We start from the raw sequence: 72089 nt of genomic DNA, 5'->3' as shown, positions 1-72089 counted from the left end.
CACCACTGCTATAAATGGCACATGGTAATGTGGCACGAGTATAGTACATGTATAGGTGGTGAGGTCCAAGTGCTTCAAGTTAACCCTCTGAAAACAAACAGCACACAATTAAAGTTACCAGTGCAAAAGACAGATATGCCAATCGCGGTATGTCTATGCCCATAATGCTTATTAGGTGATGACCCTGATGGTTTCCAATTTGGTGAAGGATCCCATTAGAATTAAAAGCTCCAAAATACACCTCATGTTTTCTGGAGTCACACAGGCAGCTTTAAGTAGCAGGAGATTAAGTGAGATTTAAGTACCAGCTATGATCAATATGAAAAATACTTTCCAGCTGCTAATAGCTGATACCGCTATTTAGCTCAAGCACCTTGAAAGATATACGAGCAATGTGAGCATACTAAGAATAGCTTATCATTAGTGTTGCCAATCTGCATTCACGACAGACAAAGGGATTAAAGGCTTTAGTTACACAGAGCTAAATGTACTATCATTATTCAGCTTGGGAGTACAGTAGGGAAGAGGATGGCATTTTGTGCTCTCCAATCATTCATATGCTTAACTATGGAAACAGCAAGGACAATCGTAAGCAGGATAAAAAAGCTTCCTCCCAAACAAGCATTCGCATTTCAATAGGTTTTAGGACATTAATGGGTGAAAGTATCTATCAACAGCCTCAGGGCTTCATATTAATGACCGTATCTCTCTGGAATGTAATAAAACCGAATTTGATTCAGCGCCAAGTGAAGAAAGAAAATACCGTCTGCTCAGGTTACAAAATGTTAGAACAACTCTCTGGAGGATTCATTTAGGATGATATCCTCACCACGATCTAACTGTATATTTGTCCAAAGCCTTTATTGATCTCACCGATGCAAGCGAGCATTCAAACTGCAATCTTAATGCCCCAGTGGGTTGGTGATCTGCTAATAGGTGGAACTAAGTGCAAAGCAGCATACATAAATATGCCGAATACATTACCATTCAGCTCCTGATCAGCAAGGCTGAGGAAACACGTATCAAAAGGAATAAAAAAGTGGCGTCCAAATAATCAAGCATAGAGTAGAAGACGTAGGCACTACTAAAAGAGTGGTGCTCAAGTAGGGGCCCAAGCCGTCACGAATATAGCAATAAACTTGGCTCACACCAATGTATAGATGCAGTGAAAAGAAGGGGTTTTAACCCCTTTCTGCCAGCTGACGGAATAGTACGTCAGCTGGCAGATCCCCTGCTTTGAGGTGGGCTCCGGCGGTGAGCCCACCTCAAAGCCGCGACATGTCAGCTGTTTTGTACAGCTGACATGTGCGCGCAATGAGCGCGAGCGGAATCGCGATCCGCCCGCGCTCATTAACTAGTTAAATGCCGCCGTCAAGCGCTGACAGCGGCATTTAACTAGCGCTCCCGGCCGCGCGGCCGGTCGTGCTCGCACTGCGGACCCCCGTCACATGATCAAGGGTCAGCAGTGCATCGCCATAACAACCAGAGGTCTCCTTGAGACTTCTTTGGTTGTTGATGGCCGATTGCTTTGAGCGCCACCCTGTGGTCGGCGTTCAAAGCAACCCTGCATTTCTGCTACATAGAGGTGATCTGTACTTCACCTCTATGTAGCAGAGCCGATCGAGTTATGCATGCTTCTAGCCTCCTATGGAGGCTATTGAAGCATGCCAAAATTAAAAAAAGTGATTAAAAATATAAAAAAAAAAAAAAATATCTAAAAGTTCAAATCACCCCCCTTTCGCCCCAATCAAAATAAAACAATTAAAAAAAAATCAAACATACACATATTTGGTATCGCCGCGTTCAGAATCGCCTGATCTATCAATAAAAACAAAGGATTAACCTGACCGCTAAATGACGTAGCGAGAAAAAAAATCAAAACGCCAAAATTACATTTTTTTGGTCGCCGCGACATTGCATTAAAATGCAATAACGGGCGATCAAAAGAACGGTATCTACACCAAAATGGTATCATTAAAAACGCCAGCTCGGCACACAAAAAATAAGCCCTCACCTGACCCCAGATCACGAAAATTGGAGACGCTATGGGTATCGGAAAATCGCGCATTTGTGGAATTTTTTTTCACCACTTAGATAAAAAATAACCTAGACATGTTTGGTGTCTATGAACTCGTAATGACCTGGAGAATCATAATGGCAGGTCAGTTTTAGCATTTAGTGAACCTAGCAAAAAAAGCCAAACAAAAAACAAGTGTGAGATTGCACTTTTTTTGCAATTTCATCACACTTGGAATTTTTTTCCCATTTTCTGTTACATGGCATGGTAAAATCAATGGTATCTTTCAAAAGTACATCTCGTCCCGCAAAAAATAAGCCCTCACATGGCCATATTGACGGAAAAACAAAAAAGTTATGGCTCTGGGAAGGAGGGGAGCAAAAAACGAAAATGAAAAAGCGGAAAAAGCTCCGGGGGTGAAGGGGTTAATGAGGTAAAGTACATACAGTAGACGTTTTGGTCTATATAGCAGACCTTCATCATTGTACATAGTAGATATAGAAAAACTGACTGAACAGCAATCTAGTCTGAACTGGTGCATAACCAAAAAAGTCGTATAGCAAATAGATTAATGGCTGCACTCAAAATTAATCTGTGCTAGAACAAGGAAATGTGCAATACATGAAATGGGAATAGCATAATGGCTTGTGAAATATATGAAAAAACACATGAGATTCTTAGCACAAGATTTGGCCAAAAATTGTGAGCCCATCCACCAATCGTCAAGGTAATCTCAGAACGGATGGGAACCTGAACTGACTGCCTAGTGTGAACACTTACCTTTATACTTTTTTGGTTATGCACCAGTTCAGACTAGATTGCTGTTCAGTCAGTTTTTCTATATCTACTATGTACTATTTTTTCTGACTTGAACGCCCCGCCCTTCACCATGCTGTGATTTTAATTACATCCTAACACAGTTGGTTCTGAGCTATCTATATAAGCAGGCTTTACCACATTATTAGCCATAGGTAAGTGTTCACACTAGGCAGTCAGCTCAGGTACCCATCCGTTCTGAGATTACCTTGACGTTTGGTGGATGGGCTCACATTTTTGGCCAAATCTTGTGCTAAGCATCTCATGTGTTTTTTCATATATTTCACAAGCCATTATGCTATTCCCATTTCATGTATTGCACATTTCCTTGTTCTAGCACAGATTAATTTTGAGTGCAGCCATTAATCTATTTGATATATGACTTTTTTGGTTATGCACCAGTTCAGATTAGATTGCTGTTCAGTCAGTTTTTGTATATTTATTATGTACTATTTTTTCTGACTTGAACGCCCCGCCCTTCACCATGCTGTGATTTTAATTACATCCTAACACAGTTGGTTCTGAGCTTCCTATATAAGCAGGCTTTACCACGTTATTAGCCATAGGTAAGTGTTCACACTAGGCAGTCAGCTCAGGTACCCATCCATTCTGAGATTACCTTGACGATTGGTGGATGGGCTCACAACTTTTGGCCAAATCTTGTGCTAAGAATCTCATGTGTTTTTTCATATATTTCACAAGCCAATATGCTATTCCCATTTCATGTATCGCACATTTCCTTGTTCTAGCACAGATTAATTTTGAGTGCAGCCATTAATCTATTTGTTTCATCATTGTACCTCACTCAATTTTTTTTATAAAGGGTACCCCGGGTCGTATGGAGGACAAGGATTCCCAGTGTGGACAAGCAGCGGATACTGCGTCCATCGTCTGTCCACATCTCCTTCCTCATATATCGTGGCTAGCTCCCTCCTGACAATAGGAGCCTGCTTATCATAACAGGGACTCCTTGTCCTCCATACGACCCGGGCGGTGTACCCTTTATAAAAAACTGAGTGAGGTACATTGATGTATATCCCAAAAGAATCAATAACATAAAGTGCATTGTGCATTGTGATATATAGTGTCATTACAGACTCCAGCAGTATTAAGAAAGCACCATCTGCATATGTTACAAAAATAACTAGTGATATCATGTAATGTTTCCATTAGTGTTGAGCGATACCGTCCGATACTTGAAAGTATCGGTATCGGATAATATCGGCCGATACCCGAAAAGTATCGGATATCGCCGATACCGATACCCGATACCAATACAAGTCAATGGGACACCAAGTATCGGAAGGTATCCTGATGGTTCCCAGGGTCTGAAGGAGAGGAAACTCTCCTTCAGGCCCTGGGATCCATATTAATGTGTAAAATAAAGAATTAAAATAAAAAATATTGATATAATTACCTCTCCGGAGGCCCCTGGACATCACCGCTGGTAACCAGCAGGCTTCTTTGTTTAAAATGAGCGTGTTTAGGACCTGAGAATGATGTCGCGGCTTCTGATTGGTCGCGTGCCGCTCATGTGACTGCCACGCAACCAATCAGAAGCCGCGACGTAATTCGCAGGTCCTTAATTCCTACAATGAGTTTAGGACCTGAGAATGACGTCGCGGCTTCTGATTGGTCGCGTGGCGGTCACATGAGTGGTACGCGACCAATCAGAAGCCGTGACGTCATGGAAGTCCCTAAACACGCTCATTTTAAACAAAGAAGGCTGCCGGTTACCAGCGGTGATGTCCAGGGGCCTCCGGAAAGGTGAGCATATCAATATTTTTTATTTTAATTCTTTATTTTACACATTAATATGGATCCGATACCGATTCCCGATATCGCAAAAATATCGGAACTCGGTATCGGAATTCCGATACCGCAAGTATCGGCCGATACCCGATACTTGCGGTATCGGAATGCTCAACACTAGTTTCCATGTAACTTGTTATCCAGATTTATGCTAGTGGTTTTTAATTTGATGTACTCTGTTTGTATTTGAACCTTGTGTAAGGGCTATATATTTTGGATTACTCCTCTGACATTAATATGGTAATTAGAGTTTACAGACGGGCTTATATTGATATGGCAATTAAAGTGTAGAAATAGGCTTAATTTAGTGACACTAGTCTAGTTAAATATGGGTGTACTACCCCATTATTTTCCCATCACGCCTCTCATTTTCCCAATCACATCTTTCATTTTCCCCCTCACATCTCTCATTTTCTCCCTCACACCTCTCATTTTCTCCCTCACTCCTCTCATTCCACTCTAACACTTGTCATTTCGACCTCACATCCGTCATTTTCCGATCACTCCACTATTTTCCCTCACTCCTCTCATTTTGCACTCACACCTTTTCATTTTCACCCCACACCTCTCATTTTCACCTCAGTATATACATGATTGTCATCTCCCTTATATATAGTATACACCTGTATGTCATCTCCTGTATATAGTATATACCTGTATGTCATCTCACCTGTATATAGTATATACCTGCTGTGTGTCATCTCCCCTGTATATAGTATATACCTGTATGTCATCATCTCCTATATATAGTATATACCTGTATGTCATCTCCTTCTATATATAGTATATACCTGTATGTCATCTCCTCCTGTATATAGTATATACCTGTGTGTCATCTCCCCTGTATATAGTATATATCTGTGTGTAATCTCCTCCTGTATATAGTATATACCTGTATGTCATCCTCTATATATAACATATACCTGTATGTCATCTCCTCCTGTATATAGTATATACCTGTGTGTCATCTCTCCTGTATATAGTATATATCTGTGTGTCATCTCCCCTGTATATATAGTATATACCTGTGTGTCATCTCCTCCTGTATTAGACCTCATTCACACGTTATTTGCTCAGTATTTTTACCTCAGTATTTGTAAGCTAAATTGGCAGCCTGATAAATCCCCAGCCAACAGGAAGCCCTCACCCTGGCTGTATATATTAGCTCACACATACACATAATAGACAGGTCATGTGACTGACAGCTGCCGTTTTTCCTATATGGTACATTTGTTGCTCTTGCAGTTTGTCTGCTTATTAATCAGATTTTTATTTTTGAAGGATAATACCAGACTTGTGTGTGTTTTAGGGCGAGTTTCGTTTGTCAAGTTGTGTGTGTTGAGTTGCTTGTGGCGACATGCATGTAGCAACTTTTGTGAGATGAGTTTTGTGTGGGGACATGCGTGTAGCAACGTTTTGTGTGTCGAGTTGCATGTGACAGGTTAGTGTAGCAAGTTGTGTGCAGCAAGTTTTGCGCATGCCAAGTTTTGCGTGTGGCGAGTTTTATGTGTGGTGCCTTTTGAGTATGTGCAAGTTTTGTGTGAGGCAACTTTTGCATGTGTTGCAACTTTTGTGCATGTGGCAATTTTTCCACGTGTGCAAGTTTTGCGTGCGGAGAGTTTTCCATGAGGTGAGTTTTGCACTTGTGGCGAGTTTTGCGTGAGCCTAGTTTCTGCATGTGGCGAGTTTTGGCCGTGGCGAGTTTTGAACGGCGACTTTTGTGTTTCGACTTTTATGTGGCAAGGTTGGTGTATGTGTGGTGAAATGTGTGCTGAGGGTAATATGTGTTCAAGCATGTGGTAGTGTGTGGCGCATTTTGTGTGTGTGTTCATATCCCCGTGTGTGGTGAGTATCCCATGTCGGGGCCCCACCTTAGCAACTGTATGGTATATACTCTTTGGCGCCATCGGTCTCATTCTTTAAGTCCCCCTTGTTCACATCTGGCAGCTGTCAATTTGCCTCCAACACTTTTCCTTTCACTTTTCCCCTTTATGTAGATAGGGGCAAAATTGTTTGGTGAATTGGAAAGCGCAGAGTTAAAATTTCACCTCACAACATAGCCTATGACGCTCTCGGGGTCCAGACGTGTGACTGTGCAAAATTTTGTGGCTGTAGCTGCGACGCCTCCAACACTTTTCCTTTCACTTTTCCCCATTATGTAGATAGGGGCAAAATTGTTTGGTGAATTGGAAAGCACGGGGTTAAAATTTCACCTCACAACATAGCCTATGATGCTCTTAGGGTCCAGACATGTGACTGTGCAAAATTTTGTGGCTGTAGCTGCGACGACTCCAACACTTTTCCTTTCACTTTTTTCCCCATTATGTAGATAGGGGCAAAATTGTTTGGTGAATTGGAACACGCGGGGTTAAAATTTCACCTCACAACATAGCCTATGACGCTCTCGGGGTCCAGACATGTGACTGTGCAAAATTTTGTGGCTGTATCTGCGACGGTGCAGATGCCAATACCGGACATACATACATACATACACACACACACACATTCAGCTTTATATATTAGATTGAGTAAGTGCCTTTAATTTAAGCTATTTGCTTGTAGGTTTATTTATATAACACTGTGGTTTGTATATGCAAAAAAACCACATATCTACTATACAATATATTTTCTTCATCTCTTGCCAACTTACAAGATTGGTTGGACCATACATTACAAGCATTTTTTTTATTTTTCACTTTTTGTATCTCCATTATTCCCTATTGATTTTGAACTTGCAATCAGTCCTCTCACTCCTCTTGGCATAAGTTGAATTATACGTTACTATGTAATGTCTTATATTTCTGTAAATGTCTCATCTGAATTATAATATGCTGCATAATATGTTGGCTCTGTAGAAATAAAAAAAATATTATTAGTATTACTATTTTTCTTAGTTTTTTCATTCCTGTCCAGGTCAAATTTTTCAAATCTAACTTGTCACTTCAAGATTTAACAACTCTAGGATGCTTTTACCAATCACAGTGATTCTTAGTCAATATAATTTGTATTTATTTCTGAAAATATCTAAAATTTTTCAAAAATGTAGAAAAAATCTAAATTTTGGAAATCTTAATTTACAGGCACGTAAAACAGCTAATCAAACCACACAGACTAGTTAATAAATAATATTTATACACTTTCAAACAAAACAATTTTTTAAATGGCTTTTTTTGTCAGGGTGTTAGAAGAGTTATAAATTTAGTCACCAAATACGGAAATCAAGAAGTAATCTTTATTTTATTAGCTATAAAACAACGTCAAATTCGTATTAAATGCTAAAGAGTAGACAAATACAAAGTCTATCAGAGCAAAAAATAACCTAATAGCATATGTGTACAAAATCGTAGAGTTCATTTAACCCCTTAGTGACAGAGCCAATTTGGTACTTAATGACCAGGCCAATTTTTGCAATTCTGACCACTGTCACTTTATGAGGTTATAACTCTGGAACGCTTCAACGGATCCCGCTGATTCTGAGAATGTTTTTTCGTGACATATTGTACTTCATGTTAGTGGTAACATTTCTTCGATATTACTTGCGATTATTTATGAAAAAAACGGAAATATGGCGAAAATTTTTAAAATTTTGCAATTTTCAAACTTTGTATTTTTATGCCCTTAAATCAGAGAGATATGTCACGAAAAATAGTTAATAAATAACATTTCCCACATGTCTACTTTACATCAGCACAATTTTGGAAACAACATTTTTTTTTGTTAGGGAGTTATAAGGGTTAAAAGTTGACCAGCAATTTCTCATTTTTACAACACCATTTTTTTTTAGGGACCACATCACATTTGAAGTCATTTTGATGGGTCTATATGATAGAAAATAATGAAGTGTGACACCATTCTAAAAACTACACCCCTCGAAGTTCTCAAAACCACATTCAAGAAGTTTATTAACCCTTTACGTGCTTCACAGGAACTGAAACAATGTGGAAGGAAAAAATGAACATTTAACTTTTTTTTGCAAACATCTTAATTCAGAACCATTTTTTTATTTTCACAAGTGTAAAAACAGAAATGTAACCATAAATTTTGTTATGCAATTTCTCCTGAATACGCCAATACCCCATATGTGGGTTAAACCACTTTTTGGGCGCACCGCAGAACTTAGAAGTGAAGGAGCGCCGTTTGACTTTTTCAATTGGCTGGAATTGAGATCGGATGCCATGTCACGTTTAGAGAGCCCCTGATGTGCCTAAACAGTGGAAACTCCCCACAAGTGACACCATTTTGGAAACTAGACCCCTTAAGGAACTTATCTAGATGTGTGGTGAGCACTTTGAACCCCCAAGTGCTTCACAGAAGTTTATAACGTAGAGCCGTGAAAATAAAAAATCGCTTTTGTTTACACAAAAATGATCTTTTCGCCCACAAATTCTTATTTTCACAAGGGTAACAGGAGAAATTAGACCACAAAAGTTGTTGTGCAATTTCTCCTGAATACGTCGATACCCCATATGTGAGGGTAAACCACTGTTTGGGCGCACCGCAGAGCTTGGAAGTGAAGGAGCGCCGTTTTACTTTTTCAATGTAGAATTGGCTGTAATTGAGATTGGACGCCATGTCGCGTTTGGAGAGCCTCTGATGTGCCTAAACAGTGGAAACCCCCCACAAGTGACCCCATTTTGGAAACTAGACCCCTTAAGGAACATATCTAGATGTGTGGTGAGCACTTTGAACCCCCATGTGCTTCACAGAAGTTTATAATGTAGAGCCGTGAAAAAAAAAATCGCATTTTTTCTACAAAAATGATATTTTTGCCCACAAATTTTTATTTTCACAAGGGTAACAGGAGAAATTAGACCACAAAAGTTGTTCTGCAATTTCTCCTGAGTACGCTGATACCCAATATGTGGGGGTAAACCACTGTTAGGGCGCACCGCAGAGCTTGGAAGAGAAGGAGTGCCGTTTTACTTTTTCAATGTAGAATTGGCTGGAATTGAGATTGGACGCCATGTCGCGTTTGGAGAGCCCCTGATGTGCCTAAACAGTGGAAATCCCCCACAAGTGACCCCATTTTGGAAACTAGACCCCTTAAGGAACATATCTAGATGTGTGGCGAGCACTTTGAACCCCCATGTGCTTCACAGAAGTTTATAACGTAGAGCCGTGAAAAAAAAAATTGCATTTTTTCTACAAAAATGATTTTTTGCCCACAAATTTTTATTTTCACAAGGGTAACAGGAGAAATTAGACCACAAAAGTTGTTGTGCAATTTCTCCTGAGTAAGTCGATATGCAATATGTGGGGGTAAACCACTGTTTGGGCGCACCGCAGAGCTTGGAAGAGAAAGAGTGCCGTTTTACTTTTTCAATGTAGAATTGGCTGGAATTGAGATCGGACGCCATGTCGCGTTTGGAGAGCCCCTGATGTGCCTAAACAGTAGAAATCCCCCACAAGTGACCCCATTTTGGAAACTAGACCCCCCATGGAACTTATCTAGATGTGTGGTGAGAACCTTGAATGCCCAAGTGCTTCACAGAAGTTTATAATGCAGAGTCGTGAAAATAAAAAATATTTTTTTTTCCACAAAAAAGATTTTTTAGCCCCCAAGTTTTTATTTTCACAAGGGTAACAAGAGAAATTGGACCCCAAAAGTTGTTGTCTAATTTGTCCTGAGTATGCTGGTACCCCATATGTGGGGGTAAACCACTGTTTCGGCGCACGGCAGAGCTCGGAAGGAAGAAGCGCCAGTTTGGAATGCAGACTTTGATAGAATGGTCTGCGGGTATTATGTTGCGTTTGCAGAGCCCCTGATGTACCTAACCAGTAGAAACCCTCCACAAGTGACCCCATTTTGGAAACTAGACCCCCCAAGGAACTTATCTAGATGTGTGGTGAGAACTTTGAATGCCCAAGTGCTTCACAGAAGTTTAGAATGCAGAGTCGTGAAAATAAAAAATATTTTTTTTTCCACAAAAAAGATATTGTAGCCCCCAAGTTTTTATTTTCACAAGGGTAACAGGAGAAATTGGACTGCAATAGTTGTTGTCCAATTTATCCCGAGTACGCTGATGCACCATATGTGGGGGTAAACCACTGTTTGGGCGCACGGCAGAGCTCGGAAGGGAAGGAGCGCTTTTTTGGAATGCAGACTTTGATAGAATGGTCTGTGGGTATTATGTTGCGATTGCAGAGCCCCTGATGTACCTAAACTGTAGTAACCCCCCACAAGTGACCCCATTTTGGAAACTAGACCCCCCAAGGAACGTATCTAGATGTGTGGTGAGAACTTTGAATGCCCAAGTGCTTCACAGAAGTTTAGAATGCAGAGTCGTGAAAATAAAAAATATTTTTTTTTTCACAAAAAAGATATTGTAGCCCCCAAGTTTTTATTTTCACAAGGGTAACAAGAGAAATTGGACCCCATAAGTTGTTGTGCAATTTATCCCGAGTACGCTGATGCCCCATATGTGGGGGTAACCCACTGTTTGGGCGCACGGCAGAGCTCAGAAGGGAGGGAGCACCATTTGACTTTTTGAGCGCAAAATTGGCTGTCGTGTTTGGAGACCCCCTGATGTACCTAAACAGTGGAAACCCCACAATTCTAGCTCCAACCCTAACCCCAACACACCCCTAACCCTAATCCCAACCTGATCCATAATCCTAATCACTAACCCTAACCATAATCACAACCCTTACCCCAAAACAACCCTAATGTCAACCCTAACCATAACCCTAATCAAAACCCTAAATCCAACACACCCCTAATCCTAATCTCAACCCTAACCTCAAACCTAACCCTAATCCCAATACACCCCTAATCACAACCCTAACCTTAACCCTAATCCCAAACCTAACCCTAATCCCAAGCGTAACCCTAATGCCAACCCTAACCCTAATACCAACCCTAATCCAACCCTAATCCCAGCTCTAACCCTAACTTTAGCCCCAACCCTAGCCCTAACTTTAGCCCCAACCCTAACCCAGCCCTAAGGCTACTTTCACACTTGCGTCGTTTGGCATTCTGTCGCAATCCGTCGTTTTGGACAAGAAACGGATCCTGCAAATGTGCTCGCAGGATGCGTTTTTTGCCTATAGACTTGTATTGCCAACGGATCGTGACGGATGGCCACACGTCGCGTCCATCGTGCACTGGATCAGTTGTGTTTTGTCGGACCGTCGGCACAAAAAAACGTTCAATGAAGCATTTTTTTGTACGTCGCATCCGCCATTTCTGACCGCGCATGCGTGGCCGTAACTCCGCCCCCTCCTCCCCAGGACATAGATTGGGCAGCGGATGCGTTGAAAAACTACAGCTGCTGCCCACGTTGTGCACAATTTTCACAACGTGCATCGGTATGTCGGGTCGACGCATTGCGACGGCCCCGTACCGACGTAAGTGTGAAAGAAGCCTAACCCTAAATTTAGCCCCAACCCTAACCCTAAATTTAGCCCCAACCCTAACCCTAAATTTAGCCCCAACCCTAGCCCTAACCCTAACCCTAGCCCTAACCCTAACCCTAACCCTAGCCCTAACCCTAGCCCTAACCCTAACCCTAACCCTAGCCCTAACCCTAGCCCTAACCCTAACCCTACCCCTAACCCTAACCCTACCCCTAACCCTACCCCTAACCCTACCCCTAACCCTACCCCTAACCTTAACCCTACCCCTACCCCTAACCCTACCCCTAACCCTAACCCTAGCCCTAACCCTACCCCGAACCCTACCCCTAATTTTAGCCCCAACTGCTGTTCTCCTGCCGGCCGGCAGATGGAGACAGATGGCGGGCGCACTGCGCATGCGCCCGCCAATTTCTTCTGCCGGCGGCCAGGAGGAGCAGCAAGAGGATCCAGGGACACAGGTGAGTATTGTAGGGTCCCCGAATCCCCCTATTTCTCTGTCCTCTGATGTGCGATCACATCAGAGGACAGAGAATTACACTTTTTTTTTTTTTTTTTTGCGGTCGCCGGTAAACAGTTAATTACCGGCGATCGCAAAACAGGGGTCGGTAAAACCAACCCCGATCATGCTCTTTGGGGTCTCGGCTACCCCCGGCAGCCGAGACCCCAAAGATTCTCACGGGGCCGGCCGGCGGGCGCACTGCGCATGCGCCCGCCATTTTGAAGATGGCGGCGCCCACCGAGAGACGCAAGGAGCATCGGGGGAGATAGGTGAGTATTGGGGGGCTACCTGGGACCCCTTTTCTCTGTCCTCCGATGTGCGATCACATCGGAGGACAGAGAAATTAAAAAGAGATCTCGTTTTTTTTTTTTTTTTTTGCAATCGCCTGTAAACGGTTAATTACCGGCGATCGCAAATGCGGGGTGGGTTAAAAACCCCCCGAATCATGTTCTCTGGGGTCTCGGCAACCCCCGGCAGCCGAGACCCCAGAGAAAATCGGCCTCTGGAGGGCGCTATTCACTTTTTCCACAGCGCCGTTAATTAACGACGCTGTGGTTTAAGTACCCTTAGCGGCCGCCGTTAAAAGGCGTATCGGCGGTCGCTAAGGGGTTAATATTAGGGAAGGGCAGATTAGAGAAATAAACAGAAAATTAAAAAGTAGGACTAATTCCAGTTGAAAACTAAAGTTGAAAGTATATACCGAACAATGTAATGCCCATATTATGCCCTTCAGAAAAGTCTCTACCTAAATGTTGAGGTTGGCACCCTAGAAACGCAGGTGGCTCCCTACTCAATGTACACTTCCCCTTGTATGCCCTAGTAGGCCCTGTGCACACATTGCCACATTTTGCTACATTTTATTCCTGTGGATTTGTCCCAAAATCCTAAAGAAAATCTTCATGCCAGCAAAATGAATGAGAATTCTGAAGTGCCATGCACATGTTGCTTATTTGTGACTTCCAGATTTGATGCAGATTAAAATCTGCAACATGTCAATTCTGTCAGTGTTTTTGCAGCGGTTTTCACATATTGACTTAATAAAAATCAGTAAAAACGCCATAAAAAGCAGGTCGAAAAGTGATTGCAGATTTTCTGCATATTTGCTGCTTTTTTTTGTAGGGTTTTTATTTGCGTTTTTTCCATGCCTTTTTAGACAGTAGTGAATGCTGCAAAAATAAATATTAATAATCTATTTGGTTTTATCTATATATATATAAATGTCTAAGGGGTACGTCCGTCTGTTTGTTTGTAACGGAAATCCCGGGTCGCTGATTGGTCGTGGCCGGCTGTCAGTCCAGTCAGTGCCCCCTCCATACTCCCCTCCAGTCAGCGGTGTAACGCGGTGTAACGCAGAGCATTAACGCTGCCATTAACCGTGTAAGTGTGCCCAACTTTTTACTATTGATGTTGCCTATGCAGCGTCAATAGTAAAAATATATAATGTTAAAAATAATAATAAAAAAATATATATATTCTCACCTTCTGCTGTCCGCGCCAGCCTTTCCTGGTCCTTGTGATGCTCCGGTCCCAAGAATGCATTGCGGCAATGTCCGGAGAGACCTCTACATCATCAGGTGTTATTGCCGCAAGGCATTACTGGCAACGGAGCGTCGTGACGAGCATTGGTAAAGGCTTGGCCTGGATCCGTGGGCCGCCGGAGGGTGAGTATATAACTATTTTTTATTTTAATAAATCCCCAGATCTACGTCCTTCTAAAGAACTTAATAACTGTAAGATACAATATTGTTACGCTCCAGGAAGACATCCAGGCCTCTTTTGAACCTTTTGACTGATTTCGCCATCACCACCTCCTCAGGCAAGGAATTCCAGATTCTCACTGACCTATCTGTAAAGAATCCTTTTCTATGTTGGTGGAAGGGACAGAGAAGTCTTGGTTATTGGCAGTCTGGCAGACATGGCTGAATTTATGTTCAACTGCCTTTCCCGTGACTCTGGCATTGTATGCATTTTGGCCTACACTAATAACTGGTTCATCATTCTTCTAGACCCATGCTGCAAGGAAAACTTTACATCTCTCCTTCCCATGAAGGAGTGGTCTAATAAAATGTTACAGTACCAAAAGGCCCTAATTAAAGAATTATTAAAAAAATTCTCATCTGACAACGCTGGTGGCAGAGGTCACAATTCTTTTGACACCCAATGAATGAAGACTAGAGAGACACACAGCAGATGCAGCAGAGTCAGAGGAACCCTCTTAAAGGTCTTGGACAATTTTATCAGACGTTCTCAGTGCCCAAGCCCTGATGCATGAGTGTTATGATAAGGTAATTCAGTACCACAATGGACATAGAAGTCAGAGCACATACAGTGACCTGACAATAACCCAAAAACATAGAACGAGCTCTGAGACGTGGGAACTCTGCTGACCGCAATCCCTAATCCTCTCCAACCACACTAGAGGCAGCCGTGGATTGCGCCTAACGCTCCCTATGCAACTCGGCACAGCCTGAGAAACTAGCTAGCCTGAAGATAGAAAATAAGCCTACCTTGCCTCAGAGAAATACCCCAAAGGAAAAGGCAGCCCCCACATATAATGACTGTGAGTTAAGATGAAAAGACAAACGTAGAGATGAAATAGATTTAGCAAAGTGAGGCCCGACTTTCTGAACAGAGCGAGGATAGGAAAGGTAACTTTGCGGTCAACACAAAACCCTACAAACAACCACGCAAAGGGGGCAAAAAGACCCTCCGTACCGACTAACGGCACGGAGGTACACCCTCTGCGTCCCAGAGCTTCCAGCAAGCAAGAAAAACCAAATAAGAAAGCTGGACAGAAAAAAACAGCAAACAAAATAACAAAAGCGGAACTTAGCTATGCAGAGCAGCAGGCCACAGAAACGATCCAGGAGGAAGCAAGTCCTATACTAGAACATTGACTGGAGGCCAGGATCAAAGCACTAGGTGGAGTTAAATAGAGCAGCACCTAACGACTTCCCCACATCACCTGAGGAAGGAAACTCAGAAGCCGCAGTACCACTCTCCTCCACCAAAGGAAACTCATAGAGAGAATCAGCCGAAGTACCACTTGTGACCACAGGAGGGAGCTCTGCCACAGAATTCACAACAGTACCCCCCCTTGAGGAGGGGTCACCGAACCCTCACCAGAGCCCCCAGGATGACCAGGATGAGCCATATGAAAGGCACGAACAAGATCGGGAGCATGGACATCAGAGGCAACGACCCAGGAATTATCTTCCTGAGCATAACCCTTCCACTTAACCAGATACTGGAGTTTCCGTCTTGAAACACGAGAATCCAATATCTTCTCCACAATATATTCCAACTCCTCCTCCACCAAAACCGGGGCAGGAGGATCAACAGATGGAACCATAGGTGCCACGTATCTCCGCAACAATGACCTATGTAATACGTTATGGATGGAAAAAGAATCTGGAAGGGTCAAACGAAAAGACACAGGATTAAGAACCTCAGAAATCCTATACGGACCAATGAAATGAGGTTTAAACTTAGGAGAGGAAACCTTCATAGGAATATGACGAGATGACAACCAAACCAAATCCCCAACACGAAGTCGGGGACCCACACAGCGTCTGCGATTAGCGAAACGTTGAGCCTTCTCCTGGGACAAGGTCAAATTGTCCACCACATGAGTCCAAATCTGCTGCAACCTGTCCACCACAGTATCCACACCAGGACAGTCCGAAGACTCAACCTGCCCTGAAGAGAAACGAGGATGGAACCCAGAGTTGCAGAAAAACGGCGAAACCAAGGTAGCCGAGCTGGCCCGATTATTAAGGGCGAACTCAGCCAAAGGCAAAAAGCACACCCAGTCATCCTGATCAGCAGAAACAAAGCATCTCAGATATGTTTCCAAGGTCTGATTGGTTCGTTCGGTCTGGCCATTAGTCTGAGGATGGAAAGCCGAGGAAAAAGACAAGTCAATGCCCATCCTAGCACAAACGGCTCGCCAAAACCTCGAAACAAACTGGGAACCTCTGTCAGAAATGATATTCTCTGGAATACCATGTAAACGAACCACATGCTGGAAGAACAATGGCACCAAATCTGAGGAGGAAGGTAATTTAGACAAGGGCACCAAATGGACCATCTTAGAGAAGCGATCACAAACCACCCAAATGACTGACATTTTTTGAGAGACGGGAAGATCTGAAATAAAATCCATAGAGATATGTGTCCAAGGCCTCTTCGGGACCGGCAAGGGCAAAAGTAACCCACTGGCACGAGAACAGCAGGGCTTAGCCCGAGCACAAATCCCACAGGACTGCACAAAAGAACGCACATCCCGCGACAGAGATGGCCACCAAAAGGATCTAGCCACTAACTCTCTGGTACCAAAGATTCCAGGATGACCAGCCAACACCTGAGAGATAACTTTATTTGTCCATCTATCAGGGACAAACAGTTTCTCCGCTGGGCAACGATCAGGTTTATTAGCCTGAAATTTTTGCAGCACCCGCCGCAAATCAGGGGAGATGGCAGACACAATTACTCCCTCTTTGAGAATACCCACCGGCTCAGATAAACCCGGAGAGTCGGGCACAAAACTCCTAGACAGGGCATCCGCCTTCACATTTTTAGAGCCCGGAAGGTACGAAACCACAAAGTCAAAACGGGCAAAAACCAGCGACCAACGAGCCTGTCTAGGATTCAACCGCTTGGCAGACTCGAGATAAGTCAAGTTCTTATGATCAGTCAAGACCACCACGCGATGCTTAGCTCCTTCAAGCCAATGACGCCACTCCTCGAATGCCCACTTTATGGCCAGCAACTCTCGATTGCCAACATCATAATTTCGCTCAGCAGGCGAAAACTTCCTGGAAAAGAAGGCGCTTGGTTTCATCACCCAGCAATCAGAACTTCTCTGCGACAAAACAGCCCCTGCTCCAATCTCAGAAGCATCAACCTCGACCTGGAATGGAAGCGAAACATCTGGTTGACACAACACAGGGGCAGAAGAAAAACGACGCTTCAACTCTTGAAAAGCTTCCACAGCAGCAGAAGACCAATTGACCACATCAGCACCTTTCTTGGTCAAATCGGTCAATGGTTTAGCAATACTTGAAAAATTGCAGATGAAGCGACAATAAAAATTAGCAAAGCCCAGGAACTTTTGCAGACTTTTCAGAGATGTCGGCTGAGTCCAATCATGGATGGCTTGGACCTTAACAGGGTCCATCTCGATAGTAGAAGGGGAAAAAATGAACCCCAAAAATGAAACCTTCTGAACACCAAAGAGACACTTTGATCCCTTCACAAACAAAGAATTTACACGCAGGACCTGAAACACCGTTCTGACCTGCTTCACATGTGACTCCCAATCATCCGAGAAGATCAAAATATCATCCAAGTATACAATCAGGAATTTATCCAGGTACTCTCGGAAGATGTCATGCATAAGGACTGAAACACTGATGGAGCATTGGCAAGTCCGAATGGCATCACTAGGTACTCAAAATGGCCCTCGGGCGTATTAAATGCAGTTTTCCATTCATCGCCTCGCTTAATACGCACAAGATTATACGCACCACGAAGATCTATCTTGGTGAACCAACTAGCCCCCTTAATCCGAGCAAACAAATCAGATAACAGCGGCAAGGGGTACTGAAATTTAACCGTGATCTTATTTAGAAGGCGGTAATCTATACAAGGTCTCAGCGAACCATCCTTCTTGGCCACAAAAAAGAACCCCGCTCCTAATGGCGACGATGACGGGCGAATATGCCCCTTCTCCAAGGACTCCTTCACGTAACTCCGCATAGCGGCGTGCTCAGGCACAGATAAATTAAACAGTCGACCTTTTGGGAATTTACTACCAGGAATCAAATCGATAGCACAATCACAATCCCTATGCGGAGGTAGGGTATCGGACTTGGGCTCATCAAATACATCCCGGTAATCAGACAAGAACTCTGGAACCTCAGAAGGGGTGGATGACGAAATAGACAGAAATGGGACATCACCATGTACCCCCTGACAACCCCAGCTGGACACAGACATGGATTTCCAATCTAACACTGGATTATGGACTTGTAGCCATGGCAACCCCAACACGACCACATCATGCAGATTATGCAACACCAGAAAGCGAATAACCTCCTGATGTGCAGGAGCCATGCACATGGTCAGCTGGGTCCAGTACTGGGGCTTATTCTTGGCCAAAGGCGTAGCATCAATTCCTCTCAATGGAATAGGACACTGCAAGGGCTCCAAGAAAAACCCACAACGCCTAGCATACTCCAAGTCCATCAAATTCAGGGCAGCGCCTGAATCCACAAATGCCATGACAGAATAAGATGACAAAGAGCAGATCAAGGTAACGGACAAAAGAAATTTTGACTGTACCGTACCAATGGTGGCAGACCTAGCGAACCGCTTAGTGCGCTTAGGACAATCAGAGATAGCATGAGTGGAATCACCACAGTAGAAACACAACCTATTCTGACGTCTGTGTTCTTGCCGTTCAACTCTGGTCAAAGTCCTATCGCACTGCATAGGCTCAGGTTTATGCTCAGATAATACCGCCAAATGGTGCACAGATTTACGCTCACGCAAGCGTCGACTGATCTGAATGGCCAAAGACATAGACTCATTCAGACCAACAGGCATAGGAAATCCCACCATGACATCCTTAAGGGCTCCAGAGATACCCTTTCTGAAAATAGCTGCGAGCGCACCCTCATTCCATTGAGTGAGTACGGACCACTTTCTAAATTTCTGACAATATACCTCTATCTGATCCTGACCCTGACACAGAGCCAGCAAATTTTTCTCTGCCCAGTCCTGAGGGTCGCCATGTAAAAAAGAAATTATGATCCTAACTTGTTGAACTGGGTCACTAGAGGAGCGAGGTTTCAAAGCCAGAAATAGTTTACAATTATTTTTGAAACTCAGAAATTTAGTTCTATCTCCAAAAAACAAATCAGGAATAGGAATTCTTGGTTCTAACATAGAATTCTGAACCACAAAGTCTTGAATATTTTGTACTCTTGCCGTGAGCTGATCCACACATGAAGACAGACCTTTAATGTCCATCGCTACACCTGTGTCCTGAACCACCCAAATGTCTAGGGGAAAAAAAAGGCAAAACACAGTGCAGAGAAAAAAAAATGGTCTCAGAACTTCTTTTTTCCCTCTATTGAGAATCATTAGTACTTGTGGCCTCCAGTACTGTTATGATAAGGTAATTCAGTACCACAATGGACATAGAAGTCAGAGCACATACAGTGACCTGACAATAACCCAAAAACATAGAACGAGCTCTGAGACGTGGGAACTCTGCTGACCGCAATCCCTAATCCTCTCCAACCACACTAGAGGCAGCCGTGGATTGCGCCTAACGCTCCCTATGCAACTCGGCACAGCCTGAGAAACTAGCTAGCCTGAAGATAGAAAATAAGCCTACCTTGCCTCAGAGAAATACCCCAAAGGAGCCCCCACATATAATGACTGTGAGTTAAGATGAAAAGACAAAAGTAGAGATGAAATAGATTTAACAAAGTGAGGCCCGACTTTCTGAACAGAGCGAGGATAGGAAAGGTAACTTTGCGGTCAACACAAAACCCTACAAACAACCACGCAAAGGGGGCAAAAAGACCCTCCGTACCGACTAACGGCACGGAGGTACACCCTCTGCGTCCCAGAGCTTCCAGCAAGCAAGAAAAACCAAATAAGAAAGCTGGACAGAAAAAGACAGCAAACAAAATAACAAAAGCGGAACTTAGCTATGCAGAGCAGCAGGCCACAGAAACGATCCAGGAGGAAGCAAGTCCTATACTAGAACATTGACTGGAGGCCAGGATCAAAGCACTAGGTGGAGTTAAATAGAGCAGCACCTAACGACTTCCCCACATCACCTGAGGAAGGAAACTCAGAAGCCGCAGTACCACTCTCCTCCACCAACGGAAACTCATAGAGAGAATCAGCCGAAGTACCACTTGTGACCACAGGAGGGAGCCGTGCCACAGAATTCACAACACATGAGGTACTATGACAAGGGGGGAAAAGTTTGGGAAAATATCTTTCCATCCATACCAGCAACCTCCGTGATTCCTCTGTGACAACTATTGAGTATTCAAGCTAGACATGTGGCATGAACTGTCTCTCTACGCCTTGGAGGTCCTGTCCTGCCGTTCTGCCATTACGATTCGCTCGACTCGAGAAATGAGTACCTGAGCACTTTAGTGCTCGTTCATCACTATTCACCTCATATATGATCGCTTTTCTTTTTTTAATACAGTATATTATACATATTTGGAACCAATTTTCTTAAAAGAAGATAAAGAAGGCAACAAAAGGGTTGAATGTCTCATGGAGATGTTCTGTGTCATTTAATTAAACAAGCAGAATAGATTTCAAACACAGATTTTTTCCTTTGCATTAGCTTCTGCATTTCCTAGGAATCAGGATCAATAAGCTAGATGAAAACAAGGAGAGGAAAGTGAAGAGAGGTACCTAGGATCTATATGGTATAGTCCAATATAATTAAGCTAGAACAGTTATTTTAGGGATTTGAAGTCTCTGAACTGCATTAAGAATTAGGAATATATGTGCTCAGGTCCTTGTGGCTCTTTCAAGTTTGACTTTGGTAGTTAAAGATGGTATCTTCAACATTAAACACATAATTTCTCTAAGAATTGTTTCACCTTTTAGCATTTATAGTGCACATTTCTAGGCACTTGATTGTTATCTGTATAATAGTAATAATATGTTTGATATATACTAATCATGCAACATTCCTCATTTTGCTCTATATTTAGGCTGAAAAATTGTCCACAGGTAGTAATTTGGAGTGACTATAACATTGACATTGACACTAATAGATCACAAAATATATTCTTTGTAAGACTTGGGATTTTCTCTTTCCTAACTTGACTTAATTTTATAACAAGTATAACATTTAGGATACTTACATATTCCTAGTCCAGATGTGTTCATCGTAAAGTTAAAACAAGTCTTTTCCAGCACTTATTGGACATGATGTTCTGTTTCTAATATTTTACAATTTCTCAAGTGAATTCCACATTAATTACTCTATTGGCCCTGACCCTGCTCTTGTCAGTAAACTCCAGATTCCCAACACTGCAGCTAATCCTTCTCCCTAGTTTATATGTTTTGCTTTAATGACCAGCCACTTATGCATATACTGTATATAAACAGTGGCCTGTGAAACTATTAATCTTCTTTGCATTTTTCTTGTTTTGCTACATTACAATCTGGAATGTCACAGGTGTTTGAGGGTTTGCCTACTGCTGTGAACATTTGGCTTTCATGCATTACTATTCATCCCCTAAAGTCAGTACTTTGTAGAGCCTCCTTTTCCAGCAATTACAGCTGCATGTCACTTTGGATAAGTCTTTTTTTCAAATCTTGCCACTGGGATATTTTCCATTCCTCAAGGCAAAACTGCTCCAGTTCCTTCACATTAAATGGTTTCCATTGGTGAACAGAAATTTTCAAGTCTTACCACAGATTCTTAATACTTAATTGGATTAAGGTCTGAGCTTTGACAAGGTGCCTCAAAAACATTTACATGTTTCCTCTTAAACCACTCAAGTTTTGCTTTAGCAGTATGCATTGCGTCATTTTCTTGTTGTAGGTGAACCTCCAACTCAGTCTCAAATCCCTGGCAGACTGAAGCAGGTTTTGCTGAAGAATATCCCTGTATTTTGCACCATCCATCGACTCAGACCATTTTTCCTGTCCCTTCTGCCAAAAACATACCTTCAGCATGATGTTTCCACCACCTTGATTCACTGTAGGGATGGTATTCTTGGGGTGATGAATTGTGTTGGTTTGTTGGTTTGGCGCCAGGCAAAATGTTTACTTTGGTGGCCAAAAAGTTCAATTTTGGTCTCATATGAATACAACACATTCCTAAATTCATTTGCTGATTCTTCCAAAAGTTTAAAATGAGCCATATAATATTTTTAGGAAATTAAAGGCTTTTTTTCTGCTCACTCTTCCTTATAGGCCACCTCTATGGGGTGTATATAGATACTCCAGTCTCTGCTTTGGATCTCTGCAGTTCCTTCAGGTTTACCTTTGATTTCTGTGCTACCTCTCCGATTAATGTCCTCTTTGCCAGGACTCACAGATTTGGTGGGCGGTTTGTCATGGTACCATGTTTTATCCATCTGAGGATTATGGGTTTGATTGTGCTCTGGGGATCATCATTGTCAACGTTATAAAGATATTAACCAACACTTTTCTTTCCACTTTCATTTCCGATTCGGAACTTGCAGCTCTCTGGCACCCCCCTTACCCTCAGGTCAGTCAGGGAAATGCATTTAGGTTATGTAGTCACCGAACGGGCTGCTTTGTCACGTACTGGCTATCAGGCACTCTGCAGTGAGGGCAGCATGTATATCACCAGTCTCACGTAGGAAATACACGCATAATCCTCTGATCCGTCACTGATAGGGTTTCCCAATATCACCAGGACACTTTGCTGCCACCAGTTCCTCGTTTGACACCAAAGACTATATCGGGTCAGGAACCAACCCACAGGTAGCATGTTTTGACGTGAAGTACGTGCCGGTTTGATCATAGAGCTAGGAGAATGAAACTTGTAAATTTATATTTTTACTCCAGAAAAAATAGGCAGTGTTTAAAAAAATAAAAGAGATATTACAAAAAGGAGACAAAGTACAATATGTACAACAGTTACAAATAAAAGGGATTAAAAGAAGAAACTTGCTCTATTTCAGTCACAGATATGACGTGTTGATTAAGGGGAAGAGAACCTTCCCAGGGCAAAGGGTCCTTCAGCACAACATTGTGTAGCTGGTTCTCCAGGCATCTGACAGCTTCCTCATTGAGTGTCTGAGCTTTATGCATTTCTCTGGCTGACCTCATTAGGTGGGCTGAGTTAGAGAATGTACGACCCTTTTTTAAAAAGTTATTAAAACATCTACTGGCCATATCTCTGGCTGAGGAGTTCACAGAGTGATGACAGGGCATTATATTTTCTACTACGAAATTATCTTTCTTTTGAGACCAAAGATGACATGTCTGTGCGTTACTGGGGGGCCAAAACTTTTCTTATTTTCCGATGGCACACAGGTTGCAAAAATATTGCAGGGTGTAGCCTAAATTATACTGATTTTGAAAATATGTTTCCTGTCTCTAGGATAAATGTGTGTTATACAATTCGACCTGGTATAGACAAAGGAAATTTAAATCATTGAAGGGAGAATCTGCTTTGAGCTGACCAGAGGCAATAAAAGTGCCTCTCTACTGAAAACAGGGGGAGAGGGAGTGGATAGAAATGCACAGTGTAGAGAGAACAATTCAGAAGTACAGTGCACAAACCAATACGACAGACAGTGCCGGAAGTGTACTTAGGACATTAGGAAATACTCATTTTCCTGACAATCGTAGATAGGGTTAGGTTATTAAAAAAAATCCCAAACTTGGACATCTCATCAGCTTTGTCCCTGACTTGTTTGGAGTTCTCCTTGGTCTTTATAGTGTTTTTTCGTTAGTGGTGCCTCTTACTTAATGGTGTTGCAGCCTCTGTGGCCTTTCAGAAAATGTGCATATACAGACCATGTGACGCTTCAATTACACAAAGGCAGGGGCTGGCTGGCACTTTTCAGCCTGGGGGGCAATCACAAGGCAGTGGCCCACCAGTTGCGGTGGACCACCCCTGCCCTCCTTATCTCTGGTCCCTGCATTAAAGCAGCAGAAATAACATGCTTTAAAAAATGGGAAGGTATATAGATATGGGAACAGAACGGAGCTTGCTGAATAGATATGGGAACACAAGCAAGCTTACTACCTACATAGATACTGCAACAGAAGAAAGCTGACTGCATAGACACGAGAATGGAACCAAGATTACTACATACATACCTGAACTGAAATGAGCTTACAAAAAAGATATGTGAGCAGAATCAAGCTTGCTACAAAGCTATGGGAAAAGAACGGAGCTTACTACAGAGATAAGGGAGCAGAGCCAAGCTTTCGCTAACTAAGTCTACTACATAGATAGAGCAATAAAACCAAGACTCCTACGTAGATATGGGAACAGAACCAAGCTTACCGCATACATATGGTACCAGAATCTAGATTACTACATTGATACAGTGCCAGAACCAAGCTTACTGCTTACATATGGTACTATAACTGAGCTGATTTACAAACATACATACAACTCCAGAAACACGGACATGTAAAACACACAGTATGGCAGGGGTGTTGCTAGGGTCATAAAAGATCAGGGGCCCAAGCCCCAAAGTGCATGTCTCCCCATACGACCCCCCTCTAGCTATTTAAAATAGCATCTATACGTGTATAATTACAGTATATACTGTTGCTAACCAAAAACACACAATGCAATGACCAATATTATAAAATTACGGCTATAAAATGACAAATAATACGGCTACACAATGTCAACTACCATAACCACTACACAGCGAATACATAATATTATCATATTACCATTACCTCTACATAACAAAACACTTTATATAAATACCAATGACACCACTATACACCTTCTACTACATAATGACTGAAACATATTAAGCTGTTACTAAATAAAAAAAAGAAAACAAAAATGCTACTAAAGAGCAATAATACCACCTTATAGTAACCGTATATTGGTAGATCCCAGCCCTGCACATACATGTGATTACAGTACAGTCATATATAGTAACTTACAGATGACGTTTTTTTCTGATTCAGGTGCCCCTATGAAAACTATTAATTTCCCTATTTATAACAAATAATGTCCTCTGGGTTCCCAACCAGCTCTGTATACAGTGGGTACGGAAAGTATTCAGACCCCTTTACATTTTTCACTCTTTGTTTCATTACAGCCATTTGGTAAATTCAAAAAAGTTTATTTTTTTCACATTAATGTACACTCTGCACCCCATCTTGACTGAAAAGGAAAAACTGAAATATCACATGGTCATAAGTATTCAGACCCTTTGCTCAGTATTGAGCCTTCTTGGGAATGATGCAACAAGTTTTTCACACCTGAATTTGGGGATCCTCTGCCATTCTTCCTTGCAGATCCTCTCCAGTTCCGTCAGGTTGGATGGTGAACGTTGGTGGACGCCATTTTCAGGTCTCTCCAAAGATGACCATTGGGTTTAGGTCAGGGCTCTGGCTGGGCCAGTCAAGAATGGTCACAGTTTTTCTTAAGTCGCTCCTTTGTTATTTTTGCTTTGTGCTTAGGGTCATTGTTTTTTTGGAAGGTGAACCTTTGGCCAAGTCTGAGGCCCACAGCACTCTGGAAGAGGTTTTTATCCAAGATATCTCTGCACTTGGCCGCATTCATGTTTCCTTCAATGCCAACCAGTCATCCTGTCCTTGCACCTGAAGAACACCCCATAGCATGATGCTGCCACCACCATATTTCGCTGTTGGCATTGTATTGGGCAGGTGATGAGCAGTGCCTGGTTTTCTCCACACATACCGCTTAGAATTATCACCAAAAAGGTCTACCTTCATCTCATCAGACCAGAGAATCTTACTTCTCATAATCTGGGAGTCCTTCATGTGTTTTTTTAGTAAACTATTGGGGCTTTCCTATGTCTTGCACTGAGGAGAGGCTTCTGTCGGGCCACTCTGCCATAAAGGCCCGACTGGTGGAGGGCTGCAGTGATAGTTGACTCCATCTCCCTACTGCATCTCTGGAGCTCAGCCACAGTGATCTTGGGGTTCTTCTTTACCTCTCTCACCAAGGCTCTTCTCCCACGATTGCTCAGTTTGGCTGGACGGCCAGGTCTAGGAAGACTTCCGGAGGTCCCAAACTTCTTCCATTTATAAGCGTCTGTTCTATAAGGAACCTTGAGAACTGCAGAAATTCTGCTGTAACCTTGGCCAGATCTGTGCCTTACCACAATTCTGTCTCTGAGCTCCTTAGCCAGTTCCTTTGGCCTCATGATTCTCATTTGGTCTGACATGCACTGTGAGCTGTGAGGTCTTATACAGACAGGTGTGCGCCTTTCCAAATCAAGTCCTATCAGTTTAATTAAACACAGCTGGACTCCAATGAAGGAGTAGAACCATCTCAAGGAGGATCACTAGGAAATGGACAGCATGTGACTTAAATATGAGTGTCTGAGCAAAGGGTCTGAAGACTTATGACCATGTGATATTTCAGTATTTCTGTTTTATTAAATTAGCAAAAATTTCTACCTTCCTGTTTTTTTTCAGTCAAGATGGGGTGCAGAGTGCACATTAATGAGAAAAAAATGAAGATTTTTGAATTTACCAAATTGCTGCAATAAAACAAAAAGTGAAAAATTTAAAGGGGTCTGAATACTTTCCATACCCACTATGTATATAGGATCATATGTAAGTGGTGTATATTACGCAATGACTACAGACATCAGATATTACACCAGTCACATATCCAGTATATACCATCAGATGTCTGTGCACGTAGTATATTACATATAGTATACAGGATATGTGACTGGTGGGTGATATGTCTACAAACATCAGATGTCATATACAGGATAGTATGTGACTGGTATACTGTATATAATACTACGAGTACAGACATCAGGTGTTTGACCATCACATACAATATTATCTACTATATAACATCTGATATCTGTACACATAGTATAAGGGTATGTTTCCATGGTCAGGAAACGTAGCTCTTTGGATGCAGCGGATACCCCGCTCCGCCCAAAGTGCTGCCCCCCTTTGTACGCGTGGTGATTCCGCCTGTGTTCATTGAGCACATGCGCATGCGGAATCACCGCATCCTGTACATAGAGTGGGTTATTTATCTTGCGGAGACGGAGCGTCTTCTCCGCAAGATAGACATGCTGCGATCTAGAAAGACGCGCTGCATGTGCATAAATGCAGGGCCGCCAGATGCGTCCCTGCACGCATAGTGGAGATGGAATTTCATAAAATCTCCTCCACTATGCTGTAATATCTGGACGCTGCGGATATACACAGTGTCCAATCCGCAGCAAATCCTGATGTATTATGCCACGTGGAAACATGCCCTTACACATACAGGATAATATATTACTTGCATATGAAACATTGTCATACAAACATCAGATGTTGTACGGTATACACATGTGTATGATGTAGATACGTATACATGAGAGTGTGCATACTGTATAACATCTCATGTCTGTACGCAAAGTATAAGGCCATGTTCACACTTGCGCATATTTGCCATGTTTTTTTTCTGCGCAGATTTGTTAACAAAACCTGATGCCAGCAAAGTGAATGAGAAACGTGAAGTGTCCTGCAGATGTTGAGTATTTCTTGACTTAGTTCACACAGGGCGTTTTTGCAATGTATGTTATTGTTGATGCTTTTCTTATGCAAATTTTCAGCTGCATTTTACAGAACCAGCAAAGTCTATGAGATTTCAGAAATCTCATGCACACTGTTTTTTTGTCATCAGGATTTTGTGCTTTGCATGTTTTTTTGCACAATGGAGCATGTCACTTTCACCATTTGTTTACCCACTGAAATGAATGGGTGGTGAAAAAATGCTGACAAAACACACCAAAAACTCAGGTATCAGGTTTTGCTGCGTTTTTGTGCCAAAACCCTGATTCTATAGAATAGGACTTTTTTTTTCAACACTTAGCTTTATCAGCATGCACAAGAGACAAATCTAGGATGCCAAAACCGCAGCAAAAACCTCATTAAAAACGCAGCAAAAAACGCAGGAAAAACAAACGTTTTTCTGCAGCTTCTTTCCTGCCAAGAGATCAGGTTTTGCTGCAGAAAAACCGCATAGTGTGAACTTACCCTTTCAGATTTGGTGCAGAGAATAATCTGCAGCATGTCAATTCTCTGTGCATTCTTCCCTGCGTTTTTCACCATTGATTTCACAATCAGTTAAAAGCGCAGGGATAAAAAATACTGGTTTTGTAGCTGCGTGTTTCCTGCAAAGAAAGGCTGAAATTTTACTTTGTGCACATTCCCCAAGGGTATGTCCACAGATATTTCTGCCCCATTTCTGTCTTTCTTTGCAGGAAAAAGGCTGCATATAGTAGTTTTTGAGGTGTTTTTTACATGCAATTTTATTGCAGATTTGTCCCCACTTATTAGGCCGGGATCACACACAGTGCGCTATGGCCGAGTCTCGCAGGTTAAAACCAAGCTCTGGCACCGACACTCCAGAGCGGAGCATGCGGCCGCACAGCAATACATGGAGCCGCACGCTCTGGAGTGTCGGTGCCAGAGCTTGGTTTTAACCTGCGAGACTCGGCCGTATCTGTAGTGTGACTCCGACCTTAAGGTACCGTCACATTAAGCGACGCTGCAGCGATATAGACAACGATGCCAATCGCTGCAGCGTCGCTGTTTAGTCGTTGTGTGGTCGCTGGAGAGCTTTTTACATTTACAATGGTAACCAGGGTAAATATTGGGTTACTAAGCGCGGCCCTGCGCCACCCTGTGTGTGATGCCGATCCAGCGATGTGCTCACTTGTAACCAGGGTAAATATCGGCCCTGCGCTTAGTAACCCGATGTTTACCCTGGTTACCATTGTAAATGTAAAAAAAAACACTACATACTTACATTCCGGTATCTGTCTGTCCCCCGGCGTCACCTTCCCTGCACTGTGTAAGCGCCGGCCGTAAAGCAGAGCGGTGACGTCACCGCTGTGCTCTGCTTTACGGCCGGCTGGCGCTGACACAGTGCAGGGAAGCTAACGCCGGGGGACGCGACAGACACCGGAATGTAAGTATGTAGTGGGGTTTTTTTTACATATACAATAGTAACCAGGGTAAATATCGGGTTACTAAGTGCGGCCCTGCGCTTAGTAATCCGATATTTACCCTGGTTACAAGTGAACACATCGCTGGATCGGCGTCACACATGTCGATTCAGCGATGTCAGCGGGTGATCCAGCGACAAAATAAAGTTCTGGACTTCTAGCTCCGACCAGCGATGTCACAGCAGGATCCTGATCGCTGCTGCGTGTCAAACACAACGAGATCGCTATCCAGGACGCTGCAACGTCACGGATCGCTATCGTTATCATTCTAAAGTTGCTCAGTGTGAAGGTACCTTTAGTCTGCGTGAAATCTGCAGCAAAAGCACTGATAAAAGTGATATGCTGAAGATTTACATCTCTACCAAATCTGCAAGGAAAAAACATAAGGAATGTTTGCACGAGACATCAGGATTCTCAGTCACTTGATGGCATTAGGAATCCCTTTAGGTTTTGTGACAAATCTGTGCAGAAAAATCTGCGACAATCTGCAGCGTGTGCACAGGCCCTAACACATACAACATAACATATAAGTGGCATTTGATATACTGTTAGGCTGGGTTCACATTAGTGTTTGAGTCCCCAGCGTGGTGCTGTGGACGTCTTTCCTTAAGCTCTGCCTACTTCCACATGCGTCCTGTCTACCTATCTTTAACATTGTGTACGCAGGGACATGTGTTGTATGCGGTGCGACGTTTTGATGTGCCTGCCAAATGCAACATGTTGCATTTTCTTGTGTTCTAAGGGGACGTCAAAATGATGCACGCGGATGCATCCACATACAATGCATGTCCCTGCGTACACAATGTTAAAGATAGGTACGCAGGACGCATGCAGAGTAGGTGGAACTTAAGGAAAGAAGTCCGCAGCACCACGCAGGGGACTCAAACGCTAATGTGAACTTAGCCTTATACAGTATATGCATTTTTGTATGTATAATACAGATCTAGGATAGTGTGTACACGGTATAACCTCTGATCTCTGTATTATTCTTTGTACCAGGCTCCGGCTGGATCAGTCCAGGGCAGGATTCAGTATTGTGTCTCTGGTCACTCTGAGGTACAGGGATGGAGATTTATTGCAGGAGATTGAACTTTCCTGCAGATCTGGTGATCCTGGAGCTGATAACCTGTCACTGACAGGGCGGCCCTGAAAGTTCACTCTCCTGCAATAAATCTCAGTGATCAGCAGAGCGGCCGCTGACTATATACAGGAGCGGCCCTGGACTTATCAGCGTCCCCTGCTCACCACACAGAAGCTCTGTCTACAGCACTCACCATCAGGTCTCCTGTCTGAGCCGCCCACAAGCTCCTCTCCGGCCGGAAGAAGATATACAGCCGCGCTCCCCCACTCCAGCAGAGCAGACGGCCGCACACAGGGAGCTGTGCCTGCGTCTGTGTCTCCTCCACTGTGATGCTGCCTGCACAGCTAAAACAAGGCGGCCCCCTGGCGGCCTTAATCAGCTGCTTAGTGACCGGCCCAGGGGGCAAATGCCCCTTTTCCACCTGGGCCAGTCCGCCCCTGCACAAAGGGGTGGCTTCCTCTCGCTAAGCATATGATTTATGAAGGTAACTGCTTGCACCAGAAATTTTAAGGGGCTCATTGCAAAAGTGAATACTGTACATACGCATATGCCGATTTTTAGTTATTTGATCCCATAAATTTAATCTATGAATATTTTTTTTCTCACTTCACTTCACCAACATAAACTATTTAGTGCTGATTTATCACTAGTGTTGAGCATTCCAATACCGCAAGTATCGGGTATCGGCCGATTCTTGCGGTATCGGAATTCCGATACCGAGATCCGATACTTTTGTGGTATCGGGTATCGGTATCGGATCAATAGGGATGTGTAAAATAAAGAATTAAAATAAAAAATATTGATATGCTCACCTCTCCGGCGGCCCCTGGACATCACGCTGGTAACCGGCCGGCTTCTTTGTTTAAAATGAGCGCCTTCAGGACCTGCGAATGACGTCGCGGCTTCTGATTGGTCGCGTGCCACCCATGTGACCGGCACGCGACCAATCAGAAGCCGCGACGTCATTCTCATTCACAAAACTCCTAATTCTAGGAATTAAGGACCTGCGAATGACGTCGCGGCTTCTGATTGGTCGCGTGCCGGTCACATGGGCGGCACGCGACCAATCAGAAGCCGTGACGTCATTCGCAGGTCCTGAAGGCGCTCATTTTAAACAAAGAAGCCGGCCGGTTACCAGCGTGAAGTCCAGGGGCCGCCGGAGAGGTGAGCATATCAATATTTTTTATTTTAATTCTTTATTTTACACATCCCTATGGATCCCAGTGCCTGAAGGAGAGTTTCCTCTCCTTCAGACCCTGGGAACCATGAGAATACCTTCCGATACTTGATGTCCCATTGACTTGTATTGGTATCGGATATCGGTATCGGCGATATCCGATATTTTTCGGGTATCGGCCGATACTATCCGATACCGATACTTTCAAGTATCGGACGGTATCGCTCAACACTATTTATCACACACAGATTACAAAAATATTAAAACACATGAAGCCAAGAGAGGTTGAATACTTTTGCAAGCCACTGTTAGTATATATATATATATATATATATATATATATATATATTTCACACGGTATGTGTATGATATTTCAGAGTTCAACACATGTAGATAAAGTCCTGCGCTTTTATATTAGCTGCTAAAATGTTATCCTTGGTGGCAGTGGTAATCACCAGCTTGGTAATGAAATAAAGTGAGGACCCGCATGTTCTCCCCTATCTGTGAAGTCTCTCACTACACTTTCAGGTGTACCAGTACAGCAAGTCACATCAGCAGAGAGGAGCCAGGTAGGAGGAGAACGCGTCCAGCCACAGTGAGCACATTCGCAATGAACTACGTGAGTGTGGCCAGAGCAGCCAATTTCAGTTCACAGAAGCAGGGAAAACCACCAAAATATAAAATGAGGGCTGTAACAGTACACTGAGCTCTTAGCCACACCAAGAGGTGTACTGGAGCCCCCTCATTTGTGTAGGTATGAACAGTTATTTTCTCAAGCGTTGAACTAGTAACAGGTACAGTGCTAGTATGATTTTCTGAGGGCTAAGTCCCATATAACTCTGTATAGTTTAAGAGGCATTTTGTGGGTTCAAAATTGCTATTCATTATCTGACAATTACTGAAAAGTCTGTAAGTGTAACGCTCGCGCCGAGGCTGGTTGGCGTGGGTGTCTGGGGGTGTGGCCCCACTGGACCACAGACCAAACTTCCCTGGAAGGGGCGTAACTAAGTAGCTTCCTAGGTGTTCGCTGGAGCCTCTGATGGTGAGGTCAGACTTCTGCAATAGGAAGCTACCAGGTGCCACTCCAGGGTGGAATCTGACTGTGGATGCTGATCCCACCAGGGACGAGACTCAGGCAGGCACGACTGAGACACTGGCTGACGGATGGGTACGGCAGAGGCCCTGATGGGCAGACTGGCTTGGAGGAGATACAGGCAGACAGACAGGCACGGCTGGCACTCTGGCAGACAAGCGGGCATGGCTGGCACTCAGGCAGACAGGGTTGAAACTCTGGTAGGAACTGGTATACAGGCGGGTGTATGAAAACAGGTAAGAACCTGTTCAGACTGGGGAGTATATGGAAACAGGTAGAGACCTGTACGGCAAGTTGCTGAACAGAGATAGAGCAAGAGCAGATGCGAAGCAGAACCACAGGAGGCGGAGTAAGAGCAGGAAGGAGAAGGCGGAGCTAAGAGCAGAGAAGGAGAAGGCAGAGCTAAGAGCAGGGAAGGAAAAGGCAAAGCTAAGAGCAGAGAAGGAGAAGGCAGAGCTAAGAGCAGAGAAGGAGAAGGCGGAGCTAAGATCAGAGAAGGAGAAGGCGGAGCTAAGATCAGAGAAGGAGAAGGCAGAGCTAAGAGCAGAGAAGGAGAAGGCGGATCCACGTGCAGAAATGCAGGAGACGGAGCCAAGAGTAAGAGATGTAGAACCGCAAGGAACAGAGCCAGGTAGAACCGCAAGGAGCGAAGCCAGGTAGAACCGCAAGGAGCGGAGCCACAGTGCGAAGCCACAGAGTGCAGAGCAAGGTCAGAGTGCAAAGCAAAGTTACAGAGAGCAGAGCTGAGAGCAAAGTAACAGAGTGTAGAGCAAGGTCAGAGTGCCGAGCAAAGTCACCGAGAGCAGAGCTGAGAGCACAGAACCACAGGTTGTGATAGAACTGGGCAGAGAGACGCAGAGCCACAGACAGTGGCGAACAGAGCAGAAAGATAAGGCGGAGGTATACACAGCAGAATGGGAAATGACTAAAGACAAAATAGGAGCAGGAACGGACACAAACCAGAGTTCAGACAAGAACGGACACACAAACAGAACACAGATTAAGGCATGCAATTGCAGCCCTCTGCAACAGGAAACAGACAAGACCTGGCAGCTCAGTAGCAAGTGCTAACTGAGGGAAATAGTTTGCACAGGCATCCTCCAATGGGTGAGGATGCCTTAAGTATCAGAGGCCTCAAGGCTATTGGCCAGGAGCACCTTAGGGAGGTGCACACAGTCTCAATAAGAATCTGGAGTTGCTGGCTTCGCCCCCTATGCACACAGCCAGGAAGTGTACACAGAGTAAGCGGCCATGGAGCACAAGGCATGGAGCTGGCGGCAGACAGATCTCACAGCATGGGAAAGGGTGAGTGAGTTGATGTAATAGGCAGGTAGGGAATGGAAGGCCATGCAGTGATGCCGGCAGGGTTGTTACAGTAATTATAGCTACTAAATGCCAGCACTACTGCCAGTCCTCAGTCACATAATCTTAAATGACTCTGGGCATGTTATCAAATTCACAAAAATGTCTATTCCTGTAATACTATTGTAGGAACTTGAGCTTTCTGGTAGCGTGGGGCAATGAACAGACAGACACAGGTTTCTATAGTGCAAATAGTGTATTTGTACCACAGCAATAACACTCAAAACAATATACTGATTACCCACAGTGACCCTCAATGAAGCAAGTCCTTGAAACATATACAAAAAATCGGCAGAGCTCTTAAGGCAGAGTCCTCGGCAAGGTGATCAAAAGAAGAGTGTGACAGGTGACATGGTGCAGATTCAAAACACTGTTGATGCAGAAAGAGTCAAATCCAGGTATGTAGTAAACACAGGGAAGTCCAGAACAAGTCCACAGATTAATCCCAGGTGTGGCATGAACATGGGTAAGTTCATAAACTAGGTCTCAAGTTGATCTCAGTTGTGGCATAAACACGGGTAAGTCCAGAAACAAGTTCACATTAAAGTATTATACTGGTGTAGATTCCAGCAGCTCCCACCGCGGGGAGTAAATGAAGGATTAAGTAGCAAAACAGAGTCCAGCAACATAGTTCAAAAACACAGTTCAGAAACAGAGTTCTTACCAGGAGGAGTGAACCAAGGGTTAAGTTTCAAAGTCAACAGACTAAAGATAACTTAGAGAGTGTAGCTCACATATGCAGAGAATGTCCAGAGCCACAGGTAGAAGCACAGTAGAACAAGCAGCTGAGTTGAAGGGGAACAGAAGCAGAATACTCCAGCAAGGAAGCTGACATATGAGCTGGGTTTTAAACAAATGAACAGGAAGTAGGGCAGACAAAAACAGCAAACTCCATCTTAACAAAGGGCAAGATTTTTCAAAAGGGGACTTGGAAACCCGGAATACTGACATTACTCGCCCCTTAGATACGGCCTCAGGACAGTTCTGGAACATGCTTGTCTGGGTATCTACGATGAAATTAAGCAACCTTCTAGGGAGCATTGATGTTACTTACTGGTTCCCAAGAATCGTTTTCAGGAGCATAACCCTACCATCTAACTAGATACTGAAGCCGGTTCCTATGGAGTCTTGAATCAATAATGTCCTGTACTACAAATTGTTTTTCACCATCAACCAACACTGGTGGAGGAGGAGGTACAATACGTCCCTTAAATGTGTTAAGAGAAACCAGTTTTAATAAAGAAACATGAAAGACTGGGTGTACCTTTAGAGTTTGTGGTAGCTTCAGCCGACAAGCAACAGAGCTCATAATCCCGGTGATCTTGAATGGACCAATGAACTTCTGTCCCAGTTTCTGTGCAGAAACACCTAATCTTAGATTCTTGGTGGACAACCAAACCGAGTCTCCTACCTTATACATAGGTGCCGGTTTCCAGAATCCATCGGCCGACTTCTTGTAACGCTCCTGTGCTGCGGTCAGGGAATCTTTTAGGTACTTCAAGATTACGTTGCAACACCACTACTCTGTCTTGAGACCTAGGCAAACTATTTGGATGATATCCCTAATTGGTAAAAAAAAGGCGATAATTTCGTGTAACGGCTCCGTGAGTTGTTATACGAATATTCCGCTAAAGGAAGTAGCTTCAGCAATCATCCTGCAAATGACTGACGTAACAGCGAACAGCGTATATATTGCTCCAAGGTTTGATTGGTCCGTTCGGTCTGCCCGTTGGTCTGAGGATGGTATGCAGAAGACAAGCAAACATTAATGTGGAGCACAGAACAAAATCCTTTCCAAAACCTAGAGGTAAATTGTATTCCCCGGTCAGAAATGATCTCATCTGGTACCCCACGCAGCCGGAAAACATTTTGGATAACCAGATCCACTGTCTCTGTAGTTGAAGGAAGACCGGTACAAGGAATAAAATGAGCAGCCTTTCATTAAACGGTCCACTACCACCAAAATAGTATTTTTACCACCAGAGGTGGGGAACTCCACAATAAAGTCCATCGACCCCCAAGGGCGAGATGGTACGAGTAGCGGCTTAAGAAGGCCAGTAGGTGAAACACGAGGAACTTTGTACCGGGCACAAAGCTCACAGGAGCGGACCTAGTCATTTACATCTTTCAAGCAGTAGGCCACCAGAAAAAACGACTTAAAAATTCCTGCGTCTTCTGTACCCCCTGATGACCAGCCAATATGGAGTCATGGACCAATTTGAGAATTTGAAGTCTCACAGCCTCAGAGACAAAAATACAACAATCTCTAAGCCATACACCATTCTGAAAGACAAAATTCACATTGTCAGGTGGGGCAGCAAGAAATATGTCACCATCATAGGCCAGCTTGATCTCCTCCCACAAGTCCCGGGCCTGGAACACTCCTATGAAACTGGCATCAGACAAGATGGTCTTAGACGGGGCAAAAGAGAGGAGAAGCCAGCGCAGCCTAGGGTTAAGACACAATACATAAAGTGCAAATGCACATATTAATTTCTAACTGTATTTTCAAAATGAGACATTTAGCAAACAATTGATCAATTCTTTGAGCCACCCTGCCTCTTCACGGCATTCTCATATTGGGGCAGTCCTACACTACGTTTTTTATATTTGCTGTGCCATAAAGGCCTCCTAAATGAACTAAAAGCAAGACCACATTAAATGCAAGTTGTACCTGGAGCATTACTGAGTCACCCCCATGGCGCCAGAGTAGGCAAGCGAGGATAAAGGTTGACCAGGTCCAGACAGACGTTTCAGATCCAACCTCCACACTGCCCATCCAGAACCACAGATAAAGAGTGAGACAGGCTGAGACACAGGTACATAATTAAACAAAGCCTAAGGCAGGGCAGGGCTGCTGTGTGTGTGTACAGCAGCCTATCAATCACAGAGACACAGAAAGAATGGCGCACATAACCAGGCGCGGCACACAGCAACAGTGGTGGTCAGCCACTTACCAATATCAGAGCAAAAGACGGGGTCCAGGCACGGAGTCCACCATGTGGATTTGGGATAATGCATTGGCTTTCCCATTATGTGAACCTGGATGGTACGAGATAATAAAATCAAATTCAAGCACAAACTCCACCTAGTATGTCGAGGAGAGATCTGGACTTAAGGAATTCCAAATTACTGTGATCTGTGAGCACTACTACCTGTTGAGTTGCTCCCTGCAAATGGTGTCTCCATTCCTTAACCACTTTCTGACATTAGACGCACTATCCCGTCGAGGTGGGGTGGGCCTGTATGCCCACCGACGGGATAGTACATCATAGCAATCGGCCGCGCTCACGGGGAGAGCGCGGCCGGGTGTCAGCTGACTATCGCAGCAGATATCCATCAGTATGTGCCAGGAGTGGTCACGGACCGCCCCCGCCACATTAACCCCCGGCACACTGCGATCAAACATGATCGCAGTTTTCTGACGGTATAAGGAAGCTTTACACAGGGAGGGGGCTCCCTGCGTGCTTCCCTGAGACCCTCGGAGCAACGCGTTGTGATCGTGTTGCTCCGAGGGTCTCTTACCTCCTCTCTGCAGGCCCAGATCCAAAATGGCCGCGGGGTTGCAACCGGGTCCTGCAGGGAGGTGGCTTACCAAAGCCTGCTCAGAGCAAGCACTGGTAAACCTGCAGCCCTGCATATCAGATAGCTGATCTGACACAGTGCTGCGCAAAGTGTCAGATCAGTGATCTGTCACTATAACATGATGCCCCCCAATGGGGCAATGTTATAAAGTAAAAAAAAAATATTCAGATGTGTAGAAAAAATTAAAAAAAAAATTGTAAAAAAAAAATATTGTTCCCATAAATACATTTCTTTATCTAAATAAAAAAGAAAACAATAAAAGTACACATATTTAGTATCACCGCATCCATAACAACCAGACCTATAAAACTGTCCCACTAGTTAACCCCTTCAGTGAACACCGTAAAGAAAAAAACGAGGCAAAAAACAACGCTTTATTATCATACCGCCGAACAAAAAGTGGAATAACACACGATCAAAAAGACGGATATAAATAACCATGGTACTACTGAAAACGTCATCTTGTCCCGCAAAAAATGAGCCATGACACAGCATCATCAGCGAAAAAATAAAAAAGTTATAGTCCTCAGAATAAAAGGATGCAAAAATGATTATATTTTCTATAAAATAGATTTTATTGTATAAAAGCGCCAAAGCATAAAAAAAAGATATAAATGAGGTATCGCTGTAATCGTACTGACCCGAAGAATAAAACTGCTTTATCCATTTTACCAAACAAGGAATGGTATAAACATCCCCCCCCCAAAAAAGAAATTCATGAATAGCTGGTTTTTTGTCATTCTGCCTCACAAAAATCGGAATAAAAAGCGATCAAAAAATGTCACATGCCCGAAAATATTGCCAATAAAAATGTCAACTTGTCACGCAAAAATAAGACCTCACATGACTCTGTGGACCAAAATATGGAAAAATTATAGCTCTCAAAATGTGGTAACGCCAAAAACATTTTTTGCAATACAAAGCATATTTTAGTGTGTGACGGTTGCCAGTCATAAAAATCAGCTAAAAAACCCGTTATAAAGGAAATCAAACCCCCCTTCATCACCTCCTATGTTAGGGAAAAATAAAAAATGTATTTATTTCTATTTTCCCATTAGGGTTAGGGCTAGGGTTAGGGTTAGGGCTACGGATAGGGTTAGGGCTAGGGTTAGGGCTAGGGTTAGGACTAGGGTTAGGGCTAGGGTTAGGGTTAGGGTTGGGACTAGGGTTAAGGTTAGGGCTATGGTTAGGGCTAGGGTTAGGGCTTGGGTTAGGGTTAGAGATAGGGCTAGGGTTAGGGTTAGGGCAAGGGTTGGGGTTAGGGCTAGGGTTAGGATTGGGGCTACAGTTAGGGTTGGGGCTAAAGTTAAAGTTAGCGTTGGGCTAGAGATAGGGTTAGGTTTGGGGCTAAAGTTACGATTAGGGTTTGGATTACATTTACGGTTGGGAATAGGGTTGGGATTAGGTTTGGTGGTGTGTCAGGGTTAGGGGTGTAGTTTGGGTTACCATTGGGTTACGGTTAGGGGTGTGTTTGGATTAGGATTTCAGTTAAAATTGGGGGGTTTCCACTGTTTAGGCACATCAGGGGCTCTCCAAATGCGACATGGCGTCCGATCTCAATTCCAGCCAATTCTGCTCTGAAAAAGTAAAACAGTGCTCATTGCCTTCCGAGCTCTCCCATGCACCCAAACAAGGGTTTACCCCAACATATGGGGTATCAGAGTACTCAGGACACATTGGACAACAACTATTGGGGTCCAATTTCTCCTTTTACCCTTGGTAAAAGACAAAACTGGGAGCTAAAATATAATTTTTGTGAAAAAAAGATTTTTTATTTTCACGGCTTTGCGTTGTAAACTGTAGTGAAACACTTGGAAGTTCAAAGTTCTCACAACACATCTAGATAAGTTCCTTGGGGTGTCTAATTTCCAATATGGGGTCAATTGTGGGGGGGTTTCTACTGTTTAGTTACATCAGGGGCTCTGCAAATGCAATGTGACGCCTGCAGACCAATCCATCTAAGTCTGCATTCCAAATGGTGCTCCTTCCCTTCCGAGCTCTGCCATGCGCCCAAACGGTGGTTTTCCCCACATATGGGATATCAGCGTACTCAGGAAAAATTGGACAACAACATTTGGGGTCCAATTTCTCCTGTTACGCTTGGTAAAATACAAAACTGGGAGCTAAAAAAGAATTTTTGTGGGAAAAAAAAGAATTTTTATTTTCACGGCTCTGCGTTATAAACTGTAGTGAAACACTTGGGGTTCAAAGCTCTCACAACACATCTAGATGAATTCCTTAGGGGGTCTGTTAGGAGTCGAGTTTCCTCTGCTGCACAGGGGGAATCTCGATCCGTCTCCGCTGCGGTCTCCCATTCTCCTCCAGCCGCAGTGGAGTCTGCTCAGCAGGGACGTCGATCCCAGCGTCTCGCTCAGTCTGACTCTGTGCGAAGAGTTACTGCTGCTTTTCCTGCTTCTGCCATTGAAGCCAGTGCTGGGCAGCGGCGAGTGGACGTTTCTGGATCTAAGTCCTTATTTGCACACACTGAGCATGCCCAGGGCAAGATCTCCTGTTGGAGATCGAGGGTCACATGCTCAGGTACTGCAGCACATCCCATTGGTCCTTTTGGCAGGTCCTGAAAGGGCAAAACTTCTGTAGCTGTTTCCTGTGCTGCAGCTATATAAACTGCGCATGACCGCACGGCCATGCGCTAGTATTGTCTTGTAAATATGTGTGTGTGTTGTGAGTGAAAGTCGCTCTTTAAATACCCTCCCTATTGAATGTCTGTTTGCGGAAGGTGTATGTTTGCTATCTAGCGCCCGACTTATCCAACAGCACATAACACACATTACAGCTGCCAGTTGCTGTGTCCGCCTGTACGGCGCCGTGCGCTTGCTCTGCGCTTTCCTGACCCAAGCCTGGGTGGTTAGTGGCGTCCGTCTGTGCGGCACCGCATGCACTCTTGTGCCTTTATATTATTATTTAGTTTCCTTACACACCCAGTTGCGGTGTTGTGCCAGCAAGTGTCTAATCGGACTTCAATCCTAGTTGGGGTTGAGTTCGCTGACTTATTGCTCGCGCTCTATGTGCGGTACCGCGGCCCTGTGACGCAACAGGATCGCTTCCTTCACGCAGGGTGCAGTTAACCCGTGCGTGTATACTTGTAGTACCGCCATATAGTCCGTCTTACTAGCAGCAATGTTTTTACCTGCACGGTGGACCTCGGACTGCGAACGCACCTAGTTCCATTTCATCTTGTACTTGGTGCGTTCCGCCAGTCCTAACAGGGTCTACGTTCCAAAATAGTGTCACATGTGGGAGGTTTCAATGTTTAGGCACATCAGTGGCTCTCCAAACGCAGCATGGCGTCCTATCTCAATTCCAGTCAATTTTGCATTGGAAAGTCAAATGGCGCTCCTTTTCTTCCGAGCTCTGCCATGCACCCAAACAATGGTTTACCCCCACATATGGGGTATCAGCGTACTCAGGAAAAATTATACAACAACATTTGGGGTCCAATTTCTTTTCTTACCTTTGGGAAAATAAAAAATTGGGGGCAAAAATATCATTTTTGTGAAAAAATATGATTTTTTATTTTTATGGCTCTGCATTATAAACTTATGAGTCAAAGTGCTCACCACACATCTACATAAGTTTCTTAGGGGGTCTACTTTCCAAAAAGGTGACAATTATGGGGGTTTCAATGTTTAGGCACATCAGGGGCTCTCCAAAACGCAACATGGCGTCCCATCTCAATTCCAGTCAATTTTGCATTGAAAAGTCAAATGTTGCTCCTTCGTTTCCGAGCTTAGCCATGCTCACAAACAGTGGTTTACCCCCACATATGGGGTATCAGCATACTCAGAACAAGTTGTTCAACAACTTTTGGGGTCCATTTTCTTCTGTTACCCTTGGTAAAATAAAACAAATTGGAGCTTAAATACATTTTTTTGTACAAAAAAGTTAAATGTTCATTTTTATTTAAACATTCCAAAAATTCCTGTAAAACATCTGAAGGGTTAATAAACTTCTTGAATGTGGTTTTGAGCACATTGATGGGTGCAGTTTTTAGAATGGTGTCACACTTGATTATTTTCTATCATATAGACCCCTCAAAAATGACTTCAAATGAGATGTGGTCCCTAAAAAAAATGGTGTTGTAAAAATGAGAAATTGCTGGTCAATTTTTAACCCTTATTACTCCCTAGCAAAAAAAAATTTTGGTTTCAAAATTTGTGCTGATGTAAACTAGACATGTGGGAAATGTTACTTATTAAGTATTTTGTGTGACATGTCTCTGTGATTTAATTGCATAAAAATTCAAAGTTGGAAAATTGCGAAATTTTCAAAATTTTCGCCAAATTTCCATTTTTTCACAAATAAACGCAGGTAATATCAAATAAATTTTACCACTATTATGAAATACAATATGTCATGAGAAAAAAGTGTCAGAATCACCGGGATCCGTTGAAGCATTCCAGAGTTATAGCCTCATAAAAGGACAGTGGTCATAATAGAAAAAATTGGCCCGGTCATTAACGTGCAAACCACCCTTGGGGGTAAAGGGGTTATAGGTGGAAATGATTGCCAAAAGTTCCTTATCTGCAATATTATAGTTTAGCTCAGCAGAAGATAACCTGTGAGAAAAAAAGACACATGGGTGCAGCAAACCTTTGTCTCTGGTTAGCTGTGAGAGAATTGCTCCCAACCAGAAGCTTCCACCTCAATGACAAAAGGCAGTGGAGGATCCGGGTTCGTCAATATCGGAGCCATGGTAAAACAAACCTTGAGGCAATCAAAGGCTCCCTGAGCTTGCGAAGACCATACAAACTTCTTCCCCTTCTTAGTGAGGAGAGTGATGGGACGGACAATTTCCGAAAAATTCCGGATAAAACGTCTATAAAAGTTAGCAAAACCAATAAATCGTTGTACCTCTTTATTGATTCCTGGTACCGGCCAATCTATGATCGCCTGGATCTTGCTGGGCTCCATATTCAATCACTGGGGAGAAATAACATAGCCTAAAATTTGAATTTTGGAGCAATGAAATTCACACTTTTCGAGTTTGATGTACAAATGATTATCTCTCAAACGTCTAAGCACGGTCTTGACATGTTCCTGATGTTCCTGTAGGGAATCAGAGAAAATCAAGATGTCATCCAGGTAAATTACTACTTAATGATCCAGTAAATACCTGAAAATATCGTTGGCTAAGTGTTGGAAAGCAGCAGGAGCGTTACAGAGTCCAAATGGCATCACTAAATACTCAAAATGTTCTTTCCGGCATCTGAAAGCTGTCTCCCGGACGTATACGGAGTAAATTATATGCCCCGCGAAGATCTAATTTGGTAAATATTTTAGCTTGGCAAACTCTCTCCAACAATTCAAGAATTAGCGGCAATGGGTACCTGTTACGAATGGTTACCTTATTTAACTCCCGGTAGTCAATGCAAGGTTTTAGAGTCCCATCTTTCTTCTTTACAGAGAATATGGTGGTTCCCGCTGGTGAAGAAGATGATCGGATAATTCCCTTGGCTAAATTCTCATCTATATATTCTTGTAATGTCTTTAATTCTGGAGCTGCCAACGGGTAAACATGGCCAAAAGGAATTGCTGCCCCAGGAAGCAGTTCTATGGGGCAGTCATATGGTCTATATGGAGGGAGTTGGTCTGCTTTCCTCTTGTCACAAACGTCCAAGAATCCCTGGTAAACCAGAGGGAGAGTAGATACCTGTATCGTTTCCTCCAAATTCTGGGTAACTGGAGCCGTTACCGTTGAATTGATGGTAGGACTACACTTCGGGAAGAAGGATATCTCCTTGGTTTCCCAATTGACCGTAACCAGGGAATTCCTAAAATTACAGGAAAATGAGGAGAAGATAGTAACATAAATGAAAGGGTTTCCTCATGGTCTGGTTCCACCTTACACTTCAGAAGCACCGTCTCTTGGTCTATGGGTCCGGAAACTAATGGAGAACCATCCACGATTTCCATGGTGACTGGTGAGGCTCTTAGTTGTGTCTTAATACCATGTTCCCTGGCAAAAGAAGAATCCATGAAATTGCCGCCTGCTCCAGAGTCTATAATAGGAGAACTTGATATCCACTGTCCCTCCCACAGAATCTGAATAGGAAGAGAACAATGTTAATATTTCTACCCTTGATCTTTAGGGGAAGTTGACAACACTGTTAAGGGAACCACAGCATCTAGATGTAAATTGGTCTCCGAAACCTTTGACTCAGTGTCTGTATTGTCATAATCCCCTACTGCTGCCAACACCTTATTTGGTCGCCTGGGATATTTAGGACAAATAATGAGGAAATGATCCGATTGACCACAATAAAAACATAAGTGCTTATGAAAACGATATTCACAGCGTTCATTACTTTCACATTTTTGTAGTGAGTCCATTGGCATAGGCACCTCCTCAGCCTCCTGCGGGTTCTTGCTAGTAGTTTACTTAGACGGAAGAGCAAAATTAGTGATGCGATTTAAAGTTGCCAATTTCTCTTGTCTGCGTTCAGTTAGGCGGATAGCAATACGCACACAGTGTTGTAAAAATAACTCAAACTCCTGTGGAGATTCTAAGCGAGCTAGCTCATCCTTGATTGTACTAGAGAAACCCTTTCTAAAAATTGGCAATAAAGCATTGTTATCCCAGTTGGTATCCACCACTAGCCTCTTAAATTCAGTAACATATTCTATGATGGAACGTTTCCCCTGGCGTAAGGAAAGCAAGGCAGTTTCAGTGGTGGCATGGCGGTTGGGATCATCAAACATTTGCGCCATAGCTGCCAGAAAATCATCCAAATTATTTAGACGGTCATCGCTACTTTCAACCATAGGATTTGCCCAAGCCAGTGCCTGTGATGTCAACATCATAATACATAGTACCTTAGATCTATCAGACTGGTAATAGGAGGCATGTACATCAAAGAATAATATGCATTGATTAACAAACCCATGGAATTGACTTCAGGTCACCATTAAACCGGAATGGAGGCAATTTAGGCATACTGATGGGTGGTGTATGCCGAGCAGGTGAGGTCTCCTGGGCTTTTATCAAAGTACGCGAATCTTGGAGAGCCTGACCAAACACCTGCGCATTGTGGCCCGCCCGGGAGTCCATTTCTCTAATCTTATTTTGTACAGCCTCCACCTCCTGCTGCAAGGAATTAATCACAGCACACAGTTTTTCTACCCGTGTCTCAGACATTGCCCCAGCAGAATCCTCTGTGGGCCGGAGTATCCTGTAATACTATTGTAGGAACTCGAGGATTCTGATAGCATGGGGCAATGAACAGACAGAGATGGGTTTCTTTAGTGCAAATAATGTATTTGTGCCTCAGCAATAACACCCCAAACAATATACTTATTACCCGCAGTGACCTGTAATGAAACAAGTCCTTGAAACATATAGAACAAATCGGCAGAGTTCTTAAGGCAGAGTCCTCGGCAAGGTGATCAAAAGGTGAATGTGACAGGTGACATGGCGCAGATCCAAAACACTGTAGGTGCAGAAAGAGTCAAATCCAGGTATGTAGTAAACACAGGGAAGTCCAGAACAAGTCCACAGGTTAATCCCAGGTGTTGCATGAAAACGGGTAAGTCCAGAAACTAGTTCTCAAGTTGATCTCAGCTGTTGTGGCATAAACACAGGTAAGACCAGAAACAAGTTCACATTAAAGTATTATACTGGTGTAGACTCCAGCAGCTCCCACCGGGGGGAGTAAACGAAGGATTAAGCAGCAAAACACAGTCCAGCAACATAGTTCAAAAGCACAGTTCAGAAACAGAGTTCTTACCAGGAGGAGTGAACAAAGTGTTAAGTTCCAAAGTCAACAGACTATAGATAACAGAGTGTAGCAGAGAATGTCCAGAACCACGGGTAGAAGCACAGTAGAACAAGCAACTGAGCTGAAGGGGAACGGAAGCAGAATACTCCAGCAAGGAAGCTGACACCTGAGTCGGGTTTTAAACAAACAAACAGGAAGGAGGGCAGACAAAAACAGCAAACTCCATCTTAACAAAGGGCAAGGTCATTCACAAAATGACTTGGAAAACCTGGAATACTGACAATTCCTTGGAAGTTTTCTTTTGCAGTCTAAATCCACATCCACCACTCTCAACGCTCCATTGTCCATCACATCATCGTACTTTCAGAGGTACGTGCCCAAGAGTGTACTTCAAAGAACTATAAGCAGAACAAATATGTATATGGTTTTATATTACTATTTGGGTGTGGTGGGTCCCCAGGTTCCTCCTCTTGGTAACTATAACTCCATTTTATATCATGTTTTTGGGTCAGGTTGTTTAGCCTATGTCACATATTGTTATATACCGATATTAGTGCAAGGTGGATGCTATTATATATATTCATGTATAAAGACTATACTGATTATTGCTACTCCTTTACATGTTCTGAGAATTATTGTATCCTAATTGCACCTTATTTAATGTTTATATAGAGGATGTCCTTATGGGGTTCCCACCGTTGCTGCTGCACTTGTGGTTACTGCCCAGTTTTTATGCTTTTTATGTATTTCTCAATAAAGTTTATATTTTTTTAATTACTTAGTCTAATGTGAAGGTTTTTTGTTCAGTATTTATTGTTTTATATTAACTATTGAATATTTTTTGAGTAAATCACAGGATTACTGAGGATTAGTGTTGAGCGATACCTTCCGATATCAGAAAATATTGGATTGGACTAATACCCCAAAATTATCGGATATCGCTGGTTCTGATACCGGAAACCAATAGTTTGTGATAAAACTGTGTTGTAGTGACGAATCAGGAGGCCATCATTAGTACTATTATTGGGGCTCACTTAGGAGGCCCTATTTGCTAATCCAAATCTTTTGGGATAAAATGGTGCTGCAGTGACAAATCAGGATGTCCTATTTGCTCTTAAAAATAATTAGTCTTAGTATAGGGGTTCAGCCAGGAAGCCCTACATGCTAATCCAAATAGTTTGTCATAAAACTGTGTTGGAGTGAGGAATCAAGCGGCCCCATTTGCTCATCAAAATCATTAGGTATGAGTGTTGTTGCACACTAATTAAGAAAATAAATAGTGATTGCTCATTTAGTAACAGGTGACTGATAGCTGTGGGCCTAAATTTTTGAAACTGCAGGTTAAAAGAGAGGAAGGGTACAAACAACATTAGCGGGAAAAAGCAAGGTTGTTGTGGAAGGGAAAATAGGCTTGGTGTTTAACCCTGCTGTTCTGTTGGTCAAAAATGACCGACTTTGAACTTTAAAATATTCAAGATGCGGCTCTGAAACCCGTGGCCGACCGACCCATCCTCATTTAAGTCAATCAACCACAAGTTTCAGAACCGCATCTTGAACACCCCAAAAAATACCAAAGTTCAAAATAGGTCTCCCCAGACCGAACAGAACAGCAGGGTTAATGTGTACGTGGGTTAAGTTATAATATAATGAAAGCTCAACTGAACAAACACCATCTTGTCCTATCTAAATACCAATGACAACATCTGTTACTGGATGGGCTACTCCACTCCCATTCTTTGGCACCCATACAACGGTACACCTTGTAGATGAGGCTCAGAAAGACCATGTGCTCCAGTGGATGGCAAGCATTGCATCCAGTGGCCTCTCCTCTTCTAACCACCTTAATATCACGCACAATACAATCTTCAAAGGTGGCACCCCAATAATCCTTGTTTACACCACGTCACAAATTTCCAAACATCCAAATGACTGTGGGGAACCACAGATAGATCTGCACCAATGCCAAAATTCTTTTCATGTTAGATCTGGGGCCGAACAAAGTAGGGTGCAAGCAGAATACAGACCCTCAATGCCACACGTTAAACACCGGGAATGGAGGTGATTCTGTTGAGAATCAGATACCAGATGTGCTCGTTTACTGTACTGTGATGTTAGGACAGGAAGAGGAGGAGGGTCACTCTCCGGGTGAGGAGAGGGAAAAGAGAGAGGATAATGTTGTATGAGGTTGTAGTTCTCACTTGATGTGAACCCAGAGGTGCACAGCTGAGTAGCTCAGCAGAGGAGGTGGAGGAGGAGTAAAACGAGGAAGTTACTTTGTGGCTTCCCACACAGAAACAGAGTGATGCAACCGCCACAAGCACTGCATCCTCAGCCACAACTCTGGCTGTGGCCAGCACCAGTCATGAGGATTAGGCAAGGGGAGGCAAGGGTTGCCTACCCTGGGCATTTTTTGAGACTGCAAAGGATGACCCAACTGAAGTTATCTCTCAAATTTGCAAAATCTCACTGCGCTAAAATTTGGACCAGCGGGATTGCCAACCACTGGCCATTACATCAACCACATGTTAGGGGTCGAGTTCCTGCCTCTGCACAGCGGGAATCTCGGGCCATCTCTGCTGCGGTCTCCCATTCTTCTCCTGCCGCAGTGGAGCTTGCTCAGCGGAGACATTGATCCCAACGTCTCGCTCAGTCTGACTCTGTGCTTAGAGTTACTGCTGCGTTTCCTGCTTCTCCCATTGAAGTCAGTGCTGGGCAGCGGCGAGCGGACGCTTCTGGGGCTAAGTCCTGCTTTTCACATTCTGAGCATGCCCAGAGTAAGATCTCTCAGTGGAGATCGAGGGTCACATGATCAGATACTGCAGCTAAGGTCCTTGTAGCTGCTAGGACTAAATCCTGCTTTGCACTCTGAGCATGCCCAGGGCGAGATCTCTCAGTGGGAGATCCAGGGTCACATGCTCAGGTGCTGCAGCACTCCATTGGTCCTTCTTTGGAAGGTCCTAAACATGCTGCAGCTATATAAGCCTCGCATGGCCGCACGGCCATGCGCTAGTATTGTCTTTTGTAAATGTGTGTGTGTTGTGAGTGAAAGTCGTTCTTTAAAATCCCCTCCCTATTGTATAACTGCTCGCGGAAGGTGGGTGATTGCTACCTAGCGCCCGACTTAGCCATCAGCACGGTACACACATTACAGCGTCTTATTGCTGTGACCGCCAGTGCGGTGCCGTGCACTTTCTCTGCGCTTTCCTAACCCAAGCCTGGGTGGTTAGTGGCGTCCGCCAGTGCGGCACCGCACGCACTCTCGTGCCTCTAAAATATATTCTCTTGGTGCGGTACCGCGGCCCTGTGACTCAACAGGGTTCGCTTCCTTCACACTGGGTGAAGTTAACCCAAGTGTGTATTCATGTTGTACCGCCATCTTGTCCGTCCCTACTAGCAGCAGGGTTTTCACCTGCACGGTGGACCTCGGACGGCGAACGCACCTAATACCATTACACCTTATACTTGGTGCGTTCCGCCAGTCCTAACATAATACTAGCGCCAAGGTCTGGCTAGTAATGACGGACGATCAGCGTTCACAGCGGTACATCCAGCAGCTGGAGGGAAGGTTGGCGGCTCTTGAGCGTTCAACCTCAGCTGTGGATGTTACTGCTGTCGCTGTTCAGGCTGCAAGTGTGGCTGCAGCTACCTTGTCCACTGCCGCCCCTGTACCAACGCTATCTCGCCTCCCGCTACCAGAGAAATTTTCTGGTGACAGTAAGTCCTGTAGGGGTTTCGTGAGTCAGTGCTCAATACATCTCGAGCTTCTGGCCTCTCGTTTCCCTACAGAGCGGGCTAAGGTGGGCTTTATCGTATCTTTATTGTCGGACAGGGCGTTGCAGTGGGCTACGCCGCTGTGGGAGCGTGGCGATCATGTGGTGCAGAGTGCTCTGTTATTCCTGAGCACTCTGAAACAGGTCTTTTTAGGACCTCGTGTCACCCATGATACGGCGCTCCAACTGTTGGCATTGACTCAGGGCTCGTCCTTGGTCAGCCATTTTGCCGTCCACTTCCGCACCCTAGCATCTGAGCTGGAGTGGTCGGATAAGGCCCTTATTCCTATATTTTGGAGGGGGCTGGCTGACCATGTTAAGGACGCCCTGGCCACTAGGGAGATTCCCGCCACACTGGAAGAGTTAATAACAGTGTCTACTCGTATTGACCTCCGTTTTCACGAGCGGAGGTTAGAGCGAGCCCAGTGTAGGCAGAGGTTTCGGCTGGCTCCCACCTTCGCCAAACCTTTAGAGTCTCCAGTCCAGGCTCCTGAGTCCCATGAGCCTCTGGTAGTGTCACGAGCAGGATCTAAGTCCCGGACCGCTCGTGCACTCCAGGTTTGTCATGTTTGCCAACAGTCAGGACATCTTGCCACCAGATGTCTCCAGCAGTCGAGGAAACGTCAGCGTCTAGTGGTAGTAGGTGGAGGTACACTAGACACAGCGACGTTTGCCTCCAAATTGTCCTTTAAGGGGACAATAACATTAGGCTCATCCTCCCACTCGGTAGAGCTATGCGTGGATTCTGGTGCGGAGGGCAATTTCATGTCTTCTGCCTTCGCCCAACGTCACGCAATACCCCTGGTTATGCTACCCCAACCAGTAACGGTACGAGTGGTGAATGGGTCGACACTGCCCGCACAGATAACACATCAGACCATCCCTTTTACTCTGTCCATGTCACCATCCCATCAGGAGATTATATCTTTGCTCATCATTCCTGAGGGGATTGATGAGGTCCTGTTGGGGATACCTTGGTTACGGTACCACTCTCCTCACATCGAGTGGTCCTCAGGCAGAATTCTGGGGTGGGGTGAATCATGTGGGGGTAGGTGTCACCGAGAGTGCGTTCAGGTTGCTACTACGGAGGTATCCGCAGATCTATCCTCTCTCCCCAAGCAATATTGGTCGTATGCAGATGTGTTCTCCAAAAAGGCGGCGGAGACCCTTCCGCCCCATCACCCCTATGACTGTCCGATTGATCTCTTGCCTGGTGCTGAGCCTCCCCGGGGTCAAGTCTATCCATTTTCTCTCCCGGAGACGGAGGCAATGTCTCAGTACATTCAAGAGAATCTGGCAAGAGGGTTCATCAGGAAGTCAGTGTCACCTGCTGGGGCAGGGTTCTTTTTCGTGCAGAAGAAGAATGGGGAACTACGTCCATGCATAGACTACAGGGGTCTTAACGCTATCACCGTTAAGAACAAGTATCCTTTGCCCTTGATATCTGAGCTTTTCGATAGGCTTCGGGGAGCAAGGGTGTTTACCAAACTAGATCTGCGGGGTGCTTACAACCTGATTCGCATCCGTGAGGGGGACGAATGGAAAACGGCGTTTAACACCAGAGATGGGCACTATGAGTATCTAGTGATGCCCTTCGGGCTCTGTAATGCCGCAGCCGTTTTCCAAGACTTTGTCAACGACATCTTCCGGGATATGCTTTCCACCTCGGTTGTAGTCTATCTGGATGATATTCTCATCTTTTCTCCAGATATTGACTCCCACCGGAGAGATGTTGGCAGAGTCTTCGACCTCCTACGGGCAAACTCTCTTTATGCTAAGTTGGAGAAGTGTATGTTTGAGGAGGTGTCTTTACCGTTCCTGGGCTATATCATCTCCGCCCAGGGATTGGCTATGGATCCTGCCAAACTACAGGCTGTGATGGACTGGCAAGAGCCCCATTCTCTTAAGGCGGTGCAGCGCTTTATGGGGTTCATTAATTATTACCGCCAGTTCATTCCCCACTTCTCAACTCTGGTAGCTCCCTTGGTAGCCCTCACCAAGAAGGGAGCAAATCCCAAAGTGTGGTCTGAAGAGGTCTCCAGGGCCTTTTCATCTACTAAGTCTCATTTTGCTAGCGCTCCCATCCTACATCGTCCCGATGTCGATAAGCCGTTTATAATGGAGGTGGATGCCTCTTCCGTTGGTGCTGGAGCAGTCCTCTTCCAAAAGGATGCTCAAGGTCGGAAGCATCCGTGCTTCTTCTTCTCCAAGACCTTCACACCAGCGGAGAGGAATTATTCCATCGGGGACAGGGAGTTGCTAGCGATGAAATTGGCTTTCTCAGAGTGGAGACATCTCTTGGAGGGGGCTCGTTTTCCCTTTCAAGTTTTCACAGTCCACAAAAATTTGCTATATTTGCAAACAGCCCAGCGGCTAAATTCTCGCCAGGCCAGATGGTCCTTATTCTTCTCCCGATTCCACTTCACCCTCCATTATCTCGCTGGGGAGAAGAATATTCGAGCTGATGCCCTTTCTCGCTCTGTTGTGTCATCTGAGGAGGAGGAAGGAGAGCCTCGGCTTATTGTTCCTTCTGAGAGCTTGAGAACCGTGGCTCCGGTGTCGCTTGAGTCTGTGCCTCCGGGCAAGACTTTTGTGCCCATAAATTTGCGACCGGAGGTTCTCTCTTGGGCTCATTCCTCCAGGGTGGGTGGACACTTTGGGACAAAAAGGACATCTGAGGTGCTGGCGAGGACGTACTGGTGGCCGCATATGCTCCGAGATGTCAGAGATTACGTTCTGGCGTGTGTCTCATGCGCCAAAAATAAGTCTCCTCGACAACGGCCGTCTGGGTTACTCTATCCCTTGCCGGTGGCAGACAGGCCCTGGGAGATGGTCGGGATGGACTTTGTAGTGGGTTTGCCCAAGTCTCGCGGCTGTACCGTCGTTTGGGTTATTACCGATCATTTCTCGAAAATGGTGCATTTGGTGCCACTCCCACGGTTACCTTCTGCACGTGCCTTGGCAGCGTTGTTCATAAGACACATCTTCCGCCTACACGGCATGCCAGACAAAATTGTCAGTGACCGGGGTCCCCGGTTTGCGTCTCGGTTCTGGAGAGAGCTTTGTCGTCTTCTCAGCATTGAGTTAAATCTCTCTTCCGCATATCATCCCGAGACGAATGGGTTGGTAGAGAGGGCCAATCAGACTCTGGTCACATATCTACGACATTTTGTTTCTGCCAGGCAGGATGACTGGGCATCTTTATTACCATGGGCAGAGTTCGCCCTTAATAACGCTGTAGCCGACTCCACTGGTCAGACTCCTTTCCTCCTTAATTAAGGCCAGCATCCGCGGGTTCCTGTGCCTATGCCCGTGTCCTCTGCTGATTCCAGTGTGGCAGACTGGGCAGTGGAGGCATGGGACATTTGGGACCGCACTCAGGATGCCATTCAGGCCTCAAAGGAGAGAATGAGGTCCTCCGCCGATGCACATCGGCGCCCTGCCCCGACCTTTGCTCCTGGCGATTTAGTGTGGCTCTCCGCCCGTAACATCAGGCTGCGTGTAGAGTCCACTAAGTTTGCACCTCGCTACTTGGGTCCCTTCAAGGTCCTCGAACAGGTTAATCCTGTGGTCTACCGTCTGGCCCTTCCTCCACGCCTTGGTATCACCGACACCTTTCATGTGTCCCTCCTTAAGCCCGTATACATGTCCCGGTTTTCTGAGTCATCTGCCGGGACATCGGGTTCGTCTACGGATGATTACGAGGTGAACGCTATTTTGGGGTACAAGGTGGTACGTGGTAAAAAATTCTATTTGGTGGATTGGAAGGGTTATGGCCCTGAGGACAGGTCCTGGGAGCCTGCTGAGCACATTCAGGCTCCGCAGCTCATTGCTGCCTTCGAACGTAGCGAGGCTCAAGGAGGGGGGCCCTAGGGGGGGGTAATGTTAGGGGTCGAGTTCCTGCCTCTGCACAGCGGGAATCTCGGGCCATCTCCGCTGCGGTCTCCCATTCTTCTCCTGCCGCAGTGGAGCTTGCTCAGCGGAGGCGTCGATCCCAGCGTCTCGCTCAGTTTGACTCTGTGCTTAGAGTTACTGCTGCATTTCCTGCTTCTCCCATTGAAGTCAGTGCTGGGCAGCGGCGAGCGGACGCTTCTGGGGCTAAGTCCTGCTTTTCACATTCTGAGCATGCCCAGAGTAAGATCTCTCAGTGGAGATCGAGGGGCACATGATCAGATACTGCAGCTAAGGTCCTTGTAGCTGCTAGGACTAAATCCTGCTTTGCACTCTGAGCATGCCCAGGGCGAGATCTCTCAGTGGGAGATCCAGTGTCACATGCTCAGGTGCTGCAGCACTCCATTGGTCCTTCTTTGGAAGTCCTAAACATGCTGCAGCTATTTAAGCCTCGCATGGTCGCACGGCCATGCGCTAGTATTGTCTTTTGTAAATGTGTGTGTGTTGTGAGTGAAAGTCGTTCTTTAAAATCCCCTCCCTATTGTATGACTGCTCGCGGAAGGTGGGTGATTGCTACCTAGCGCCCGACTTAGCCATCAGCACGGTACACACATTACAGCGTCTTATTGCTGTGACCGCCAGTGCGGCGCCGTGCACTTTCTCTGCGCTTTCCTAACCCAAGCCTGGGTGGTTAGTGGCGTCCGCCAGTGCGGCACCGCACGCACTCTCGTGCCTCTAAAATATATTCTCTTGGTGCGGTACCGCGGCCCTGTGACTCAACAGGGTTCGCTTCCTTCACACTGGGTGAAGTTAACCCAAGTGTGTATTCATATTGTACCGCCATCTCGTCCGTCTCTACTAACAGCAGGGTTTTCACCTGCACGGTGGACCTCGGACGGCGAACGCACCTAATACCATTACACCTTATACTTGGTGCATTCCGCCAGTCCTAACACCACATCTGCTGCTTCTTCATCCTCCATCACTGTGCCAAGTGTTCTCACACAGGTCTCTAGGAGAGGAAACTCTACTTTTTTACCCCCTACAGTCGTGGTTATTGAGTGCTTGTCAGTTGGAAGTGGAGATACCTGCTGTTTCTGTGTCACCGAGCACACAAAATGTTTCTCAGTCAACCATATCATCTCCATCTGCACCTCACTCACAGTCCAGCAGTTTGTCATATTTACCCTACTCTACCCTTTCTCACCACAGCAACCAGCCCTAGGTCCCGTAGTTGTGGTCACGTAAAATAATGCAAAAGCTAAGAGCTTGAACTTAATTATCTCCAATCTGTTGGCCACGGAAATGCTACTTTTCCACCTGGTGGATACAGACGGTTTCCAAATATTGATGGACATCACAGTCCCTCAGTACCAGATGCCCAGTTGCCATTACTTCTATAAGAAAGCTTTGCCTGTGTTGCACTGGCATGTCACAGACAACATCACCCATTCCCTGAAATCTATATCTGCCAGGGTGAATTTCAGCACTGACATCTGGATGAGCAAACATGGGCAGGGGCATCACATCTCACTGACTGGAAACTAGGTGACTCTGCTGGCTGTGCGGGCAGGTGATCAAGGGGCTACTACACAAGTCTTGGAATTCCCAAAGCATGCGTGATAAACCTCTGTATCAAACAGTTCCTCCACTTTTTCTGGCCCCTCCACCTCCTCTAGGGCTTCCACCTGTGCCCTCAACCTCTCCTATTTACGAGACCTGCATTCCAACAGTGCAGAGAGAATACCTCCACCTCTGTACTGCATAACCAAGGCTCACCACAATCAGACAGTATAAAAATGAGTATGACTTAAGAGATCCCAGTCACGCAGCTCATCAGTTGTGGACAGCTATTTAGGCTGAGCTAGAGCAATGGCTGCCTTCACTGAACCTGGAGCCAGGGAAGCCCGTCTGCAATAACAGTGTGATCCTGGTGGCAACCCTATGCCGATGCAACCTCACACACATGCCTTGCATGGTTCATGTCCTCAACCTGGTGGTACAGCAATTTCTACCCCACTATCCCAGCCTTGATGCCCTGCTGCAGAAAGAACGGTCACTGTGTACTCTCTTCCAATTATTTTACCCTATAGGTCACCAAATTGAATTGCTACAGAGGTCTTTGATTTTCTACGTTCTGACACAGTGGAATTCCACTCTGCACATGTTTCAGCGACTGTGGCAACAGAGATGAGCCCTGGTGCAGTCTGTCCTTTAGCACAGCCTTGGCCAATACAGTCTAGACATGGTGCAAATCACGCTTGTGGAGTGGGTAAAGATGAAATACCTTCTGCACCCTTCTGCTAGTCCATGGGCTAGTGGTGAATTCCGCATCCCACACAGGCACGGCACTTATGTCCTGAAATTTTAAGGTATATCGCTTCATTTGGGGCTATACTGCCCACATACAGGCAGCACTCACACACAAGTGTGATCTCATTCCACAATCAGCAATTCTGTGGGTCCACTCGCTCCCTCACATTTATCAACTGTGACTGATGAAGGTCCGGATGTAGGACCGAAACATTTCTGTTATTTTGTGGACACCATTAATTCACCTGTCTTACGTTATTTGTGTGCCGAGTTTTTGCTATATACCATGGTGTGGGAACCTACTCTGAAACCTCTTTACGGCTGTGCACACGTCTACTTTTCATTTTGACATGTTGTGAATGACTTGAGAGGATAGTGCCGAAGTATCTCGAGCTTACTATCAGTGCCATCAAGGGGGGATTTTGACCCTTTTGCATTTCGGACTTGGAGGTTTTGTCATGCCAGGCAGCCAACATTCTCTCAGAAGGTGTTTAGTGTTGCTGGTGGTGCTCTGATGAATAAACGCGTTCGGCTGTCTCTGGAAAGTGCAGACTGCCTAACTTTTATCAAAATGTGGATCTTCAGTGACTGAATGAATGAATGAATGAATGAATGAATGAATATGGATCTCCACTGACATTTTCACCTCATACAAATATTTGAAATGTGGAGACTCCAAGTTGGGTCTCAATTTTGTGTATTGCCTGTAGTGGAAGGTGTGTCAGAGGCCTATTTTACTGTTTCTATTCATTGGAAATTGATTCCAAATGTGGAGAATTCAAGTTGGGTCTCCATCTGGTGAGTTGCCTGTACTGGAATGGATGTTAGAGCCCCTTTAAACTATTTCTACTCTGGATAAATTGATGCCAGTTTACTGCTGGGAGAAAATAATTTCTTTAAATATTTGGACTCCAAGTTGGGTCTCCTTCATGTGTGTTGCCTGTAGGGCTGTAGGGCTTCTAGAATGGCAGGTCTGCACTTACTTTCACTCAACTACCTGTGTTACTATCCTTCTATTCTTCTGCCAATAGTACCCTATAAAACTGAGTGTGGCTGAGAAAAAAAAATATTTGAGCTGTTGCATGAGGTTTACATTGCTCCCATACCACCAGGTCTTAATTGAAGCTTCAATTAAAGCTATAAATGCTGGCCCAGATCTTGATACCTCATGGATGGCCCATGCTGACTGCTGTTGTGCAATTATAACATTTTCTACTGGGGGTCTATTGATCGGTTAACTACCAGAGTTACTTTCCTTCCATTTTTCTACCAATGATCCTCTATGAATCTGATGTTTGTGCCACCTGACTGTGGCTGGGAAAAAATTGAACTGTTGCATGAGGTATCATGGCTCCAAGCAAAGAAGGCTTACATTGCTACCTTAACCACCAGGTCTTAATTTAAAGTTCAATTCAAAGCTGTAAATGCTGGCTCATACCCTCATGCCTTATGCATGGCACATGGCTGACTGCTGCTGTACCATTAGCAAATTTCTAATGTGGCTTAGTTGATGCCACTTTTCATGGTGTTTTCCTCTAACTTTAACTGTTTGAGAAGCTTTTAGTCATCCCTTAAGGTTTTGTGTATACGTTTGGTTTGGCCTCCCATTAAATTTAGTTGGGTTAGAGTACATTCAGTGAACATTGGGACGTTTGCTGAGCAGCACCTTGGAATGTTTGTTAATATCTAGTCTTAAACCTATGAATTATGGAATGTGGAAAAATACATTCTAAATTTCAAAGGTTTAAAATTGCTGCAAGTATTTTTTTTTTTTTTTTAGGAAAAATGCATCTTTTATTAAATATGGGGTAAATTTACCAACTACCTAACTTACCTTCTTTATTTTATCTTCATAAACTACATAATCACGGATAAATGTGGGTAAATATTTTTTTTTGCATTTTTCAACTTTTATAAAAATGATTGCTATATCAGTAATTTACTAGAAGTAGCATTTCAAATATCCACATCATAAATAACATAGTTATCTTATCAGCTATTTTTATTCTGCGTTGGCTATTCTAATATTAGCCAAATATTCTAAAATGTGTAAGCATCTACTTATTTATTTATAGTTATACATAATTTACTGTGATCCAGAAATTTCTTAATATCTACTTGAAGGTAACGACTCTTGGGTCAAGTGAAAATTTTACATTTACAGTGAATATTAGACAATCTAGGGTTAGAGTTCAGTTTTAAACCGCTTTGGTATAGCTAACTGGAGGGACAAAGGGTTTGCTTATCTGATTGTTTGGATTATGAAAGCTTTCCTATTTTTCCAATTTGCTTCATTATCAATTCCTTTAGGATTTTCAAGATTTCTATTTGTGCCTCTACTGTATAATAAGAACCTTTGTTGTTTACTCCTAAAGGGATAAAAATCTGTTCCAGTGTGAGTGATGAAATAGTAAAGATGAGGTAGACCATGTCACGCGAACCTGTGCACCATTGTGCATGTGTCACACTGTCATTTCCTCCCTCATAAACTCTCGTAAAAAGTATAAAATCTCTAATTAGTGTAAAATAGTCAAATTGGAACTATTCATTAGTAAATAACGATCTTTCATCATCATTCTGATTGTAATGCTTCGTTAATAGTCCACATACAATAATACTATAGATAATATTTCTTAGTGGGTTAATGCAGGAAATAGATGATTGTGTTGCAGGGTAGTATAATAGAATAATAATAATAATAAAATTGATGTAGAGGAAGCAGTAAATGCAGTAAATAATATTGTGAATAAAGAATATGAGGCAAAAGGAATCTTACTATTGTCATGCCTCAAAGAGACTGCAGGCAAGCAATATAATATTCACAATTACCATATTTTTCAGACTATATAACTCTATCTTCAACCAAAATTTGGGAGGAAAATGGGGGTGCATATCAGAGTCCGAATGTAGTCTACCGGGGGGGGAAAAGGGATGGTGGCTGAGCGCGATCACAGGAGGCTGCAGTCATTGAGTCGAGATCTAAATCTGCACTTCCTCAGCTCCAGTGACCATTTTCCTGAAGCTCACCACAGGGAAATCAATGTACAGAGCGGAGACTATGTTACTTCCTCACCACCAACATTTTTTCGAAGCTCAATGCCTGCAGCCTCGCACCTCCGGGATATCCCTACCTTCCAGCACAGGGCCCACAGCATTGGCATCGCCTCACTCCTGCAACATCCGTCTTCCTGCAGCTGCAACCCTGCCTCCTGTGAACCCGCTCCACCACCACTGACAACCCCCAAGTAAGCTACATTCAGACTATAAGAGACCCCTATTTTTAAAATTAATAATTTTTTCTTATTTTCTTCGTCAAAATTTGGGGTGCATCTTATGGTCCGTTGCATCTTATAGTCTAAACATTTTCAGTAAATCTGACAATGTTTTCTACATGGTCTTGTTTGTTTTGCTTTGTAATGCAGCCATTTTGCAGCACTATTGTTGCAATAAAAGAAAAATTAACCCCTTCATGACCCAGCCTATTTTGACCTTAAAGACCTTGCCGTTTTTTGCAATTCTGACCAGTGTCCCTTTATGAGGTAATAACTCAGGAACGCTTCAACGGATCCTAGCGGTTCTGAGATTGTTTTTTCGTGACATATTGGGCTTCATGTTAGTGGTAAATTTAGGTCAATAAATTCTGCATTTATTTGTGATAAAAACGGAAATTTGGCGAAAATTTTGAACATTTCGCAATTTTCACATTTTGAATTTTTATTCTGTTAAACCAGAGAGATATGTGACACAAAATAGTTAATAAATAACATTTCCCACATGTATACTTTACATCAGCACAATTTTGGAAACAAAATTTTTTTTTGTAAGGAAGTTATAAGGGTTAAAATTTCACCAGCGATTTGTCATTTTTACAACGAAATTTACAAAACCATTTTTTTTAGGGACCACCTCACATTTGAAGTCAGTTTGAGGGGTCTATATGGCTGAAAATACCCAAAAGTGACACCATTCTAAAAACTGCACCCCTCAAGGTACTCAAAACCACATTCAAGAAGTTTATTAACCCTTCAGGTGCTTCACAGCAGCAGAAGCAACATGGAAGGAAAAAATGAACATTTAACTTTTTAGTCACAAAAATTATCTTTTAGCAACAATTTTTTTATTTTCCCAATGGTAAAAGGAGAAACTGAACCACGAAAGTTGTTGTCCAATTTGTCCTGAGTACGCTGATACCTCATATGTGGGGGTAAACCACTGTTTGGGCGCACGGCAGGGCTTGGAAGGGAAGGAGCGCCATTTGACTTTTTGAATGAAAAATTGGCTCCACTCTTTAGCGGACACCATGTCACGTTTGGAGAGCCCCCGTGTGCCTAAAAATTGGAGCTCCCCCACAAGTGACCCCATTTTGGAAACTAGACGCCCCAAGGAACTTATCTAGATGCATAGTGAGCACTTTGAACCTACAGGTGCTTCACAAATTGATCCGTAAAAATGAAAAAGTACTTTTTTTTCACAAAAAAATTTTTTAGCCTCAATTTTTTCATTTTCACATGGGCAACAGGATAAAATGGATCCTAAAATGTGTTGGGCAATTTCTCCTGAGTACACCAATACCTCATATGTGGGGGTAAACCACTGTTTGGGCACATGGTAAGGCTCGGAAGGGAAGGAGCGCCATTTGACTTTTTGAATGAAAAATTATTTCCATCGTTAGCGGACACCATGTCGCGTTTGGATAGCTCCTGTGTGCCTAAACATTGGCGCTCCCCCACAAGTGACCCCATTTTGGAAACTAGACCCCCCAAGGAACTTATCTAGATGCATATTGAGCACTTTAAACCCTCAGGTGCTTCACAAATTGATCTGTAAAAATGAAAAAGTACTTTTTTTTTCACAAAAAAATTCTTTTCGCCTCAATTTTTTCATTTTCACATGGGCAGTAGGATAAAATGGATCATAAAATTTGTTGGGCAATTTCTCCAGAGTACGTCGATACCTCATATGTGGGGGTAAACCACTGTTTGGGCACTCGGCAGGGCTCGGAAGGGAAGGCGCGCCATTTGACTTTTTGAATGGAAAATTAGCTCCAATTGTTAGCGGACACCATGTCGCGTTTGGAGAGCCCCTGTGTGCCTAAACATTGGAGCTCCCCCACAAGTGACCCCATTTTGGAAACTAGACCCCCCAAGGAACTTATCTAGATGCATATTGAGCACTTTAAACCCCCAGGTGCTTCACAGAAGTTTATAACGCAGAGCCATGAAAATAAAAAATAATTTTTCTTTCCTCAAAAATGATTTTTTAGCCTGGAATTTCCTATTTTGCCAAGGATAATAGGATAAATTGGACCCTAAATATTGTTGACCAGTTTGTCCTGAGTACGCTGATACCCCATATGTGAGGGTAAACCACTGTTTGGGCGCACGGCAGGGCTCGGAAGGGATGGCACGCCATTTGGCTTTTTAAATGGAAAATTAGCTCCACTCTTTAGCGGACACCATGTCACGTTTGGAGAGCCCCTGTGTGCCTAAACATTGGAGATCCCCCAGAAATGACACCATTTTGGAAACTAGACCCCCAAAGGAACTAATCTAGATGTGTGGTGAGGACTTTGAACCCCCAAGTGCTTCACAGAAGTTTATAACGCAGAGCCATGAAAAAAAAAAAAAAATTATTTTCTCAAAAATGATCTTTTAGCCTGCAATTTTTTATTTTCCCAAGGGTAACAGGGGAAATTTGACCCCAAAAGTTGTTGTCCAGTTTCTCCTGAGTACGCTGATACCCCACATGTGGGGGTAAATCACTGTTTGGGCACATGCCGGGGCTCGGAAGTGAAGTAGTGACGTTTTGAAATGCAGACTTTGATGGAATTCTCTGTGGGCGTCACGTTGCGTTTGCAGAGCCCCTGATGTGGCTTAACAGTAGAAACCCCCCACAAGTGACCCCATTTTGGAAACTAGACCCCCAAAGGAACTTATCTAGATGTGTGGTGAGCACTTTGAACCCCCAAGTGCTTCATAGAAGTTTATAATGCAGAGCCGTGAAAATAATAAATACGTTTTCTTTCCTCAAAAATAATTATTTAGCCCAGAATTTTTTAATTTTCCCAAGGGTAACAGGAGAAATTTGACCCCAATATTTGTTGTCCAGTTTCTCCTGAGTACAGTGATACCCCATATGTGGGGGTAAACTACTGTTTGGGCACATGCCGGGGCTTGGAATTGAAGTAGTGACGTTTTGAAATGCAGACTTTGATGGAATGCTCTGCGGGCGTCACGTTGCGTTTGCAGAGCCCCTGATGTGCCTAAACAGTAGAAACCCCCCACAAGTGACCCCATCTTGGAAACTAGACCCCGAAAGGAACTTATCTAGATGTGTGGTGAGCACTTTGAACCCCCAAGTGCTTCATAGAAGTTTATAATGCAGAGCCGTGAAAATAATAAATACGTTTTCTTTCCTCAAAAATAATTATTTAGCCCAGAATTTTTTATTTTCCCAAGGGTTACAGGAGAAATTGGACCCCAAAAGTTGTTGTCCAGTTTCTCCTGAGTACGCTGATACCCCATGAGTGGGGGTAAACCACTGTTTGGGCACACGTCGGGGCTCAGAAGGGAAGTAGTGAGTTTTGAAATGCAGACTTTGATGGAATGGTCTGCGGGTGTCACGTTGCGTTTGCAGAGCCCCTGGTGTGCCTAAACAGTAGAAACCCCCACAAGTGACCTCATTTTAGAAACTAGACCCCCCAAGGAACTTATCTAGATATGTGGTGAGCACTTTGAACCCCCAAGTGCTTCACAGACGTTTACAACGCAGAGCCGTGAAAATAAAAAATCATTTTTCTTTCCTCAAAAATTATGTTTTAGCAAGCATTTTTTTAGATTCACAAGGGTAACAGGAGAAATTGGACCCCAGTAATTGTTGCGCAGTTTGTCCTGAGTATGCTGGTACCCCATATGTGGGGGTAAACCACTGTTTGGGCACACGTCAGGGCTCGGAAGTGAGGGAGCACCATTTGACTTTTTGAATACGAGATTGGCTGGAATCAATGGTGGCGCCATGTTGCGTTTGGAGACCCCTGATGTGCCTAAACAGTGGTAACCCCTCAATTCTAACTCCAACACTACCCCCCCACACCTCTAACCCTAATCCCAACTGTAGCCATAACCCTAATCACAACCCTAACCACAACCCTAATTCCAACCCTAAACCTAAGGCTATGTGCCCACGTTGCGGATTCGTGTGAGATATTTCTGCACCATTTTTGAAAAATCCGCGGGTAAAAGGCACTGCGTTTTACCTGCGGATTTTCCGCGGATTTCCAGTGTTTTTTGTGCGGATTTCACCTTCGGATTCCTATTGAGGAACAGGTGTAAAACGCTGCGGAATCCGCACAAAGAATTGACATGCTGCGGAAAATACAACGCAGCGTTTCCGCGCGGTATTTTCCGCACCATGGGCACAGCGGATTTGGTTTTTCATATGTTTACATGGTACTGTAAACCTGATGGAACACTGCTGCGAATCCGCAGCGGCCAATCCACAGCCAAATCCGCACAGTGTGCACATAGCCTAATTCTAAAGGTATGTGCACACGCTGCGGAAAACGCTGCGGATCCGCAGCAGTTTCCCATGAGTTTACAGTTCAATGTAAACCTACGGGAAACAAAAATCGCTGTACACATGCTACGGAAAAACTGCACGGAAACGCAGCGGTTTACATTCCGCAGCATGTCACTTCTTTGTGCGGATTCCGCAGCGGTTTTACAACTGCTCCAATAGAAAATCGCAGTTCTAAAACCGCAGTGAAATGCGCAGAAAAAAACGCGGTAAATCCGCCATAAATCCGCAGCGGTTTAGCACTGCGGATTTATCAAATCCGCAGCGGAAAAATCCGCAGAGGAACAGAATACGTGTGCACATACCGAAACCCTAACCCTACCCCTAACCCTAACCCTACCCCTAACCTTACCCCTAACCCTACCCCTACCCCTAACTCTAACCCTACCCCTAACCCTAACCCTACCCCTAACCCTACCCCTAACCCTACCCCTAACCCTATTCTAACATTAGTGGAAAAAAAAAATTTCTTTATTTTTTTATTGTCCCTACCTATGGGGGTGACAAAGGGGGGGGGTCATTTATTATTTTTTTTATTTTGATCACTGAGATATAATCTATCTCAGTGATCAAAATGCACTTTGGAACGAATCTGCCGGCCGGCAGATTCGGCGGGCGCACTGCGCATGCGCCCGCCATTTTGGAAGATGGCGGCGCCCAGGGAGAAGACGGACGGGACCCCGGCTGGATCGGTAAGTATGATGGGGTGGGGGGGACCACGGTGGGGGGGATCGGAGCACGGGGGGGGAATCGGAGCGCGGGAGGGGTGGAACGGAGCACGGGGGGCGTGGAACGGAGCACGGGGGGGCTGGAATGGAGCACGGGGGGTGGAACGGAGCACCGGGGGGGTGGATCGGAGTGCAGGGGGGGTGATTAGAGCACGGGGGGGTGATTGGAGCACGGGGGGAGCGGACAAAAGCACGGGGGGGAGCGGAGCACTGGACGGAGGGGAGCCGGAGCAGAGGACCGGCCAGATCGGGGGGCTGGGGGGGCGATCGGTGGGGTGGGGTGGGGGCACATTAGTATTTCCAGCCATGGCCGATGATATTGCAGCATCGGCCATGGCTGGATTGTAATATTTCACCCGTTATAATAGGTGAAATATTACAAATCGCTCTGATTGGCAGTTTCACTTTCAACAGCCAATCAGAGCGATCGTAGCCACGAGGGGGTGAAGCCACCCCCCCTGGGTAAACTACCACTCCCCCTGTCCCTGCAGATCGGGTGAAAATGGAGTTAACCCTTTCACCCGGCCTGCAGGGACGCGATCTTTCCATGACGCCACATAGGCGTCATGGGTCGGATTGGCACCGACTTTCATGACGCCTACGTGGCGTCAAAGGTCGGGAAGGGGTTAAATCCTGATAGTCCCATATTATCCAATAGGATTTAAATTATTAGGACTTAATATTAGCTTTTTAAAAAAGGATGCACCAGTAAAACAAAGTAGACAAGCATTGACACTAATGTTAACAGAGCTGTATTCTGTGCATACTGCATTATTTGAGTTAATCACACTGCATGCAAGCCTTTTAATATTCTTGCTTTGTGTGATTTATCTTTTTTTTTTTTTTCTTTTTGTACAAAGCATGTTCTTGTCTCTTTCTTGGACTAGCACTCCTCCCATTTGGCACAGGTGATTTTAATTAGCAGGAGACTGCAAAGTAAGGGGTCTAGCCCATTTTGGCTCTCACTGAAGAGCTGGAGGAAGGTGAGTTTCAATGCTCCTTTCATTTTGGTGCTGGTGCTGTGTGGCGGCCATTGTTGCTGTGGCTTTGTGCTGGTGGGTTCACAGAAGAGAAAAAATATCTTTAGGGGACCTATATCATTAAAAAACTCACCGAAAAAAATCCCCTGTGTTCGCTAGATAAAAAATACCTTTATTTCTATTATATTAAAAACCAAAAAAATAGGTGCACTAACACAAACCATCACCATGACAACAACATACCATAGGAAAGACCAGGGTGGTGCCTAGCCCTGTGCTACACTACCTGCACCCTACCTGCCAGCGGAGGTTGACACCCTATAGTCCTGCGCAATCTAGCGAACACGGGATTTTTTTCTGTGAGTTTTTTTGTGCTGGTGGGGCGGCGCGGTCTGGAGTCATGGGGGCTCAGTCTCACAGCATGGGCGCTGTGGGGAAACAGGCTGTCTGCCCTGCTGGTGCATGGCTGCTGTGGCGGTGGTCGCCGCACGGCTCCGCTCCGTTAGGGTGGTAGGACCCACTACGAGGTTTGCCGTGAAGTGGCAGTGGGCTTCATACAGTCTGATCAGAATGTTAAACTGAAAACCTCATGTTCAGTATATAAATTTTTGCCTAGCGGCTTTAGATTAACGTATGATTTTGGGATGTGCGGTTCATGCTCTTTTTTTTTGTTTTTCTTTTTGTACAAAGAAAAGAAGAAAAGCTTAACGCTCAACGTTGTGTGCAAAAAATGTGCACTAAGCCATTGGATATATGGTTTAAACATAGGATAGACAGTGTCAAAAATTGACAGAAATATCAAAATATTAAAATTTGAGTGTCCTCGCATGAAGATGAGAGGTGCCGACCCGTACCGCGACGCCCAGCGGACCGGACCGAACTGGGACCACCCCTGGGTGAGTATAACCCAACTTGTTTTTCATATCTTTCACGTTACATCGGGGGCTTATCTACATCATTACAGAATGCTGTAAATAAGCCCCTGATGGCGGTGGCCGAAGCTTGTATACTAAAAAGTAGGTGACAGATTCCCTTTAATATGTTTCTATCTATTGGCTAACACAGTACAAAGATATATTTTTCCTGTAGATAAATATCAAACATGAGGAACCACGTTCATAAATCTGGTTCATTTTAAACCCTTAGTGACCTGGCCAATTTTTTAAAATCTGACCAGTGTTCCTTTATGTGGTAATAACTCTGGAATGCTACAACAAATCCCTATCATTTAGAATTTTTTTTGTGGCACATTGTAATTTCTAATAATGGTAAATTTAGGTCAATATGTTTAATGTTTATTTTAAAAAAATATCAGAAATTTGATAAAAATGTAAAAAAAATTGAAATTTTCAAACTTTGAATGATTATCCCTTTAATCCAAATAGTTATACCACAGAAAAACATTAATAAATAACATTTCCCTCATGTCTGCTTTACATCAGCATCATTTGTAAAATGTTATTTTATTTTGTTGGCCTTTTAAGAGGTTTAAAATGGTAGCAGTAATTTTGCATTTTTTAAAGGAAATTTACAAAATTTATATTTTTGAAGGACCTGTTCAGGCTTGAAGTGGCTTTGAGGGTCCTAAATATTGGAAAACCTCCAAAAGTGATACCACTTTTTTTTTTAACTGTAAAGTTTTAACAATTGTTGACAATTATAGAAAAGTCAAAAACATCTTTTACAAAACATTTCAAAAGGGATGGGAAGATTAACAAAATCCCTCTAACCCGCTTAATGGGAAGATCTATTACCATATATCAAGCATGAATCTCTAGTATGGACTTACAAAAAGACAAGACATACACCGAGGGGAAGTAAAGTGAAGGTAGAAAGCAAATACTAGGGGGGAAAGAGTAAAGTTTCTGATATTAATATACTCCGGTCTCAGTGCCGAGTAGTAGTCCCAGGGAGCCCAGACCTAGTCAAATTTTCCCACAGTTGCATTCAGGATCGCGGTCATATACTCCATCCTGTGAATATTATTATTATTATTATCATTATTATTATTTATTGTTATAGCACCATTCATTCCATGGCGCTTTACATGTGAGGAGGGGTATACATAATAAAAACAAGTACAATAATCTTAAACAATACAAGTCATAACTGGTACAGGAGGAGAGAGGACCCTGCCCGCGAAGGCTCACAATCTACAAGGGATGGGTGAGAATACAATAGGTGAGGATAGAGCTGGTCATGCAGCAGTTTGCTCGATCGGTGGTTACTGCAGGTTGTAGGCTTGTCGGAAGAGGTGGGTCTTCAGGTTCTTTTTGAAGGTTTCGATGGTAGGCGAGAGTCTGATGTGTTGTGGTAGAGAGTTCCAGAGTAGGGGTGATACGCGAGAGAAATCTTGTATACGATTGTGGGAAGAGGAGATAAGAGGGGAGTAGAGAAGGAGATCTTGTGAGGATCGGAGGTTGCGTGTAGGTAAGTACCGGGAGACAAGGTCACAGATGTATGGAGGAGACAGGTTGTGGATGGCTTTGTACATCATGGTTAGGATTTTGTAGTGGAGTCTCTGGGCAATGGGGAGCCAGTGAAGGGATTGAATATCATTAACTCTATGTAGAAAATGAGGAAAGGGCGACGAAGCAACCTGCTTCCAGTTAAGGACGATCAGACATCTAGCCATGGTAAGAATGTGTAAGAGCAATTTAGCTGACCTTTTCATCATCCCTTTAGGGGTAAGATTTAGCAGTTATAAAGTCGGGTCTAAACCCACCACAACATAGAGCACCTTAGAGATCAACGTACCCACCTCCCTTCAATAACTCTGAATCTTTGGGCACATCCAGAAAATATGGTACAGTGTACCCACTTCTAGGCTGTAACACCAACAGACATCTGGTATTGCGGGGTTCAGTCTGTGTAGGAGGTAAGGGGTGTGGTACCAGAACATTAAAATCTTTTACTGGTTCTCTTTGTAAAAAGGTTCAAATAGATGACTTAGCTGCCTTTTCCCATATAATATGCCATTTTTGGGGCAAGTGTTCTTTTCCCAGGATAGATTCCCACCTGCTCATATAGGGATGTTTTAGTTGACAACCATCTCAAAGGGAACAGAGAATTTTGTAAATATCTGAAATTAATCCTTTGGTCGATGACCTTCCCCTGCAAAGCTTTTCAAAGTCTGTTGGCAGGGAGATTCCTGAAGAGCCAAAAAAGGAAAGGGCAAAGTGTTTAATCTGTAAATGCTGGTAGAATTTGCCAGTGTGGTATTTCCGTTACAGACATTATATATCTCTGTGTTCCAGGTTTGGGCATTGGAGGCCGGAGTACTTTGGCTGTGTGATACTCAAATTCTATACAGCACTATTTCACATAAAAAAAAATTCAAAGGCCACAGATTTGCCAGTGTGGTATTTTCGTGTCAGCCCTGATATATGTGCGTGCTCCAACTTAGCGTATTTTTGGCCGGTGGACCACTTTTTTTGCTGTCTAATACACTAATTATATACAGCACTATTTTGCATTTAAAACCCCCCACCTATTTGGCAGTGTGTTATTTCCGTGACAGGACTCATATATGTGCGTGCTCCAAGTTAGCGCATTTTAGGCCTTTTTTACACAGTATATGCGGTCTGTTACCCTAGTTCGGTACACTGTTTTAGTTTAAAAAAGTAAAAAATGCAGGCCACATATCGAACAGTGTGGTATCTTGTTAAAAATACTTCTCTTTCAAGTTGTTATGGGTGCCTCATGACTCTGTTAAATGCTCCAACTACTACTAACAACATCCTCACCTTCTGCCTACAGGCAGTCACTGCTCACATAGAAAGTCTGAGGAGCAGAGTGTGAATGCTTGGGCAGTGTTGTACTCTGTCTCTGTATTATGAAGGCATTTTTTCCCGCCAATAAAAGCGGTACTGCCATAAAGCGAGGAGACATGTGCCCAATGATTGCCAGAGAGCAGAGGGCACCGTGCGCTCCATGAACGTGAGTACAGCGCACGTGCGCAGTAGAGAGAGACAGTTCATGCTCGGTGTTAAGCTTTGCTAAACAATAATTAACCCCTTCATGACTCGGCCTATTTTGACCTTAATAACCTGGCCGTTTTTTGCAATTCTGACCAGTGTCCCTTTATGAGGTAATAACTCAGGATTCAGGAACGCTTCAACGGATCCTAGTGGTTCTGAGATTGTTTTTTGTGACATATTGGGCTTCATGATACTGGTAAATTTAGGTCGATCATTTTTGCGTTTATTTGTGAAAAAAAATGGAAATTTGGCTAAAATTTTGAAAATTTCGCAATTTTCAAACTTTGAATTTTTTATTCTGTTAAACGAGAGAGTTATGTGACACAAAATAGTTAATAAATAACATTACCCACATGTCTACTTTACATAAGGACAATTTTGTAAACAATTTTTTTTTTTGCTAGGAAGTTATAAGGGTTAAAATTTGACCAGCGATTTGTCATTTTTACAACAAAATTTACAAAACCATTTATTATAGGGACCACCTCACATTTGAAGTCAGTTTTAGGGGTCCATATGGCTGAAAATACCCAAAAGTGATACAATTCTAAAAACTGCACCCCTCAAGGTGCTCAAAACCACATTCATGAAGTTTATTAACCCTTCAGGTGCTTCACAGCAGCAGAAGCAACATGGAAGGAAAAAATGAACATTTAACTTTTTAGTCACAAAAATGATTTTAAGCAACAATTTTTTTATTTTCTCAAGGGTAAAAAGAGAAACTGGACACCAAAAGTTATTGTACAATTTGTCTTGAGTACGCCGATACCCCATATATGGGGGGAACCACTGTTTGGGTGCACGACAGGGCTCGGAAGGGAAGTGTGCCTAAACATTGGAGCTCCCCCACAAATGACCCTATTTTGGAAACTAGACCCCCTAAGGAACTTATCTAGATGTATAGTTAGCACTTTGAACCCCCAGGTGCTTCACAAATTGATCCGTAAAAATGAAAAAGTACTTTTTTTCACAAAAAAATTCTTTTAGCCTCAATTTGTTCATTTTTACATGGGCAACAGGATAAAATGGATCCTGAAATGTATTGGGCAATTTCTCCTGAGTACACTGATACCTCACATGTAGGGGTAAACCACTGTTTGGGCACACGGCAGGGCTCGGAAGGGAAGGGGCACCATTTGACTTTTTGAATGAAAAATTAGCTCCAATCATTAGCAGACACCATGTCACGTTTGGAGAGCCTAAACATTGGAGATCCCCCACATGTGACCCCATTTTGGAAACTAGACCTCACATGGAACTAATATAGATGTGCATTGACCACCTTAAAACCCCAAGTGCTTCACAGAAGTTTATAACACAGAGCCATGAAAATAAAAAATCATTGGACCCCAAAAGTTGTTGTCCAGTTTATCCTGAGTATGCTGGTACCCCATATGTGGGGGGGACCACTGTTTGGGCAGACATCGGGGGTTGGAAGGGAAGAAATGACGTTTTGGAATGTAGACTTTGATGGAATGGTCTGCGGGCATTACGTTGCGTTTGCAGAGCCCCTGATGTGCCTAAACAGTAGATACCCCCCCACAAGTGACCCCATTTTGGAAACTAGACCCCCCAAGGAACTTATCTAGATATGTGGTGAGCACTTTGAACCCCAAAGTGCTTCAAAGAAGTTTACAATGCAGAGCTGTGAAAATAAAAATTTTTTTTTTATTTTGACAAGGGTATCAGGAGAAATTGGACCCCAATAGTTGTTGCCCAGTGTGCCAGAGTATGCTGGTACCCCATATGTGGGGGTAAACCACTGTTTGGGCACACATCGGGGCTTGGAAGGGAGGGAGCACCATTTGACTTTTTGAACGCAAGATTGGCTGGAATCAATGGTGGTGCCATTGCGTTTGGAGACCCCTGATGTGCCTAAACAATGGAAACCCCTCAATTCTAACTCCAACACTAACCCCAACACACCAATAACCCTAATTCCAACTCTAGCCATAACCCTAATCACAACCCTAACCCTAACACACCCCTAACCACAACCCTAACCCCAACACACCCCTAACCCTAATCCCAACCCTAACCCTAATCCCAACCCTAACCGCAACCCTAACCCCAACACACCCCTAACCCTAACCATAACTCTAACCACAAGCCTAATCTTAACCCTATTTTTGTGTGAATTTCACCTGCGGATTCCTACTAAGGAACAGGTGTAAAACGCTGCGGAATCCACACAAAGAATTGACATGCTGCGGAAAATACAACTCAGCATTTCCACGCGGTATTTTCCGCACCATGGGCACAGCGGATTTGGTTTTCCATAGGTTTACGTGGTACTATAAACCTGATGGAAAACTTCTACGAATCCGCTGCGGATCCGCAGCCAAATCCGTATGGGACAGAACGGAGGACTGAGGAGGAGACCAGTGGCGGTGGTGGGGGGGGGGGGGGGCAGATCAGGGTTTCCAGCCATGGCCGATGATATTGCAGCATGGGCCATGGCTGGATTGTAATATTTCACCAATTTTCATAGGTGAAATATTACAAATTGCTCTGATTGGCTGTTTCACTTTCAACAGCCAATCAGAGCGATTGTAGCCACTGGGGTCGAAGCCACCCCCCCCGGGCTGAAGTACCACTCTCCCTGTCCCTGCAGGTCAGATGAAATTGGAGTTAACCCTTTCACCCAATCTGCAGGGGCGCGATCCCTCCATGACGCCACATAGGCATCACAGTTCAGGTTGGCACCGACTTTCATGATGCGTACGTGGCATCACAGGTCGGGAAAGGGTTAAAGGGCACAGAGGACATTGGTACGGTCAGCAAGGTAATCCCTCTGCATTTTCCCAAACTTTGTACTCCTTGTGAGAGTCCATATGACATGCAAAGCCTTCCACAAACTGTTTCCATACATCTGTAACATGGTCTCTCAATGTCCAACTGGGTCATGCCTTCTTCTACGCTAACCCAGCATGCCGTCAGCAAGATGAACCGTCCCTGCCCAAAAGCACTTGTCCAGTCCACATGTCCGTGATTAGGTGTACTTTCCCTGTAACAGCATTGTTGAGGGCCCGGGTAATGTTGTGGGACATGTCGTTGCTTGTGTAATGTTGTGACGGCAGACCGAGCAAAATTGTGGCGGCTGGGTAACGAGTACCTTGTGATGGGCACCGCCATCAGGTTGCTGAAAGCTTAGGCCTCACACGGGCCTAAAATGCATCATTTTGAGCGCCTGCAGACGAGAAATATGTGAATTTAGTACTGTGTAGTTGCCTGCATATTTCCACTTGCGTTCCAAGGAATGGGGTATAGACAACTAAATGTGGCATTCCTTTAACAGTGTTCATTACACTAGAAAAAAGAATTCTTGACTGTGACATGTGGATATTATTGATAATATGTATGGGTGAAGATGAAGAAGCTTGTGCCACGGGTGTGTTTATAGTTATGGACGATGCACTGCTCTTTAACCCCTTAGCGACCGCCGATACGCCTTTTAACGGCGGCCGCTAAGGGTACTTAAACCACAGCGCCGTTAATTAACGGCGCTGTGGAAAAAGTAAATAGCGCCCCCCAGAGTCGGATTTTCTCCGGGGTCTCGGCTGCCGGGGGTAGCCGAGACCCCAGAGAACATGA

The sequence above is a fragment of the Ranitomeya imitator genome, chromosome 1, assembly GCF_032444005.1.
Source record: "Ranitomeya imitator isolate aRanImi1 chromosome 1, aRanImi1.pri, whole genome shotgun sequence".
NCBI classification, from domain to species: Eukaryota; Metazoa; Chordata; class Amphibia; order Anura; family Dendrobatidae; genus Ranitomeya; species Ranitomeya imitator.
The sequence above is the reverse complement of the archived record's forward strand: the minus strand, read 5'-3'. Positions refer to the sequence as shown.